The following is a 66346-nucleotide window of genomic DNA, read 5'->3' as shown; positions in this document are numbered from 1 at the left end:
CTGGCGGTGCACAGTACGGCGGAAAAAAGCCGGCGGAACTCGGAGCTCAGCAGAGGTATAGGAGCTAGATACATGTGTGGCGGAGGTTTCGCCGCTAGCGTCTCCTAGCGGTGTACAGTGTGGCGGAGGAATTGCTAGCGGAAGAACCTTGCTGGCGGAGGATGGAACGAAGGAGGGTAGCCAACGGTGCTTTGTCCTTGGCCGGCGGAGGTTTGCCGCTGGTGACCATTGAAGCATGGCCATGGGTGCCCAGAGAAATCTTTTGGGTGTCCAGAGCAATTTGGCACCTGCAATCAAAAATTTTTTTTTTTTTTTTTTTTTTTTTTGAGTGGTTCAGTGTTAACCACTTTGGGCTGGCGTTGACCGGAGTTGGCCAGCGTTGACTGTTTGAGTTGGGCGTTGACTGACTCCGCCGGGCGTTGACCGGCCCCGTTGGGAGTTGACCGAGCTTTGATCGGCCCCAATGGAACAAGTTACCGCTAAGGATTTCAATTGTACAACTCAAAGAAAGAAATTATTTTGAGCTTGGTTAAGATGACTTAACTCAATGGTAATTGACGAAGCCTTTGTGTGTCGGCTTCCCACAGACGGCGCCAAATGTTAATGTTAGAATCCGTGGGGACTCTAGTTAACTATAAGTAAGAGAGATAGAGAGAGAGAGAGAGTTGACACGAGATGTATAGTGGTTCGCCTCCGCATGAGCGGGAGACTACGTCCACTTGAATGTTGTACTAGTGTGTCGAGCCTTGCGGCCCAACGAGATTACAAGAGATGTAATGAATGAATGAATGGTGTTTGAGTGGGAGGAGAGTTCCTTTTATAAGTCAAGGAAGCCATCTCCTCTACTTGTTCTTCGATGTGGGACAAGCAACAACTATTCTAGTGTGGAAATGCCTAGTTTGTGGAGGCAACTTTGCAAGGGCGGGAAGGTGGCTTCCCGGTGGCGGATTTGCGATTTCCGGATACCGTAGCGTAGCTTGAACATAGGGCTACACGATGCATTTCTCGGTTGGGCCTTGCCATGTCTTGTGGATGTCCCAAAGAGGGTGTTAATTATGCTTGGTGAGATAGCAAATACTCCATATTGTTGGAGGTATGTACAGGACGAGTACGAGTGCAGTAGCAGAACTAGACGAGTACGAGTGTACGTAGTAGCAGGATTAGATGATGACGAGTGTAGTAGCAAAACACGAGTACAAGTGTAGTAGCAGAACTGGACAAGTATGAGCGCAGCGAGGCAGTAGCAGGATTGGACAAGTGCAGTAGCAGGATTTGAATAACAAAGAGTTTTGAGTTAAATAAAATAATTAATATTTAATTATCCATGCATGAAGGTTAGAATTGTAAATGTTTTGTTGACACATGGCAACAAAATAACAACTTGTCCTTATGTGTAAAATTTTGTCCTTATAAACTCTAAATTAACTTCTACGGATGTATTTATGAATTCATCTTTTGTCAAGGGCTTATGTGTGGTTTGCTATTTCTTTTTTGGGTTTGTCTGAGTTTGCAAAGTTGCTGGAGTTTTTGCTAGTTTCAGAGGAGGAAGAAGGAGCAGAAGAGGAGAGAGAGAGATTATATATATATATATACACAGATCCTATCCAGAGCGGAGCTCCGCTTTGAAATTAACGTGTGAAGTTCGAGTTTTAGGTCACTTTTCGGTCGCACATCCACATCCACATCTCGATCGTTCAGTTTTTAGGTACTAGTGTATAGATAATCTCTGCAAATTTTCAACCAAAATGATGATCGTTAAGGCATTGATAACTGCCTTAAAGCTAGTACGGTTCAGGTTAACAGATTTAGTCCGTCCATTGGTTTAAGCGAGTTAGATACCTTAACGATCATCAATTTGGCTGAAAATTTGCAGAGATGATCTATACACTAGTACCTAAAAACTAAACGGTCAAGATGTGGATATGCGACAAAAAAGTGACCCAAAACTCGAACTTCACACGTTAATTTCAAAGCGGAGCTCCGCTCTAGATAAAATCTGTATATATATATATATATATATATATATATATATATATAATCTTTGAAAGGATGGATTTACCCTTACAAATTTGTCGGAAAACATACAAACTAATGGAGTATGTAATAGTATGTATTAATTTTGGGTCGGGTTTAGAATGCCATGTATCAATTTGAATTCTTTAAAACTTAATGTACAGAACTTCTGAGTGAGCCATTTATCGGGTACTATTCTTAACATTTTTCCTGAATTAATGGTAAAAACTCTTGCTTCTGCATCAGGTGGTTCAGAGGTATCTAGTATTTGGGCAGCTACTGATAAGGCAACTAGAGAGGCTAGGCCGTGGTCACCTCCTCCAATTGGGTGGGTGAAGGCTAACCTGCTAGATGAGGCTTTTGATCAGCATACTAATTATGGAGGCCTTGGAGTGATAATTTGTGACTCTTCAGGTTTAATTGTGGGAGGTTGTTGCAGGAAAATCTAATGTCACAACCCCTGCTATGGTATAAACGTTTGCTTCTAGATTGGCTTGTTAGTTTGCTGTGAGTAGTAGCTTGGCTCCAATTATTTTTGAGTCTGATTGCCAAAAATTGGTTAAGGATATCATGTCCGATGAGGAGGATGCTTCTGGGTATGTGAGGATTGTGGAAGATATTTCTTTTTTCCAAGCTTCTTTACCGAGTTCTTACTTTACTCATGTTTTTAGAGAGTCTAATTCAGCTGCGCATATGTTAGCTAAGTTAGCTCTTAATTCTAGTCTAGATTTATCTTGGAGTGGTCAGATTCCCTCTAGTATCAGCAACTATATTGCTAACCATTGTATGAATTGATTTTATTTATAAAAGTTTGACGTATTTCCCCTAAAAAAAAAAAAAAAACTTATGAGGTAATTGATTTTTGTTAATTAAGAGCTCAAATAATAGCAATTGTCGAAGAGACGAGACTAAACGTATGCCGAATATTTAGTAGGTATTCATTTCAACTTTTTATTTTTTTAACTCATTGAATTTGGACCGAGTTCGGTCTGAAAATTTAGATGGACTCCTAATAGAATTTGGGCCTATTGCCCTATTGTCTGATCCAAGTCATATCCAAAAAAAAAAAAAAAAAAACACTTTTATAAAGCTAGCATTCATGATTTACTGGGATTTGTACAGTGTAATACCACCTCATCCGTTATTTAATTCAAAAAAAAAAAAAAAGTTGGCTCTATTGTTCAGACTGCTGTGAACAATATTATTGTTCATGCATTAGTTTATGACAAGATTTTTTTTTTTTTTTTTTTGGTTAATGAATAAACTTCATTAGGGGACATGCCCAGTGGCCCAGCAAAGCTTAATAGGCCAGTAGAGGTACAATCAAAGGAAGAGAGTTAATTTCCAACTAGGTCCAATCCAGGTACTAGTAAAAGGAAACGAACTAACAGACAGAAAAAAAGAAACAGCAAAAGCAAAAGCACAGGAGCACCCTCCGGTCACCCCTCCGCCATGGGTGGGCATGGCAGTCCATCATTCCGTAGAACCAAGGTTAGGGAAGGTGGTGGCTGATTAGCCCATCTCAGAGGACCCACGGACCCATTGGCAAGCGTAGCTGCAGTGTGGGCAGCCAGGTTCGCTTCTCGTGGAATCCAATCCCATTTGTAATCATCAAAGCTCTCGGCTTTTCTTCGAATTTGCTTCAAAATTGGGTATGTTCTCCAATTTTTCTCCCGACCCATTCCTCTCATATTAGTAATAATTTCTTTTGCATCTGATTCTACATGAACCATCTTCAGATTGTTGGATACAGCAAGAGAAACTCCAAGGAGGACTGCAAAAGCTTCAGCCTTGGCTGCAGATCCACAAGTGGCAGAGGAGGCAGAGCCACTATGGAAATCACCAGCTGAATTCCGGATTATAGCCCCCAATCGAGCTGAATTAGGAGGATTCCATGCTGCATCGCAATTTACTTTGAAGTAGCCAGGCGGGGGGGGGGGGGGGGGGGGGGGGGGGGGTAACCCAAATTGGGCGAAGTTGTGGAATATGCGGGTTGTTGGGGAAGTGAGGAGTATCCTCATGCTCAGGTCGTGGAATTGATGTGGGAGCTCGGAACTCCGAAATCAAATTCGCAGCAGAGGGGATAGTGAAGTGGGGGGATACCGATTTATGCTGGTACACAAGTTGCCATCGGGCTTTCCATATCGCCCAACATATGAAGCTCACCAAGGTAAGAGCTCTATCTCCATCACAACTCCTTTTTTGAAATCCTGCCATCTTTAGAATCCAAACATCTATGGTAGTGAAACTTTGTTTGTCAATGCTTAAACCAAGAGATGAGCCAAACCAAACTCCCTCTACCCAAGGACAAAGGAAGAAGAGATGCTCGAAAGTTTCCTCAGCTTCTCCACATATGGGACAAATTGGAGAAGAAGAAATTCTTCTTCTATGTAGGTTAAACATAGTTGGGGCAGCCCCAGTCAGAACTCTCCACAGGAAAAGTTTGATCTTAGGTAGTGTTTTGATTTTCCAGAGACACTTCCAGACCCTTGGGTCACATCTGTGGGAGGAGCAACTGTAGGGAATAGAAGGTAAGAATTTTTTTTTATGTAACCAGTGGTACCCAGTTTTGACAGAGTAGCATCCATTCCTGTTCCATGGCCATACCAGCCGATCCTGTTCCCCATTTAAACCAATAGGGATGCTCAAAATACAATTCAGTACATCAGGTTGTATCAAGTGTGAAATGCTCTCCAGTGCCCACGAATTAGTCTCCCAATTAATAAGTGAGTGCACATGGGTAGGGACATTGGGGGGCCTGCAGATAGGCCTAATCATTCCACTGTGTGGAGGGGGCACCCAATTATCAACCCATATCCTGATGTTAGAGCCAGAGATGACTTGCCAACAACTCCCCTGTAGAATAATGTCTCTAGCTTCCAATAAACTAGACCAACACCAGGAAGCCCTGTAGCCTTTAACTGCTTCAAAGAAGCTACAGTTAGGAAAATATCTTGCTTTTAAAACCTGTGCCCAGATGGAGTGGGGCTCTTGGATTAGACGCCAGCACTGCTTGGCAAGGAGGGCTAGATTAAAGTGATGCAGGTCCCTGAAACCCATTCCCCCTTCCGATTTAGGGGTCCCCAGAAAATCCCAACTCTTCCAATGAATATTGTTTCCATGTTGGGTTTTTCCCCACCAGAAATTTCCCAGTGCAGAGTTGACTTCATTGCAAACCTTCTTTGGTAGAAGGAAGCAGCTCATTGGATATGCAGGAATTGCTAGGTCCACAGATTTAAGAAGAACCTCCCTTCCCGCAAGAGATAAGGAGTTTTGTTTCCACCCTTCCAGTTTCCTACTCACTCTTTCCAAAATATAGTTCAGAGCCGCTTTCTTGGACTTTCCCCACACTGTAGGCATCCCCAGATATACCCCCGGATTATCCACTTTCACAAATCCAAGTAAGGCACACATCAACCGTAACATTTGAGAAGGGGTGTTGGGGGAGAAGTATACACTAGACTTCTCATTGTTGATAACCTGCCCAGAAGCTAGACAATACTCCCGGAGAATAATCAGAAGCTGCCAACAATTAGATAGAGTGGCTTTAAGGAAAAAAAGAGCATCATCAGCAAAGAATAGGTGAGAGAGAGTGGGGCCAGCTCTACTCAACCTAATTCCCAAGAGAGAGTTGTCCCTAACTGCTCTAGTCAACTTAAGGGAAAGTACCTCACTCACCAACAGAAACAGATAGGGAGAAAGGGGGTCTCCCTGTCGTAGGCCTCTTGTAGGACTGAAAAACTTCCCTGGTTTTCCATTAAGCACTATAGAGAACGAGACAGTTGTAACACACGCCATTATAAGGTTAATCCAAATCCGATTAAATCCAAACCGAGAGAGGGTAGCTTCCAAAAAATCCCACTCAACTCTGTCGTAGGCTTTATTCATATCCAATTTCAGTCCCAGCTCGTGATTCCCACCCTCTCTCTTTAGCTTGAGGTAATGGTAAGATTCATGAGCCAGTAGAATGTTATCCTGGATAAGCCTATCAGGGACAAAAGCATTCTGATTTGGGGAGATCAGAGAAGGCAGAAGTAGCTTCAATCGGTTTGCCAGAATCTTTGAGAGAATTTTGTAAGAGTTGTTACACAAACTGATAGGTCTGAAATGTGAGGTCCGTTCCGGGTTGGGGACCTTGGGAATTAGAACAATATGGGTTCTGTTAAGGTCAAATAACCAAACCTGTCCATCTCTGAAGTCTCTCGCTGTTTCCCACACAATGCCATGGACAATCCTCCAATATTTGTGGTAAAATAAACCGGGAAAACCATCCGGTCCTGGTGCCTTTAGCGCTCCAAGTTGGTGGGTAGCCTCCATCACCTCCTCCAAGGAGATCGGAGCAATGAGGTCTTGATTCCACTCATTCGAGATCAAAGGGGACATTCCCATAAACACTTCGCCCCACTGGCGTTCCCCTATGCTGGTGAAAAGCATTTTAAACTGGGCTTCAAATTCCAATCTGATTAAATTCTCTCCCACAATCCAATCCCCCTCCACATTTTGGATTTTTAAAATTCTGTTCTTTTGTCTTCTGTGAACAGTGGAAAGATGGAAGAATCTGGAGTTTGAGTCTCCTGATTTAAGCCAACTCACTCGAGAGCGTTGTTGCCAGTATTTTTCTTCTCGAACCCAGAGATTTGCCAAAGTCGAAGAAAGTTCTTGTTGGCGAGCCGTGCTGTTAAAGGGGCAGTGGGTTTGAAGATCTTCCAACTCTACTAAACATCTTTTAATCTCTTCCTTGTTACACTTGGGGAACTTGTTTTTGCTCCAATTTTTCAGACGGTCCCTACAACTGTCTAGATTGGAGTTCCAGTTAGATAAACTAGATAAACCAGGTCTTTCTATCCAGCAATTCTGTATTAGGGGCTCAGTTTCTTTATCTTCAGCCCAGGATGCCTCAAACCGGAAGGTGGGTCTGCTTCTTCGAGAAGATGGGTTTGTGCGCAGCAAAATTGGGTTGTGGTCGGACCCAATGCGGGCAAGGTGAGTGAGAGAGGTGTCAGGCCAGGTTAGAAGCCATTGGTCATCAACTAGAGCCCTATCCAACCTCTCCTGTAATACTATAACATTCCCCTCGGATCTTGCCTAGGTGAACTTTTGCCCGTTGAAGCCAATATCAAGGAGAGAGTTAGAATTAGTAAAATTTCTGAGGTCTGTTGGAACTCAAGGGAACCCCACCTTCCATCTCGAATTGATAGAGCATCTCATTTAAGTCCCCAATAACCAGCCAAGGGGATTGCGCTCCTCTACCATTGGTTATCCAGAAATTCCAGAAATTCTCCTTATCTGTCGCATAGGGTGGCCCATACATCCAAGTCACCCTGATCTTGCCACTTATACCCGGTAAGGTAATGAGAGTATCAATAAACCACTTAGAAAAATCAACAATATCACTGAAAATTCTGACCTCCACCAAAGCGATAACCCGCCTGCTAGGTTGACCGGTTCAACACTAAAGCTCATAGAAAAGCCCATTTGGTCACGTATTTTTTCAACATAATCGTTTTTCTGGTGTGTCTCTGAAAGGAAAATAAAACTTGTAAAGTGGGAGTGGGTAATCTCTAGTAAAGTTTGTACTGTCAAAGACTTCCCCAAGCCTTGACAGTTCCAGGAGAGGCAATTCATGGAGCCCGTGCAGCTGTCTTCGACCAGCCGCCACAACCCTGGAGGTGGGTTAAATCCTCCATACCTATCAACTTCCTTCTAGTTGTTCAGCCTCAACGTTCAAAGGCCTATCAGTCCACTCCTGGGAACTCGAGTTCAGACTATCTGTTGGGGTAAGATCATTCGCACTAGCTCTCCCTTTACCCCTTCCACCTCTACTTCCTCTACCTTTGCCCCTAGACCGACCTGCACCTGCAGACAGTCAGAGACTAGGACTAATTGGGATTTTGGATTTTTTTGTGCTGGCAGTCAGTTCCCCATCTGTTTTTGATTTTGCTTGTCTTTTTCGTTTTGCAGGGAGATTGGTCACCAAGTTTTCCTCTGACACAGGGTCATTAGGTAACTCCACCAAAGAGACGGCACTGGGTTGTGCTTGGCTAGGCCCATCACCCACATCAGAGCACAAAGGGGTGGGAAAAAAATAATTATCTTTAAGGAAGTCTTCTTTGCTTTTGAAAGCCCACGGTGGAATGCACTTTGGGTCAGCCCACCTACCAGCGTTGAGGTTAAGGCCCCCCAGCGCCCTAGTCACACTGCCATTACGATACATTGAACCATGGGCGTCAGGATCCCACATGCTTGGCCCCTGATTCGAGTATCTTGGTATCTGTATCAGTGCTGAGGAAGACATGACAGCAACAGATGGTACAGGTGAGTAGGACCCATCCTTTTCACCCAGCTCAGTTGCAGGTCGCGTTGAGCAGTCACCATCAACCCGGATCACTCCCCTAGAATTTGAAATTTGATTCCCTCCTCCGTTTTTGCTTCCCCGCTGAAATATTCCGGCCACCGGTGCGTATGGGAACTCTAACGGATAAGTGTTCTGTGTGTACACCGGTTTCATCGGAGGATCCGCCACCAGTGAGAGGTCATAGACTACACCCATCTTGACAAGGATCGGGTGCATTTGAAATCTGCAGGAGGTGTTCATATGCCCCAATCTGCCACAGTTGAAACAGAAACACTTAAGATTCTCATATTTGATTTTCACCTTAGTTGAAGGTACATTTGGCCGGGGCAGCTGGATGAAGGTTGCCAGAGGTTTCCTGGTATCGAAGTCAATTCTCAATCTCAGAAAACCCATATTCCCAGCAGCTCGGGGATCCTCCACTTCGACTACAGACCCCAGGATATTTCCCAGCTTCCGGGCATTATTGGCATTGATCTGGTCTTTTGGTACTCCATGGGCTTGGATCCAGAAGATGGCTCGATGAGTTACAAGATCATCAATGGAATGGTGTGGTGGCCAGTGTCTCACAGTAAAACAGTAGCCTTTTACGTTCCATGGGCTCTCCTCCAGTAGCCGATCAGCTAGTTTCTCAGATCCAACTGTAAGGCTGTACGTATTTTTCTTGACCCTGATTATGCGAATCTGGCCAAGAGTTTTCCAGATGCCCATGAGAGCTGCTTTTATGCCTCCCAAGCCGGGCTCTTCGTCAGCAGTAAGGGTACCCACCAGGTCAATACCATGTTCAAGATCAAGCATGTCAGCACTATTCTCAAAATTGACCGACATAGCCTCAATAATTCCTTCATCCTCGAATGGGACCTCATTTTCCACAGTAGTCTGTTCAGCCATGAAGGAAATTGAGGAAGAAAGTAGTTTTACTAACCCACCACCGAAAGAGACAGAAGCTCTTGAGGAGTAAATACAAAACAGTAAGAGACAGAAGCTCAAATACAGAACAGTAAGAGACAGAAGCTCTTAAGGTATCCTACACAGAGGAGTAAGCACAGAACCTCAACCAAGTAGATGAGGGAGTAAAGGTAGCAACAGCAGGCAGAGAACCAGTCAAAAGTAACAGGTCAAAACAGTTGGTCGGATACTAGGAAATAGAAAAGCATTTATATTGTAGCACAGGGACAAGAATCTCACTCTTTTGTTGGTTCTCTCCAGAGAAAGGAGGATCCAAAGCGCAGAGGAGATTGCTCCCATCTCGTTCATAAGATGGGCTCATCCCTTTTGTACAATACAAGGCTCTTGTCCTACCTAGATCAGAGTGTACCTTTGCACAAGCTTGACTAACAACGCAGAGGAGATTGCGTTCGTTTTTCACTTTTTTTATGACAAGATATTAGTCCCTCTTCCATATATAAAACGAAACTTTGAAGAGCTTTGGGACAGATTATTGATGGTTACAAACTTACAATTGAAAGCATTGAAACAGAGCTAATTAAACACAATCAAGGAAGAAGAATAACAAAATTCATGTGTCTCAAAATCCTATTAGATTCTGTATCGTGCTTCTTATTTTTCTTCTTCCACTTGTTTTCTTTATTTTGCGGGAATTCTCACAGATGAGTAGTTTAGCATCTGAGCTTCGATATTCACAATGGTTGTAGCAATACTTGAAGTCCATGTTGTGGCCGAAGTGTGATTTTGTGAGTAGGGGAGTGGATATAAGCCGGGGAGAGAGTGAAGGAGTAGCGTTGTAGAATCATCGACAAGGCAATCTTAGCTTCAGTGGTTGCAAAGTTCATGCCCACACAAGTTCGAGGTCCCAGTCCAAACGGCACAAAAGCACCTACATGGTTAATAGTAGCTTTTGCAACCCCCCCTGAGAATCTCTCAGGCTTGAAAAGATGCACATCTGGTCCCCAAAATTGAGGTTCATGGTGCGGTGCTAGAACTGAGACGAGCAGATCAACATTAGCAGGGACAATGAGCTTTCCTAGTCTAACTTCCCTTCCAGTGTTCCGTGGAATAGCAACAATAGGAGGATATAACCTTAGAGTCTCATTGAGGATCATACTCATCTGCATTGCACAAGATAGAGAACAAATTACGATTCAAACATGGATGAAAATTTTCACCACTTACACAAGCAAGTAATAACCAGTTCTTCTAGATTTTCTTACAGTTTTAAGTTTGGAAATGCCATCTGGATTTGGATTCTGTTTTCCAAATAATTGTAGGACCTCCTTTCTTGCTTCCTCTTGCCAATCTGTATGAACTGCTAGGAGAAAAACAGTCCAAGCAATCAATGTATTAGTGGTTTCTTGTCCAGCAAAGTAAAATGTCTTGCAATCGTCAACTAAATCATCCACCGAGATCCTTTGGTTCTGATTGGCATCATGATGAGCCTTTAAAAGTGATCCAAGAAAATCACTCCCAAAGCTATCTTCTTCTCCACTAGTTGCCTTCCGTTCTCTTTTCTTAACAAGCTCTATTATGGAGTCACGTATTCCTTTCTCGAGTTTCTCTGATTCGATTTCATCACTGGTGTCAAAAAACTTGCTGCAATATTGAATCAAACACTAAACATAAGAACAAGAGCAATCATCCCAGAAACTTGCTGTGAATATTTATCTGCTAAAATAAGATGGAAAACAATGAAAGAAAAATAAAGAAGATTATCTCTCTATATGACAGGCCTAATTTGTCAGCAGGTATTGGATCAACCATAAAAGGACATGAAATAGAGTATATATTGATGGATTAAATATTCGTTACTCCTCATACTTTTGCATGAAAAACAGTTTAGTCATATTCTTTCTAATTCTCACACAACAAGTCCTAAAATGACTATTATACCCCTCACTTTTCTCTCTCTCTCTCTCTCTCTCTCTCTCTCTCTCTCTCTCTCTCTCTCTCTCTATATATATATATATATATATATATATATATATATATATATATAGTGTGTGTGTGTGTGTGTGTGTGTATATATCCAAGGTTCTAAAAAACGATAGGCGCTAGTCGGGCGGTGCCTCGAGGACTAGCGCCTAGGGGCCTAGGCGGTTTTTATTTTTTAAATTTTTTTAATTATTTTATGACATATAATTATATAAATAAAAATATCTAAAGTCTAACAACTAATTATAAATTTAAAAATAGTCAAAATATAGAATAAAATTAAGAATTTAGCAATCACACGTTTGTTATATGAAATATATTCTTTTATTTAGATTGAGTTTGTTATATCAGTAGACTATTTTAGTTGGTGTGTTGTATGACTAGTTGACGTACTAGACTATTTTAGTGGGTGTATGATTGCTACACGTCTGCAAACTGCATGTATATCCTTTTTATAATATTAGCAAATGAAACCTCATTTGCTGGGTTTCAATTTCTCTCTCTCTTCGTTAACCAAAAAAAAAAAATTCTCTCTCTCTTCTCTTCCTTCGCCTCACTGCATCTCCTGCTTACAGTCCCACATCTGAGCGGCCTCACTATATATATATATATATATATATATATATATATATAGTGTGTGTGTGTGTATATAGAGAGAGAGAGGCAGAAAAAATAAAAAATAAAAAGGGAGAAAAATAAAAAAAAATAAAAAGTGAGGGGTATAATAGTCATTTTAGGATATGTTGTGTAAGAATTAGAAAGAATAAGGACTAAACTGTTTTTCATGCAAAAGTATGAGGAGTGACGAATATTTAGTCTTATATTGATTATATTCCATTACTCCATGAACATTCAATGAGAGATTCAACAAGTAAAAGAAAGATATCCATGAACCAATCCACTGATCATTTGCATAGCATAATATAAAATGTCATTAATTCATTGATAGTTAAAAAGAGGTTCAATAGCTAAAGAACGACTGATTCTTGCTAGGTTTCTGCCACTCTTCAACTCGAATGAACATGGAAATAAATGGCTATTCCTGTGACTCCCAATTCGAGAATTAGTAAAAGGAGGTTACCTGAAACCTGGAACCTTGATTTTGAGAGAATTTTTGAATAATAACAAGGTCAACTCCATCAACATTTCAAAAATGTGCTGTCCTTCTAAGTAGCTGCTGCCAAATGCTGTTCTGGAAATCACATCTGAAGTGAATAACCTAAATTCTTCAAACACCTCAATCTCTTTTCCTTCATGACTTCTCCACCTTTCAAGCATTATCTCAGTACCAGCTATCATATCTGGAATCATAGTCTAGTTGAACAATACCATCATGCTATTATCAGAATTTACCTTCCTAAATAATTGTTACAAATATCAAGCAAGAATTTCCATTAACTGATAATAAGAACTTACTTTTAAGCTCTCTCCATGGAAGGCATGGTTGGAAATCTTTCGCAATTTCACCCACTTTTCTGCTTCAGCTGTTACAAGGCCATATCCTAATAGCTTCTTTGCAAAGTCTTCAGGCGGTTTTTTCGGATAAGCTCCATCTTTGTTGTTCAGTATCTGTTTGCATAACTCAGGTTCTCGAATGACCAACTGAGCTCGGGAACCGAGCCATTGGAGATAATTCTTCCCTGTTGACAAAGATGACCAAAATTAATCTTGTAACTAAAGTTCAAAAGCCCAGAGTTCATCAAGAGCTTTCAGTACCATATATATTGCTCCATGAGTCAACATGAGGCTCAACATAAGCAAATATGTTGTGTGATAAACCTAAGGGTCTGTTCCTGGCTTCCTTGTGCATGTTGGAGATTTCTTTCGTGTTTCCATGGATAAGTCTGTAAGGAGGACCTCTGATTCCCTGTGAAGCCATCAATTTCTGTATGCGATTCGGGGTCCACCATATTTTGTGAAAGATCTTGAAAAGCAGAGCTACAAAACAGAAAAGACACAGAAAACCTGAAATAATGACCACTGGGCCTCCTGAAGACCTCATTGTTCTCTCTCTCTTTCTCTGATTATTTGCTGGACGTACTGAACTACCAGTATCCCACAATACATATATATATACAACTTTTAAGGTTATCTTGCTCTGCATTGTTTAACACAAAAAGCCACGCCAATTTTGACCTTACAAGCGTGTAGACTTCTATTTGTGACTCAGTCTTCTCAGACGTAGTGCAACAGAAATAATACTACTGACAAAATTGATTTCTATTAATTAAGAGGCCAATTGTTACCATTTGGGTCTACGTAAAATCTAGAAAAACAGAGGACTAGTTCCGTTGTTAGTTTTTTATGCTTTTTTTTTTTTTTTTTTTTTTTGAAAATGAATTGATTGCATTAGTAATCAAGCCATGAAAACATGCCAGACATAAGAAAATCCGGAAGAGACCTAGATAACCTATCTAAGCCAAACTAAACTCATCAAAGTCTAAAGAGACGCTCGCATGGCGCAAGCCTAACTAAGCAAGGACAACCTCGCTCCCTAAGGAAAAATCATTCATCTAGTCTAATTTGCCGGCACTCAATTGTGGTACAAATACCAACTAGAAACATCTTAGTAAAGCTTATAGAGGTTACCCCTACCTAAACAAGACTTGCATCCAAATGTCTAATAATAGGAATTAAAAACATAGCAGCTAACAACCTCAGCAACTCGTTGGTCTTCTTGTTGTTCTTGATAGTCTGCTCACTCGAATGGAGCCCAGGCCCAAAGGCCTCAGCCCAGATCCGAGTTACTGAAACAAAAGCCCAAACACATTGCCAGGTTATCGCCGTCGCCGCCGACATCAGAGTTTCCGGCGGTCGACCTTTCCACCACACCATCTCTCGTCAATCAACAAAACACCAGAACCAGTTCGTCAAAATCCAGCAACAGTCCAAACCGGAGCTGCACCGGCGATCAAAACACCACCAGCAAAAAAACCCAAACCCAGCATCAATTTGTATTTGGTGCCCGATCTGGTAAGCCTCAGCTATTCCTCACCCTCGACCTGCAACGCCGCTGACCTACCCCGGCGACCCTTGGTCACGTCTGCCTCCTCGCGCTCGACAGAGTAGCGATTGCTCCACCAGTCGCCTCTGGGTCACTCAAACCCGACCTCGTAGCTAATCCCTCCGTCCAAGATCTACTCCGCCTCAACTTGGCCTGTTTCGATCCGCTGCCGTCGCCCAAACTCAACGCTGCACCACGACGAGGATCTTGCCGGATCTGATGTGGCCGCGCCGCGTTCTGCTCAAAACCCTAGAGAAAGGGTTCTGCTATATAATTTTGGAAGTGATATCTAATACCAGTTAAACACATCAAAATTTCAACCATCAAAACTAATACCAGTTAGTTTTTGATGCTTTGTTGTATAAGATCCCTAGAGGATATTATCTTCTCTTTCATGGGGGTCAACTAGGGTACCTTGATGTATGTCATACCCTCATTTTTTTTAAATAAATTAATGTAGTAGAAACATATTGAACCGATTAACATGTTACCCACTTAAATGTTGACATGTGTCATTTTAAAAAATAAGATTTACTATATTAACAACACATTCTTTCTTGATTTTTTTTTTGAAAAGTGAATTCATTGAAACTTTAATGATTACAATCGTTTAGAATGGCATCCCAAAAAATCTTGGGATCGCAGACACAAGCCACAAATGACTTAAAGCTAGAGCTAAGCTAGAACAAACCAGAAGGTGTACTACACCAACAGGTTGTTCATGTACAATAAAATACTGCTCTGAATCACTTATAGAGAAACTAGCAAACAACTGAGGGTAAATTCCCAGCCTCCTCAAGATAATTACCAACAATGAGACCATTGCCACGACCTTGAGATTTGGAGATGAATTGAAACCATCAGAATCTGCAATCCGGGTATACAAGAGATCGATAGACCAATCAAAACTATATTCGTCCCAGCACAAGTAGCACTGTTCGCCAGGCACGCAATTGTGGTACTCACAGCAATATTATACTGAGATTTCTAATAGAATGTAGAGATGAGCAATCCGCCTGCACATAAACATGGTACACCCGAAATAATATGGATAACACAATTGATCAAGCAGATACCCAAAATACCTCCTGGGTCCCAAATCCTTGAAGAACTCAAACCCAAATGGACTCCACAATAGACCTAGAGGCAGCCCAGCCATATCACCCAGTTTTCTGATCTGGACACCCAAACGCTAGGCACCCAGACATGAGTTACCGCCATCATCATCTCCGACGTCGACCAAATAGCCGTCATCAGAAACGTTGCCGCCATCAAAGACGTCGCCGCTGTTAGACGCTTTGCCGCCATCAGAGGTTGTAGCGCCAGCAGAAGCAAATAGCCGCTCACTACGACGACCCACCACTGGATTTGCTACCCTTCAAGCCAGATCCGATTCCACCAGCCTCCTCACACACATTCTTTCTTGATATGTAATATTATTAAGAAACAAGTAATAAATAATGTCAAAATAATAAATTACACCTAGTATAACTAAAATTACGATTCATGACCACACTTATTGTCGTTATTGTAATTGAGTGGTCAAAGATGTAAATATCATAGTAGGACAACTTTTATCAAATGGATAACATTGATTATCAAATAGAGAACCTCCTTACAATACTGAGTACTTACATATTTTTTGCTCTAATATTAATTTTACCATGTTCACAACACAAATGTTGTCAGAATTGTAAAATGGTTGATAATCTTGTAAATGATTTTTGTTTTTGAAGTAGTTATTACAAATAGAACAAAAATTCCCACTTTTACATCAATTGTTGTGGGTTGTGGTAAAATGTGTAGTCATTGTAGTAATCATATCATTTCATTAATGATAAAAACATAAAGATTTATTACTCTGACAACAAATTTGTTGTCACACTTGCTAAATTCAGTAAATTGTCCACAAACTAGTACATTAGTTTAGGTGGAGTAATTACTACAAATAGAACAAAAATGACCCTTTTTACATCAATTTCCGTGGATTGTGGTAAAATGCATAATCATTGAAGTAATCATTTCATTAATGATAAAAACGTAGAGATTTACCATTATGACAACAAATTTGTTATCACACTTGTTAAATTGTCCATAAACTAGTAAATAGGTTGTAGGTGGAGTAATTACTACAATTAGAACAAAAATTATCGTTTTTACATCAATTGTTGTAGTTTGTGGTAAATTGCGTCGACTGAAAGTAATTACAACTTCGACGATAGAAATTACACAATATATTACTTAAATTACTCAACGGAGAACTTCATTACACCAATGAGAACATATGTGCTTTTAGTCAAAATATAATGGTTTACCTATATGATAACACATTGTGGTAACATTTGTAAATTAGTTCAAAAAACAGTAATAACAAGTTTTACGTGAATTAGTTACTACATCTAAAACAAAGATTATCTATTTTTACATTAATTGTTGTGGTTTTTTTTTTTGAGAAGATGAAAATTCTATTAATAACCAAACAGATTACAAAGCATTGAATCCATAGTTACGGGACCGTCAACATGAATGACTTCCATGAGCCAAAAAGGCCCAACCCCTAACCAAATTTTACGCCTATACCCGCGAGCTACAATGAGTAACAACCAAACCTGTACCGATACAACCCAGCCACCAACATTAAGATGAACTGTTTTCACTCGTTCGGACACCGAGTCCCAAAACAGCTAGACCACGTGTAAGGGTGATTCACCATCACGTTGATAACCAGAAAGCACCGACAAAAGACCAAACCATGACACAACAGAACGACCATGACACCATAACAATGGCATCGACACTACAGAGAAATACCCAAACCCAAACCCTCGCTCACAAGAGGAGGGACTTATCTTCAACAAGACGACAACTAAAAACAAACAAAGAAAAACTAAGCAACCGGAAACAAAAGACCACCAGAGAGACCCAAGAACAAAGGCTCGGTCCAAACACCACCTCCCCCAGCAAAAAGCAAGCGCAGCAGGCAACCATTCCCGCAGCTAGCGAGCCCTTTCGCCACCACGCCACCGCCCGGCAACAACACGCCGTTGCACCGCCTTGTCACGCCAGAGCCAGCCCCTACACCAGGCAGACGACCACAAAACTATCCCAGACCAAAGCGGAGACAGATCCCTTTCGAGATCTCCACTGCCTCGATCCGATCTGAATCGCCACAGCCACAACCCACGCAGGATCGATGACGCCAGAAACTACCACCGGAAAGCCGAAATTTGTCGCTGCTGCACCACTACCTCCGCCCCCGATCTGAGAAGGACAGATCGAGATCGATCCGTGCCGCCTGAAACCGGAGAAACATCCACCCTCCCTGGACCACACCGCCGCCCTGAAAGCCCACTACATCTCCAAATCATCAATCCTCTCCCGGGCCGGAACGCCGGCCTTGTGAGGCCGGGAGAGAACACACACCGTCGGGTTTTTTCTTTTTTTCCTAGGCGCGTGAGGCGCGTTCTCCTTTAGGGTTAAGAGTTTGCTTGAAGTCTATAGAAATATAATTAATTAATTACATGTTGCACGTGAATGTATGAGAATTTTTTTGGGTCATTGACTCAAAAAACCACATTAATTGTTGTGGTTGTCGTAAAATGCATGTAAAAAGAATTATATTTGGTTATGGAAAATACTAATGCTATAATTAATGGGGCCGTGACCACTTACCCAATTTCAGCTTCAAAATTGCCCACTTACTCCACCAAAAGTTTTTTAATCCAACTTACCCAATCTAACATCTATTGACATTATTACCCTCATTTTAATTAATAAATTACACATCTCTCTCTCTCTCTCTCTCTCTCTCTCTCTCCCCCCCCTCCATCCCTCTCACCGATTTCTCTCTCCAGACTCGGGTCTCTCCTCCATCCCCCTCACCGACTCGACGCCCAACCAATCCCCACCATCGACCTCTCCGATTGCCACTCTGCCATCGTCGCTCTGCCATCATCGACGCCGAACCAATCCCCACCATCGACCTCTCCGATCGCCGCTCTGCCATCGTCGACCATCTTTATCCACCCACCTGACGGCTGTCGGTAGATCCGATCTGGTGCCCAGATCAAATTCTCGGACTGCAGCGAAGGAGGAGGAGTCGGCCGCGCCTCGAAGCCTCCCCAATCGAAGCCCAACCCCATTTCCACCTCAAAGTCCTCGTCAACTTCCAAGCCTTCTCCTCAGAGAACCCAGAACCTCGATCAGAAGAGACCGGAATTGCCTGCCTCACACTCCGGTGGGTGCCCAGAGTTTTTTTTTTTTTTTGGTATACTGAGGTTTTTTTTTTTTTTTTTTTTTTTGTATATGTAATGTATTCATTTTGGTTCACTTGAGGGCAATAATATGATTATTGGAGGGTAATAATATGATTATTGGGCAAATATAATTATTAGGAGGCAATAATATGATTATTGTGAGACAATAATATGATTATTGGGAGACAATAATATGATTATAAATTGATCAATTGTGCCTGTAGTGTATTCATTTTGATTTTGGGAGTTCATACAATTCACTGGACGGCAATAATATGATTATTGGATGCAATAATATAATTTTTGGGAGGCAATAATATGATTATTGGGGGGCAATAATATGATTACTGGGGGGCAATAATATGGTTACTGGGTTTTATTAGGGACCGATCGTCGGATTCCGGTCACCGGTCGCTGGATTCCCGTCACCGGTCGCCAGATTCCCGTCACCGATCGCCGGATTCCGGTCACCGGAGTCCGCGGCCGGCCACTAGTCACCGGAGCCCGGCAAGGTATCCAACAACTTCTCTCTCTAAGTGAGAAAGAAGGAAAGGGCAAAAAAGTCCCAAAAATAAATAAAAAGAATAAAAAAAGAATTAATTGGGTAAGAGGGAAATAATCACTTAGAGTGTTTTGGGTAAATGGGGTTAAAAAACTCATGCTGGAGCAAGTGAGCAATTTTTAAGCTGAAATTGGGTAAATGATCATTTCCCCTTTTTTTTTTTTGAAATGGAAGTTGAATTCATTAGATCAACAGCAAATAGGCTGAAGTCTACCAAAACTTACATAAGAAATCCGGCAAGAAAATCCGGAGTAACCTACCTAAGCTAAAGCAAACCTTTAAAGATCACTGGGTCGCTCACATTTAAGCGAGCCTATACAAGAATGAAAAAACCTCGCCTCCTACGGAAAGAAATCATTCAACTAGCTCTCACTTGCCAATCACGCAATTGTGGTACAAGCAAGATACTAGAAACGTCATAGAAGACTCATAGAAGTTAATCCAACCTCACACAGGCTCAAACCCTAATACATTAGGGCCCCAATTGCCTTGACCCGAGCCCGAGCCCGTAGGCCCAAGCCCAAGTCCAGTCTTGTCTAGCAGAAATAAAATCAAACGGGCCCATCAGCCCAAGAATGAGCCCAGGCCCAGAGACCCAGGCCCAATCCCAAGCCAACAGAAGAGAATCCTCAGGTTGCTCCTTCACCTCCGCCGCCGTCATACTCCCCGGCGGCAAGGCCTTCGACCACAGCTCTGGTGGCCGGCCATTCCAGCAGTGCGACAACATCAGGACCTGTTGCCTCTCTGCTACTCGGTCAACAATCCTCCGGATCAAGAAAGCCGAGCCTGCACTGAGAGAAGGCCGGAAAAGTTTCTAATCAACCAGATCTCACTACCGCGCACCTACAGATCGGGAGAAACCGACCTCAAGCTACTGCAATCTGTCGATCGATCAAGCACCAGGAAGAAGCAATCTCTGCCTCCCCGAACCACTACAATCTGCTTCCTCGATGCCGGACGCCGAGACGCACCACGCTGCCCAGCCGAAGCCGATCTAGTTTGCCCTCAAATCGGAGACGATTCAATCTTCAGGCACCACCAATCCCTTTGAAGCACGATGCCCAGAGTTCCCCAGCCACGACGAGGCACCTCGCCGGTATTAACAACCAACGACAACCGGAAGTTTTCCTCTGCTGCCGCCACACACTGCTCAAAACCCTAGGGTTTTGCTAGAGTAGCTTTCATGATCATTTCCCCTTAATTAGTAATAAGGACTATTTAATTAATACTAATTCCTTGAGCCTAGATTAAAAAAAATTTCACTTTTTTGTTTTTAATAAGGAAAAAAACGTAATTGTCAATAGTGTAATTGTTAATTGATAATCAAACATTAATTGGCTAATGATAAGATTAATTAGTAATAAATACTATTTAACTAATAGTAATTGGCTAAGGACTAAACAGATTACCAAATATTAAATATTTTAGACCATCGGATATATTACTAATCCAATTGTCCAAAATATTTAACAAAATGGGTGTATGGCAAACACCTGGGTACCTAAAAAAATTCCCTCCTTCATGTATTTCTTTTTCTTTAAAGAAAAAAAATTTAAAAAAATAAAACAGAGGACTAACAAATGTTCCGAGACTTCTGGCACTTTATTGGAAACACACTCATAAGTCATAACATTCCTGAAAGTGAAAGTAAAATTTGAAAGAAGTCATCTTCATCTTTTTTATTCTTAGATCGGATATATTCCTGAACTTACCGAGCTTTCAAAAGCCCCACCAAATGTTCCAAGTCTTCTGGCAATTCATTTTTCAACACAGACTCATAAAATTCCTGAAAGTGAGAGTAAAAAAAACTCGATCCTGACATAATCTGCTTGTCATCTGTATTGACTTTTTGTTTTGTTTTATAATGTATCGTAATACAAATGCTATCCATTCACAGTGACTTTTGACTAACATACAGGATGACCCTTGACTAACATACAGGAAGAGAAGAAAGTAGTGATTTTGAGAGCCAAGTTTGTTGAAACTGAAAAAATCACAAGTCCAGAAATTATACGGTGATGGTCTTCCAAAATTAATTGAAAAAAAGTGGGAGCCCATTACAACATTGATATTCCTACAAGCTGCTGTGGAAAAGAAAAAAAGAAATACATTCAATTTCACACATGGGATAAGTGTTACAACTTTGACCAAACTCAAAACGGCAAGCAGGTGCTATTCAAAAATTATTCAAAGTCCTTTATGCTGCAGGAGCATATGGGCCAACATCAAATGCATTATTCTGTTATTTTATATTTTATTATTTAGATATTTTTAGGGTATCATTTTACATTTAATTTAGGATTTACATTTAATTAGCTTTCCATTTTAGCTTAAGTCTATATGGGTAATGTAATCGTTGTTAGATGGCTTATAGTTTATGAATAATATCAGTTTATTTTCGGCATGGATTTGTCATTCTCTACGAGTTTGCTACTCCTTATTTCTGGTGTCTGTTGAGTGACTGTTGGAGGCCTGTGTTCGATACCTCATCCCCATCACTTTAGCTTTGACAAGTTCAAATGACGTCAAGCAATATGGGATAATGTTCTGTTAGCCTTGATTCAAGTCTTGGTCAAGTTTTTGACCCATTCAAGAGATAACAAGTGATAAAGTTAAGCTTGTTATTCAAATTCAAATACAAAGTGGTTATCAGCTGTCCGGCTACACTTATCCAACCACCCTTATATAAAGGTGGCAACGGTGAAGAAAAAGATGGGAGGCGGAGGAGAAGCAGAAAAGGCTAGAGAGAGACACAGGAAGTACATCAAGAAAGAGGCGAAGCCCTGCTGCAGAACAAAGAGAAGTGTTCAGAGATTTTGATCGTGCTTCGAGGAGCCAACAAGCACCGAGGAGCCAACAAGCAGATACAAAGGTTGAGATCTCTCTGATCTACCAGTGCTACTTCCTTTGTTTTTCATGCAGGAATCTCTTTTATTCGTGTCACCATGGAGCTGTGGAGCTGTGGAGGTCCCCGGAGCGGTCGTAATCTCGTGCACGGTACGCTTTATGTATCAATGAGAGTATGACCAATCCGGTGGAATACATTGCAGCAGCGAATCCAATACACCTCCATCAAGGTTGTGTTCAGAGTGTCAGCAAACCTCCGAACCATGTGAAAACAAGGCTCCAATGCCTCTTTTCTTCCACAAAGACTCTCACTGGTTCCAAGATTCAGCAAGGTCACCGCCAAGAAGCCTCCTACCTCCTGCCTTCCTTTCCACCGCAACAAAACAAATGGCCTTGCACCACTTGCAAAACAAGCCACACAAAGAACAGACTAGCAGCCTGCAAGCAAGGAGGAAAGGAAATCAGAAACTTGAGACTAAGCTGAGGATACAGAAGCTTGTTCACTTCTCCACAAGAAATCTGGACTCACTTCCTCCACCAAATCCCAGCAAGGAAATGGCTTTTGCTATCAAAGTTCCTGCCTGCACTTGCTGTCGAAGTCCCTGCCTGCACTTGTACCTGCAGCGTTCACAAAAGGCTCCATCAGACAGTGGATTCTGAAGCATGGCAAAAAGAACTTGGTCTGGAAGGAAAAGAAGGAGAAGATGACAATCTGAAGCCAGAGGGTGCTATGCTGCAACTTTGTTCTATTTAAAGCTAGAAAGGAACAAGCAACAAGGCACTCCCAAATTCATACGACATGCAAGTCCAACACCAATGTCACTCTTCTCAGTCAAAAGAAAACAAAAGCAATATTCAAAATATAATGCAAGGCTGATAATCTACCTTGATGATTAACGTGTGGCTTGAGTTGTTACCTGCACATTAAGCCATATAATAATTAATCATGGTAGACAAGCTTTTGAAGCAACAAATAAAAGAAGAAGACAAAGTGGTGGTGTTGAAAAAAAAAAAGCAATAGAACTTTGAGCTTTGATGCATAAAGAGACAAGGCCAAAGTAATGATAATAATGTCCTCTGTGAAGAAATTTTTGGCGGTGGAAAGCTGATCAATATACAATAAACATGAAGGCAAAAACTCATATATAATTAAAAGCACAATTATCCAACTATGGTGGGCTGCATCTTTGTTCACAAATGGGAGCAAAAGACAAAAAGCAAGAGGCATTATGGGCACATAAAGAACTATAAAAAGCAACCAAGCTGTGCATTTTTCCTCATGAAGCGGTGGAAATGCAGGATTGAGCTGATCTCTAACTCACCTTTTGAGAAGCCACAATCAGTTTGTTATTCCTGCAAACAAAGAACAAGATTGTTAATTAAACACCCGAAATTCATGTGGTAGCTACAAGACAACAAAGCGCAATGAGGTAGCAATTGCTCATTCTAATACTCACCAGGTGTTCGAGAAGCACGAAATACGTAAGCCCCAGAAATGCCCAGAAATTTTAAAGAAGAGTGCTAGCAATTGAAAACAAATCAAGATCAGTTGCAAGACTTTTTTGTCTCTTCGAATCAAAGAAGCTCAAGAGCAAGAAGTCATTACCCAGTACACATCCCCAATTGAGTGGAGTGCAGATTCAAGAGGAGAACCCCTTTTATCTATACAGGGCCATCTCCGAATCAAGCTGACCGAAGTAATCTCCATCTCCAATTCAACCTCTGTCTAAGCTGATGTCCACGCCAAAGAGATTTGATGCTTATTGAATGGAGATGACGTCTTGTTTTGGGGTTCATATTCTTGAAGACATGAGCTGGGTGCAGATATAAGATTCGTGGGTGTCCAAATTAGCCTATCTTGAGAGAACGAAGGGCGACAAAAAGCCCATTTCAAATGTCAAGGCCCATTATGAAGCTCGGCACATTCGGGTGCCCAATTTAAATCAGTGGACACTCTACTAAAATCGGGTGTCCACCAAAATATGTTTTCTCGACGAGTTCAAAATACACACTCGTTGAATAAAAATTGGTGCAAAACTGAAAATCCCAAATGTTGAACTACAGTGGTTTGATCCCTTCACGGGGTATGTAGACAGTCTAGCGAACCACTAGATGCAACCGCAACTCCAAACAGAATCCCTGACTCCACCAGTCAAATTCAACCAGTCCCAAATGAATCACTGACTCCAGTCAAATTCTCCCAACACCACAAAAATCAAATCCATTCCAAATCACACAAATAAAGTCCAAACCAAATTCAAGGGCTTTAAACCCTTCCCCCAAACACAAATTCAAAATAAATGGGTCATCTACCCATTTAAATCTCAAAAGCCGGAACTACATGTGGTTGGATCCCGCAAAGGGTATGTAGGCAATCTAGAAACAAACTAATCTAGATACAACCGCGTCGTAAACACAAAACTGAATCCCTGGTCCACCTAAACCAAATTCGTCCCAAACACTACTCTAATTCCAAAATCAAAGCCTCCAATGAGTCATCCACGCATTGGAACTCTTTTTTTTTTTTTTTAGAAAGCGAGAGAGGGACTAGCTCCTCGTCCCCTCTCGAAAGTTTATTAACGAAAAAAGGAGAATACAAACTGGCTGGAGGACTAGACCAAAGCCAGCCATGGAACAATACACAAAGTTACTAACCATCAGCAAGGACCATCTAAAATATTCCATCCCATGGTACAAAGAGAAAGAAAGCAAAAGAAACAGCAAAACAAGGACATCAGACCAAACTCCAGAAAAAAGAAAAAACAAGGACTGAACAAATAATCAAGCAAATCTATAGGCCGGCCGTGAAACAAAGTCTCGACCAAAGGCAGAAGACAAAAACTGGGGCAACGAATCCCATCTGTGAGTACCTTCATGTGATGCACCGTAGTTAGCTAACACATCTGCCACAGCATTCCCTTCCCGAAAGATGTGAGTGACACGTAACTGCAATTGTCTTGCTAAAACCATACCGTTTAGCCACTCAATGCGCAGCCTCCAAGGGACAAGAGATGGGAATGCAAAATATCTGACCACTACCGCTGAGTCCGTCTCAATCCACAAATGGCGCCAATTACGTGACCTAGCCACCCCAATTGCTTCCAGGAAAGCAAGAACCTCAGCATCAAGGGCACTAGGAACTCTTACCCTAGAAGCAAAAGCATGGACAAAAGCACCCTCAGCATCACGAACGATACCACCATAGCCAGCATTGTCCGCATCTCGAAAAGAACCGTCGGTGTTAATCTTGACCCAAGGGGGAATGGGAGGCGTCCAGGTCACTTTTATGAAACGAGGAGCGGTTGCTCTCAAAGATGAAAGTAATAAGATATTAAAAATAGGATAAGTTGAAGTTGGGGAAGAATGGACAAAAGCCATACCTGCTGACTCTTTTAAGGACAATAAGAAAAAGCGCATGAATCTGATGAGGTTGAAAGTGCCACCCTCATGTCTCAATTTGTTCCTTTCTGACCAAAAGCACCAAAAAAGATTGCAAAGAGTGATGCGCCAAAGCAATTTCACTGATGGAGAGAGAGAAGAGATGAAGGTTGATGAAAGGAGTTGATGTATAGAGTGTCGTTGCACGGAATGGAACTTGAACATGCTAAAACACCACCTCCAAATCATCCTCGAAACCATGCAGCTCCAAAAGAGGTGCTTCCATGATTCCCCAGCCGACCCACAAAAGCTGCATTTAGATGGAAGGGCCACACCCCTCCTTTGTAGCCGCTCATCAGTAAGAATCTTCCTGTGAAGAATCTTCCAGGTGCAAATGCTCTTCCGTGGTTGTATTGCCTTATGCCAAATCAACGAACCCCAATGTAACTTGGGAAGCGATTGGGACAAGGTGCCATACGCATCCTTAGCCGTTGGAACACCCGATGAAGTATCGGACCAAACAACCTGGTCCCTCATAGGTTCGAAAGGAAGGGTATGAGAGGTGAGAGCAGCCGCTACATCGGGAAAGGCCTGGAGGAAAATATCTGGCAAATCCCATCTTCCATGCACAATGAAGTCACTGATCTTATTGTCAAGTTGCCCCAAAGTTTGGGAATCAAAATGAAAAGCCTCACCTAAGATGTCACCCATCCAATTATCTTTCCACAACCTTATCGACTTACCATCTCCAATTATCCAACGAAGCTTGGAGAGTAGAACTCGCCAAACTCTTTTTAGACCAAGCCATACTGAGGATTTTTTGTAGTAAGTACAAGGTTGTAACCCATTCGAAAGAAAACGGGCATGTAGAAAACGTTAGAAACAACCTTCCACCCACGTTTAAGAAGCAAGGCTTGGTTTAACACAAAAAGGTTCTTTAGGTTCAAACCACCTCTGTCCTTAGGTTGACATACTTGATCCCAAGAAACCAAAGCTCCTCCATCTTTCAATGGGTCCCCATTCCAAAAGAAGTTACGAATCCACCTTTGAACCACTTTCAAGAGAGAGCGGGGCCAGGCATAGATATGAAAGCTATAGATGAGTAAGCTCTGTATTACAGAATCAATAAGTTGTAATCTAGCAGCTTGAGATAACAACTTACCCTTCCAGGAGCTGAGTTTACAACGGACCTTATCCGTTATGGGTCGTAAAAATGCATTAGTAGGACAACCTTGAAAGATGGGGACTCCAAGATAGCTGAAAGGAAGAGATCCTAACTGTATGCCCAGTGATTGAATAATGATACTCTGCCGAGGACGAGCTGAGGCCCCTAAGAATAGCAGTGACTTGTTTTTATTCACAACCTGGCCAGAATTAGCTGCATATTCCTCTATGAACTCGGTAATGGCATTAAGGCCAAGGGGGCTAGCCTGCATAAAAACCATTACATCATCTGCAAATAGCACATGTGAAGGAGGATTGCAAGCACCAGGAGCAGCAATACAATCAATCTCTCTTTGAGAAACAAGGAAGGACAAACCCCTGCTTAACACCTCTTCCGCAAGGCAAAAAAGGATTGGTGATAAAGGATCGCCTTGGCGCACTCCTCTTGAACAAGTGAAAAACCCACAAGACTGGCCATTAACTAGGATGGAGAGATGTGCTGACTGAAGAATGCAATGAACCCACCTCACAAATACCGAGTCAAACCCAAAGGTACTAAGAACTTTTAAGAGAAAATGCCAATCAATTGTGTCAAATGCCTTTGCTATATCAAATTTAATGGCAATATTCCCATACTTACACCGATGGTCAAGGAGATTCATGCATTCAGAGGTAAGGATAATAGGGTCAACAATTGATCTTCCCTTGATGAAAGCACTCTGATTCTTGGAGACAATTCTTGAAGCAATTGGACGTAGACGATCAGCTAAAATTTTGGTAATGATTTTGAAAGAGAAATTTGCCAGAGCAATCGGACGATAGTCACTAATGTCTTGTGCTTCAACAACTTTCGAAACCAAAGTTATAAGGTTGGAATTAAAGTGGGGAAGAATGAACCCAGTTGCAAAGAAGCTTCTAACAGCATCAATCACATCCTTGGAAATTATATTCCAACAGAATTTAAAGAAGCCACCTCCAAACCCATCAGGACCAGGGGAGCTACTACCATCCATAGACTGAACTGCTAACATAATCTCCTCATCTGTAGGGATTGCAGTAAGAATCTCATTGTCTGCTGCAGTAACTAGATGGGGAATGGTTCTTTCCACAAGGCCCGTATCAATGATGCCCTGGTCTTTAGTAAACATGTTTGTATAGTGTTGAACAATATAACTGGCAATGGAATCATGATCTTGCAAAACGACCCTCCCATCAAAAAGAGAGGTGATGGATTTATTCGAGCGACGAATCCTTACCAAGTTATGCAGAAATGCAGTATTACGATCACCATCCTTGAGCCACCTCACCCGAGATTTATCTCGAAGCATGGTGTGTTGCAAAGAAAGCTCCACTTGAAAGAGTGCTTGTGCTTCATCTTCTCGGCTGAACCTTTCATCAGAAGGACCCAGATTACAAATTTCAGATTGAACACCATCCAGAGCCTGCCTGGCAGCCTCCACCCTTGCATGAATGTTACCAAAATGCACTTTATTCCAGCTTTTAAGCATTAACTTCAAGGCACGCAGCTTGGAGCTTAAAATAAACATCGGGCAACCATGGAATTCCAGCGTGGTCCAAAACCCCCTGATTAACTGGAGGAAATTCGGGTGTTGCAACCACATATTCTGAAACCTAAAAGGAGAATGACAAGGGAGAGCAAATCTTTGGAATGAGAGCAAAATTGGACAGTGATCAGAAGTGGACTTTGTTAATGTGCAACACTCCATAACCTGCCAAGCTTCCAACCACGCCAGATTCCCCAAAGCTCTATCCAACTTCTCATCAATACGACGGTTAGACCAAGTGTAGGCAAGACCCTTGGTCGGAATATCGATTAAGCCACAAACAATACACATCTGCTGGAAGTCCATGCAAGAAGTTAAGTTAGGAGGACCACCACCCCGCTTCTCATGCGCACCAAGAATGCAGTTAAAATCCCCAAAAACCACCCATGGGCGACCAAAAAGCTGGGAAGCATTAATCACAGAAAGATCCTGCCAAAGCATTCTTCTCCCAACAATGGTAGTCTTCGCATAGACCGCAGTAATAACACAAAGTAAACCATCCAGTGAACAAGAAAAGGTGATCTGTTGATCTGTGGAAGATATTACAGTAGGTTTGAGTGCTTCCTGACCCAAAACCCACAAATTTGGTGCTTGAAGTCCACGGCTATTAGTTGTTATAGGAACAAGGCCAAGAGATCTCCAAAAAGACCTGTTGATACTATCGAGCAGAATAAACGGTTCAGAAAGACAAACAAAAAGAGGACGATGAATACGTACCATGTCCGAGAGAGCCCGCTGAGTGTCATCATTAGCAATTCCCCGGGCATTCCAGTATAGGAGCTTCATTAAAAAAGCTTATGTTTTGCTCCCTTAAGCATGAGAGCACGCCCTACAACAGACTTTCTACCTTGCACTTTAGTAGTAGGTTTATCTAGCTTCCTAAGTTGTTTTTTAGTTTTTTTGGACACTACTGGTGTAAACTCACCCTCCTCTCTAATGTTGGAGGTTTCACCAATTAAAAGAGAGGATGGGTGAACCGCATAACAAGAAGGCTCCAAACTTGTTTTACCAATCTCACAATTCCCTGGAGAGGTGGTATCACCAGTAGAAGCCATGCCGACTTCAGAGGCAGTTGGCTCTAACCTCTGAAACCCCGGAGGAACACTGTCAAAAGATGAGGCCTGATCTGAAATTTGTTGACAAACCTGGTCCGAATTCACCCTATTGGCCTGCATCACTTGCTCGTGTGGAACAAGGTCAACCGGAGCAACCACTTTTTCCAGTACTGTCTGCCTTCCCACCGTGCCATTCTCTATCTTCTGTTTAGAATTCTTACGCGATGCATTAGTTCTTCTTTGCCACCGACTCGATCGCTGGAGGGATCGGCCACGTACTACCGTTGCATCCTCCGTAGGGGGCACCACATTCAACACTCTGCAGGTAGTACTTTGATGCCCAACAATTCCACACTTCGAACAAACAGTCGGTAAAGCCTCAAACTCCACACCGATAACAATTTGCTGACCTGTAGAACGAGTTACCCGCAGCTGCTGAGGCAAAGCCTGAGAAAGATCCACATCCACTAGAACCCTTGCGTACAACCCCACAGATCGGTTCACCGTACGCGAGTCGAGTTTCAAGGGGACACCAATTCCCCTAGCTATCTCGAACAATGTTTGTTGCTCCCAGAAATCAAACCCCAAGTCCCAAAGTCGAACCCAGACTTGGGCGAATGTGTTCTTGTACGTAGAAGGGGAGAAGCAAGGTGACCATTTAATTAGATGGAGGGCCCCCTGTTGCAAACTAATCGATCCCAACGACCAGATTTTTTGCATGTTGTTAATGCTCAAAGTCTGGCGGTAGCCAAGCCTTCGTTTAACGCGGGTCCGGCGGGCGGACCGCTACTCTGTATACTTGGTGATTCCTGCTAGCTGCCAAATGAAAGGCAGGGCGTCAGAGGGAGACCGCGCTGGGCGGTCTTCACTTCTCCGATGCCTAAGTCAGTTGATATATATAGGCAGCATAGTAATAAATGAGAATTAATGCGTAATTTAATGAAGGGAGAAGAGAGGACCTTTTATAGGTGAGGAGAGGTCTGATCTTCTCCTTGTTTTCGATGTGGGACTGATGTGCTTCAGTTCCCAGTTTCAGTAGCTTCTGATGCCGTCTTGGCAGAGTGCGTGGCGGCGCGTCAGCGGTGATCCTGGGGAACTCTTGTGCTCCGGCCGTGGCCCGCCTGGCTGCCTATCTGTGGGTTACTCCTTTGATGATAGTTGGTACCTCTGGCGGTACGATGAGTGTGTCTGATTATAGCTAATTATGCTTTGCAACGTACATGTAGGTACAAGTCCCCCAAGTCCCCAGTCAAGGAGGGCAATCTTGGTTGGGGAGTTGATCGGCGGTGTGAAGCGTTTTCTTCCGCTAGACTTTTGCAGAAGCATAATTAGCGTCAGTGCGTTGTCAACCATGGATATTACTGAGCAAACGCTTTATACCCTTTCAGGTGGGCCCCTGCTAGGCCCCCCAGGGAGTCCCCCACTCCCCGGCTAAGATGGACCTCCGGATGGTCGCGAAATTTGTTTGGTGAGGGGGAGCTGCACGGAGCAGAGGGTGTTGGGTAGCGAACCCAATCTTTAGGACCCGAGTGACGGGGGCCAACGTACCTGATCAGGGTCGTCGTAGACTGTTGACTAGGCCCCGTGTCCCGTAGGGACAATCTGACTGTAATGCCGCGTGGCGGTTATTTGTCAAAATGAGGCGTGGCCTCGGGATCCGCCGCTGGCGGGAGTCCCCCCGCTGGTTTATAGCAGTAAACAGCGTCCAGTGGACGTGCTTGGCGTTAATTTATTGAGCGGTACCGCGCTGAATAAAGTACGCGATTTGTCAGATAAAAGAGGTTTCCGCTAGAGGTCCGTAGCGGAAGGTGCCCCGTTTGTATGATGACAAGGGAGAAGTGTCGCTTTTAGGAGACTTCGTAAATAACAGCTAATGAAAAGTTCTGCTGGCGGGGTTCCGCCCGGCGGAGAACGTCACTAGGAGAGGATAAGTGAGAAGTTTTGCTGGCGGGGTTTCGCTCAGCGGAGACTCACTTGGAGAGGACAAGTGAGAAGTTCCGCTGGCGGGGTTTCGCTCAGCGGAGACTCACTTGGAGAGGGGTGTACCCTGGACTGCTTTCGTGATACGCCTTGACACGTGGCAAGTAACTAGAGGGTTAGCGTGTGGAGACGCGTCTCCTCAGTCCGGCCGTCTTCTCGTCATTAATGCGAGTAATGATGGATTTCGTAACCGAGGCGACGCCTCGGTTAACCCGGAGGGTTAGTGCGGACAGGGGACACGTGGACGGCTGGGGTGTGATGTCGTTTTCTAGCGGACGGCCCAAAAGCCGCTGATGTTGACATAAAAGGGGGGGAACGTGTTGAGAAAGGAGATCAGAAAATCCATTCGAACTGTTTGTCGTCTTCAAGCTCTGCCCAGCCGAGATTTGCAGAGAGAGTGCCGTGAGTTGGTGGAGTTCTCGTGGTCGAAGAGACGAAAATTTCCGTTGTCGGGGCATAGCGAGCATCAGTACGCCGGCGAGTTAACGACAGGTTAGTGTTCTGGTTATCCTTCTCTTCGGTTTTGTGTTGTCGAATTGTGGGTTTGGTATTTGTGTCTGGGATTGGTGTGTGAACTGGGTTTCTTGATGCTCGTCGGGGGTGTAAGATGAGATTTGAGGTAGGTTACGATGCTTTGACAGAGAGTTGATAGTTAGGGTTTTGCTAGATGGTTGAATCTGGGTTGAGGGGGGGGGTTTGTTCATGTTTTGGTATTTTCTGGGTAGCTGTTCGTGGTGCTTTGCTATGGCTGATGTAGGGATAGGTTAGATCCTTCTGTGGGCTAACTGATTTGGGTTTTAGGGTTTTTGGGATGGCCAACGTCGTAGAGATCTCGAGCAGTGAGGACTCCGGGTCTGACGTGTCAATCAGTGCGGCGGATAGGGTTTTTATTGACTCGTTGCGTCCGTCTGCCCGTGCAGGAACCTCACTGCCAGAGCCGTTAGACATCGAGCCGCTGCAAACCATACCCTGGGAAGTTGTCATGGGCCGTACGTTGCGTCCAGAGAGTTCTAGGGCGGGTGAGGAAGCTGCTGCGCGGGAGAGGAGTGAGGAGCGGCTAGCAAGTAATAGTGCCGCCAGTGGTTCTGCTGACGGGGGAAACGTGACGGGGGAGGAAACAGAGTCGGCGTGGGTGCTCCCGGATGGGACCCCCGTCGACGAGGCGGGAGGGCGGATGACTGCCGCCGTGGTCAACCGGATGAAACGGACATACCGGCTGCCGGGAGTGGTGAAGCTGCGCCAACCGACTGCGGACGAAAAGGCCTCAATTCTTCCAGCGGGGTTCGCCGCCGTTCACGAGGCAATATTCCGCCAAGGAGTGACGTTGCCGCTAGTGCCCAACCTTCAGATCCTGGTGTGTGAGTTCGGCGTCGCTTTTGGGCAGATCTTTCCCAACATGTGGCGGTTGATGCTGGCGATGAACTCCTTGTGGCGGCTATCCGGGTGCGAGGGGCCGACGGTGGCGGAGGTTTTGCACTTCTACGAACTGGTGTACATTAATCGCCAAGGGTGTAGGGGGCAAGTAAATCTGAGCCGCCGGCAGGGAGCGCCCAAGCTGATAGAGAATTTGAGGGATTCGATGTCCTACTGGCGGGGGACGTTTTGCGTGGCCACGACGGGGTGGGAGTATCAAGCGGAGTCCAACCAGGGGGAGCCGACATTTAGGATTAAGTCGGAGTTTCAGCCAATCCGAGGTTGTCCGTCGATCTCCGCTGAACATAGCTGGCGGTTTATGGTATACATGTTGCAATCGTTTGACTGACACTTTCTGTTGTTTTACAGCGGGCCTGCGCTACAATCTGACGCGGGAGGAAGAGTGCCGGATTGCGCGTATCAAAGGTTGTTGGAAGAACCGCAATTTGCTGGACTTCCGTCTCCTCACCGGCTGGGAGCTGCTGGTCGATCAGCAGCTAACGCGCGGCATTGGTAAGAGGCCTCCGCCACATTGTATCTTTTGATAACTTGGTTAAAGCTGACAAGTGTTTGCATGTTCTCAGAGACTCCGCCAGGCAACAAAGCGAGCCGTGACGCCTTTGACAAAGCTATGGATCGCGCGGAGATAGACAACTTCCTGGAGACAATGTATGCTTCAGGCGAGGCGGCCCGGATGACAGTTGTGAACCCGGAGACGCTGGAGGTGAGCGCATCCGAGGTTGCGGTGACGCTGCCCATGCCGCACCACTCGCACCTAGGGGCCGACGGTCTGCCCAGCGTGCAGGGGGATGGGAATGCGGGCGGGGGAAAAAAGGGATCCTCTACCGTGCCGCAGAAGGAAAGAGCGGTTGGCAGTCGACGTGGGCCGCAGAAAGAAAGAGTTCTGGCGCCGGCGGGGGCTGTCGCGACTGCGGTGGGGAGACAACCGCCGATGGGGTCCAGGGCTGCGCCCACTGGAGATGCACGGGGGATTCTGCGGAAGCGGCGCCAGTGTGACTCAGGCGGGGAGGAGGATGATGACGAGACCCTCGAGGTCCACAGGCAAAAGAAGAGCCGACAAGGCCCGTCGAAGGCTCCTGTGACGGCCGAGAGAGAAATGCCCGTGAGCGATCTGGACTCGTTCGCTGCCTTCACCGAGTTCATGACCGACAGCGAGCGGGAGTTTCTCTATCATTTGTGCGAGCGGTTGGGGTTCGGCGGTCTGGCAGGGATGACGCGGCCAACGGCGATCGAGCAGTCGCCCTTTAGCTCAGCCTTTGGGCATCTGGCGGTGGGGCTGAACGAAATGTTCTTGGCGGCGCCCAAGCAACCTCGAATTGAGGGTCAGCTCCGGGAGGAGGTTAAGAGGCTTGAGAGGGAGCTGGGGGAAGCCAAGGACAGGCTGGCAGATGTGGAGCGACGCCTGATGAAGGCAGACTGTGACGCGGCGGACGCTCGAGGCAAGCTAGACGTCGCCATCCAGCGGGACATAGAACGAAATGATCAAGTCTTCCAGCTGGAGCAAGACAAGGCCTTGCTGCAAGAGCGTGTGACCGCCAAGGAGAAGAAAATTGACATCCTGCAGCGGGAGTCTGCCGCCAGGCAAGGGGAAGTGAAGAGACTGGAGGGTGAGTTGATCCGGCTGAGGGATGATGGAAGCCGAGCCGCCGCCGCCGCTGTGGAGAATTTCAAGCAGTCGGCGGAATACAAAAACGCGCTGAATGAAGCGGCGAAGGCCGGCGCCCTGGCGAATGTCGAGATGTTGCGAGCGAAGGGTGCCATTGATTGGGCCAAGGCGTCCCTGCCCAAGGCGCCGCAAGCAAAAAATGCAGCGCCGACGAAGAGACCCCCGCCAGTACCCAGTCCCCCAGCAGGAGGTGGCAGCTCAGGCAGTGGGTATCAGACTCCGGCGGATGGGACCATTGAGACGCCAAGTCCTACCGCGCGAGGGACTGACCAAGCAAGCTGTGAACAGCCGTCGCAGGCTGAAGTAGGCGACGCCGAGGCCAACCCCTGACATGCCGGACGTGCCCTGTTTTGATTGTGTAGCCGCTGAGGCTGAAAATATATGTACTTTTGTTGTTTTTTTTTGAATGTAATGAACAATTTTTGGGTGGGGAGTCCCAGCCCTGAATATATGAAATATGGAATTTTTGACGTTGTGTGATGACATGTCTATACCGCTAGAGTTTTGACTTAGGATGTTCTTTTGTAATCAATGAAAAATTAAAGGAATTAAGATTGGTCCAAGTGCACAACGTAGCGGACGAGGTCCGCTGACGATTGCCGGCGTTGCCAGCTGCCCTCAGTGCTAGACTTGGTAACAATGGTTTGAATAATTCCTCGTTTCATTGATAACTGACTGGTCAGTGTTAACAAACGTGGGGATGTACCCGTTGGGTAGCTTCCCTTAGCTAAATATTGAACAAAAATTTAGCTAAGTCAAGATGCTCCTGGGTAGCGACATGACTATTTGTAGTAATACCGAAGGTGTTCGGTATTCCAAGGGTGGGTCGTAGTGACTCCATCCTTGTCCATTAAGTAGAAGGTGCCTGGGCTAACGACTTCTACTATTTTATATGGACCTTCCCAAGTTGGGCGGAGTTTTGTTGGTGCTGGAATGACTTCCTTCATTACCCAGTCCCCCAGTTGGAGGTTGCGGGCCTTGACTCTGGCGTTATAGAAACGCGAAACTCGTTGTTTGTTTTGTAGGTTTTGCAAATGGGCCTTGTGTCGTTTTTCCTCTAGGAGGTCCAAGTCCAGGTTGATGCCATCGCCGTTGGTCTCTGGGTGGTAGCATTCGACCCGAGCGGTGGGTTGAGCCACCTCGACAGGCAGAACGGCCTCAGTTCCGAACGTCATACAAAAGGGGGTTTCACCAGTGGCGGAGGATGGAGTCGTTCTGATGGCCCATAGCACTTCTGGAAGCTTTTCCGCCCACAGGCCCTTGGCAGTGTCGAGTTTCTTTTTTAGCAGCTTCTTGATTATCTTGTTTGCCGCTTCGACCTGGCCGTTGGTTTGGGGGTGGGCGACAGAGGCAAAGCTCATCCTGCTGCCCAGATTGGCGGTGAACGAAATGAGCTCCTCATTGTTGAACTGTGTGCCGTTGTCTGTAATGATTGTGTGTGGGACACCATAGCGGCAGTAAATGTTTTTCCAGAGGAAGTGAATGACTTTGGCGGTAGTGATGGCCGTCAGTGGCTCTGCCTCTATCCACTTGCTGTTGTAGTCGATAGCGACAATGATGTACTTGAACTGTCCCTTGGCGGTTGGGAATTTTCCCATTAAGTCGAGGCCCCATGTAGAGTGGACCCATGGACCGATGATGACTGAAAGTGGTTCAGCTGGCGCATGCGGGAGATCGGCGAACTGCTGGCATTTGTGGCAAGATCTTGACACCTGTCGGGCGTCCTCACCAAGCGCGCGTAGGCCAAAAGTAGCCCTGTCGCATTGTACGATTGGCCAGGGATCTGGCGCCCGAGTGGTTTCCGCACTCCCCGCCGTGGATTCCTGCCAACACGACCTTTCCTTCCTCCGGGGTTAAACAGCGGAGGTTGGGGTGAGTGAACCCCTGTCGGTAAAGCTTGCCATTCTGGATATTGTAGCGGGTTGCTCTCCGCTGAATTTGGCGTGCCTTGACCTTATCCTCTGGTAGTGTGCCGCTGCGCTTGTATGCAGTGATCTCGTCCATCCAGCTGGGGTTGACGTCAATGTTGAAGATCTCCGCTAGGGTTTTCGTGATGCTTGGCTTGTCAAGGCATTCCACCTTTGTGTCCGCTGGACTTTGATGTGGCTGGGCGGTTGCCAGTCTTGCCAGGGAATCAGCCTTGGCGTTCTTTTCCCTGGGAATTTGTGTGATGGTGTGAAAGTTGAACTTTTTGAGCAACGTTTTGACATATCCCAAGTATGCCGCCAGCTGCTGGTCCTTTGCCTGGAAGCTGTCGTTGACCTGGTTAACGACTAATTGAGAGTCGCTGAATATGTTGACGCTGTCAGCCCCCGAGTCAATGGCGAGAAGTAGACCGGCGATCAGTGCCTCGTACTCCGCCACATTGTTTGAAGCTTTGAAGTTGAATTTCAACGCGTACTCCGCGTTCAGTCCCCCGGGTCCTGTTAGGATGACTCCGGCGCCGCTGGCCTTGGCGCTGGCGGATCCGTCCACATGTAGGTTCCAATCCGACTGGAGGGGACCTGCCTCCCCGACGGTTACCACTTCCGCTCCAGGTACCATCTCTACACCGGGTTCAGGTTGACGTTCGGTGAGTTCAGCGATGAAGTCCGCCACTGCCTGGCCCTTTATGGCGGTTCTTGGTTTGTATTCTATGTCGAACTCGCTGAGCTCGATGGCCCACTTGCTGAGGCGCCCCGAGTGTTCAGGGTTCTGCATTACTTGTCTCAGCGGTTGATTTGTTAACACATGGATCGTGTGGGCCTGGAAGTACTGGCGGAGGCGCCTGGCGGCAACGATAAGTGCAAGGGCCAGTTGTTCCAAGGGAGGATACCTTGTCTCCGCTCCGTTCATGCCTCTGCCGGCGTAGAAAACCGGGAGCTCATCTTGGCCTTCCCTTCGGACAATTGCGCAACTTACCGCTGATGCAGATACCGCTAGATATATGAATAGGGTTTCTCCTTGGACAGGGACAGAGAGGAGAGGGACTGCCGCCAGATATTCCTTCAGGCCTTGGAACGCCGCCTGACATTCCGGATTCCAGTCGATGACCTTCTTGTGCGTTGTTTTGAGGAGTTTGAAGAATGGGGCACACTTGTCCGTGAGTCGAGAGATGAATCGAGAAAGGGCGGTTAACTTGCCCTGGAGGCATTGGACGTGCACCTTGTACTCTGGGTCCGCCAAGTCAAGGATGGCCTGGACCTTGTCTGGGTTAGCCTCGATGCCCCGCTCGCTGACAATGTATCCCAGGAATTTGCTAGCGGTGACCGCAAAGAAACATTTTTCCGGGTTGAGGCGCATACCATAGGCCTAGAGAATGGTTACTATGATCCTGAGGTTTGCCACATGTCCGCCGGCCTTTATGCTCTTAACTAGCATGTCGTCTACGTAGACCTCGATGATTTTTCCCAGATGCTCCGCGAACTTGGCGTTCATCAACCGCTGGTAAGTGGCACCTGCGTTCTTCAGACCGAAAGGCATGACATTGTAGTAGTAGAGGCCTTTGTCGGTGGTGAAGGTTGTGCATTCCTGGTCGCTGGGGTGCATTTTGATCTGATTGTATCCGGAGAAAGCGTCCATCATGCTGAGGAGCTCATGTCCGGCGGTGGAATCGACCAGCTGATCGATACGGGGTAGCGGGAAACTATCCTTTGGGCATGCCTTGTTGAGGTTTTTGAAGTCAACACACATCCGCCACTTGCCGCTGGGCTTTTTGACCATCACCAAATTTGAGATCCACTGGGGATAGATGACTTGGCGGATGAATCCAATGTCCTGGAGTTTGGCGACCTCTTCTCCGATTGCTTGGTATTTTTCTTCATCGAAGGCCCTCCGCTTCTGCTTGATGGGATAAAAAGAGGGTTTGATGGTCAGTTTATGAGTGATAATCTCAGGGGAGATACCTGGCATGTCCGCGTAGGACCATGCAAAGACGGAGGCGTTATGACGTAGGAATTGAATGAGTTCTGCCTCTACTTCTGGATCTAGTTGGGCGCCTATACGGACCGTCCGCTCAGGGTGCTCGTCCGAGATACAGACAACCTTCAAGGATGTGTCCGGGTTGACCGGCTCCTTCCTTACATACTTCTTCTCCTCATCCCTAGGGTCCTCGAAGATATTTGGTGGCGGTGCCTGGTTTCCTACCGTTAGGACATCATGGCGGCGTGTTGACCGTGCCATAGTCGTTGAATAACACTCGCGTGCCAACTGCTGGCTTCCCCTCGCACTGCCTGTGCCGTTAGGTGTGGGGAACTTCAGGAGAAGCATGTACCCGGCGATAATGCACTTAAGCTTGTTGAGCGCCGGTCGTCCGAGGATGGCATTATATGAGCTGAGACAATCAACGATTATAAATTCTGTATGTACCTCCGCCATACACGGACTAGTGCCAATAGTCAACCGCATGTAGTCAGAACCAAGCGGCTGTGTGATGTCACCAGAGAAGCTGAGCAGTGGCTCATGATCCTGGAGCAACTTGTTATTCCGCTTGAGATGGCTGTAGCAACCGCTGAATATGACGTTGACAACGGACCCGCTATCTACCAATATTCTCCCCACTGAGAACCTACCAAAAATGGCGTCGACCAAGAAGGGGTCATCATGGGGTAGGTGCACCCCGCGCTCTTCCTCCACAGAGAACGTGATAGGTTCCCAACCAACCTTTGGGACCTTGGCGGATCTCTCGTAACGGATATTGCAGACTTCCTTTGGGTGATTAACGCGTGCGTAACGCTTCCTGGCTCTATGAGACAAGCTCGTGATTGGAGCACCGCCGTCGATTGTGTTGATGCGGCCCAACGTCTCTACGTTGGCGATCACTGGTGGCGGTTGGCGCACCTTGAACTGTTCCATCTTGCCTTCACGGTACAAGGTCTCAATTGCCGTCTTGAGTGCGTTGCAGCTGTTGGTATTGTGGCCGCTGTCCTCGTGGTATTTGCACCATCTGCCGGTGTTTTTGGGTTTGCCCGTCTTTGGGTATTTTGCTGGAGGAGGTGGCGGGATCTGATCCTTGCACTGATTGTATATTTCCTCGTACGAGGTTGTGAGGACCGTGAACACTGCATACCGTTGAGAAGACTCCGTTTGCCTGTTGCGGTTATCTTCCTGGGTTGGGCGGTTTCCCTTGTGGTATTGATCCTTCTGCCGCTTGTTCTGGTAGTGACCCTGTGGCCATTCCCTCTTCTTGTCAGTTGGTGATGCGGCGGGTGCCTTATTAACGGTTTCATGAATGGAGGTAGGCTGTGTGGCCTTTGCTGGCGTTACCGGTGGCGGTGGGACTTCTCCATATGTAATGAATTCCGCCTGGGCGTGAATGACCGCCTCACTCATGATATGGTCATATGCCGCATTTGGATGATTGTAGTTGAGGTGATAGAGGAACGGCCCTTTGAGGAGTCCTTGCTTGAAGGCCGCCGATGCCATCGATTTGTCCAGATCGCGGCACTGAGATGCCGCCGCTCGCCACCTTGTGACGAATGCCTTGAGTGACTCATTCTCTCCCTGTTTGACGCTGAACAGCTGACTCGTGTTATGATGTCCGGCGGATAGTAAGATGAACCGGGAGAGGAAGGTATGTGACAGTTCGTTGAATGAGTCGATGGATCCTGGCGGACATTCGAAGAACCAATTCATTGCCTCCCCGTCCAGTGTTTCGCTGAACAAGTGGCACAGAGTGGGGTCGTCAAATCCCTTGTTGTTGGTGACCTTCTTGAAGGTGTCCATATGGACGAAGGGGTCGGTTGTACCGCTGTAATGCGACATTTTCGGAGTTTTTGCGTACGCAGGCCTGATAGCCTGTAGGATTGCAGCGGTGAAGGGCCCTGGTCTGGACGTGAAAAGTGGACTTTGAGTTGATGGCGCGGCGCCCGACTCCGCCCGGACCAGCCTTTGTTCCAACTGCTGCATCCTCTCCAGAATTTGGGCTGTTGCGTCGCCAGCGGGTCCGGCACATGTACTCCGCTGGGTCTGCCTATGCCTTGGCGCAGGCGGACCACCCTCAGTTCTTGCCCTAATTTCTGAGCGGTTGGTGCGTGGTACCGACTCTGCTTCCTGCTCCAACATGAGTTGGGGAATGGGCGGTGGTCCCATCTCCAGTAGTTCAGGGGGGTCCAGCGGGACCTGCATCTGTACAACTGGTTCCGGTCCCAATGCACCAGCGTTGGGATGACTACGCCTTGTACTATGCGAATGCTCGCTTTGTACTGGGTTGGCGGTTCTTTCTAACGTCCTTTTCAGGTCATCAAAACGTGACATCAGCGCAGCCACCTGCTTTTGGGCCTCGGTCTTCTCTCTGCGCTCCTCCTCACGTTCTCTGTTTGCCTTGTGAAGGTCTGCCAGTGCCAACTCGTACATGGCGGCGAGGTCCTGGCCTGGTGGGCGGCTGCTGCCTGGATCCGTCTCACCGCCAGGGTTAGTTGGGGTGTTGAATAGTGCGCGGTTAACACCTACCGCTGGATTGGATGGTTGGGGGATGGCGGACTGGTCTGCCTGCTCATGGGCGTTTCCCCCGCTACCGCTAGTCATGGTAGTTGTGATGGGGTGACCTCTTGTTCAAGGGTTCCCACAGACGGCGCCAATGTTAATGCTCAAAGTCTGGCGGTAGCCAAGTCTTCGTTTAACGCGGGTCCGGCGGGCGGACCGCTACTCTGTATACTTGGTGATTCCTGCTAGCTGCCAAATGAAAGGCAGGGCGTCAGAGGGAGACCGCGCTGGGCGGTCTTCACTTCTCCGATGCCTAAGTCAGTTGATATATATAGGCAGCATAGTAATAAATGAGAATTAATGCATAATTTAATGAAGGGAGAAGAGAGGACCTTTTATAGGTGAGGAGAGGTCTGATCTTCTCCTTGTTTTCGATGTGGGACTGATGTGCTTCAGTTCCCAGTTTCAGTAGCTTCTGATGCCGTCTTGGCAGAGTGCGTGGCGGCGCGTCAGCGGTGATCCTGGGGAACTCTTGTGCTCCGGCCGTGGCCCGCCTAGCTGCCTATCTGTGGGTTACTCCTTTGATGATAGTTGGTACCTCTGGCGGTACGATGAGTGTGTCTGATTATAGTTAATTATGCTTTGCAACGTACATGTAGGTACACATGTCTTCCAAACTCTGAAACTGAAGCATAAAGAAACCCCTGCCAAGGGGGGAGACGGACCAATTGTTGATAGAAGGCCACAGAGCGCTGAGCTGCCGCTGCAGATCATGTGACTTTAATGGAGATGAGTTTGAGGGCAACACCAAGCGCCCTACTAAATTGGTTTTGCAACGCGCTAGTCCCCGAAGATATGGTTCCTCCGAGATACGGACTGAGAGAAGTCCATTCTCAATAAATGGAGGCTGGAGGTCGTCTATGCAGAAGTCAAGAGGAGGGGATTCAGAGCTAAGGAGAGAGGCAAAAGTGGGTTTCGGGGGTGGCTGGGCCGAGTGTAAGTACGCATGGTTCTGGGAACATGCAATTCTCTGATTCCTGTCTGCTTCCGCAGTTGGCATGCATGCACCTTTTTCCATCACCTTTGTCACTTTTATGTGAGCACGCGGGAGACAACTTTCCAGAGCAAATTCCACCACTAGACAACTTTTTAGAGCATTAGCTTTCTCCACTAGTTACGTCCACGTTCCAAAGCAATAAGATAATAAAAATAGGAAAAAAAAACTCTCCCTGAGAATCCACCGGTGGTGATGGGGAAGAAGATCACCACCACACCGACTGAGAAAATGAGGAAGAAGACCACCTTAAATGATATCCAACCGAGCTGGATATTGCTTACCGGAATATTCACAGAAACAAACCAGATCAGCAGCTGGGTTTCAAATCCGATCAGACTTGATTATGCTTTAGTGAAAAACGAAGAGAACCAAACAAAAACAGAGCAGCAATGCTAACACAATCAGGGGCGGATCTACACGGTAGGCTATATAGGCTTAAGCCTAGACAACTTTTTGGCCAAAAAACGACAAAGTATATATGTATCTATCTGACTTCAGCCCATACCCAAAGAAAAAAAAAAAGAATAGAGAGGTAAGAGGTTTCTCCGCGTTCTCCCCCAGCCACATCTTCGAGAGTTTGAGACGTCATCACGTCAAGCAGTCCTCTGACTCCTCTCATCTCTTCGCGACTTCGCGTCCACTGGTCCTCCCATATTTTGCACAGATCGGAAATATCAGAGTATCAGGTGATTCAGGTCCGCCTTTTCTTCTCCAATCTCCACCTCTCCCTTCCATTGCTCGATCTAATGCCCAACAGCCCAAGGTTTCTCTCACTCTCCTAGTCTCCTTTCCGCCAATTTCTTATCTTGTTAGATTTTCTTAATGTGGGTTCACTGGGTATATTCCATTTCACTGGGTATCTTGTTCGATTTGCAAATTTGCAGAGATTCTTGGCTTCTTGCAGAGTTGCAGACTGGAGTGACCGAAGAGTTGGCTGATTGCCTGGGTTTCTGGAAGAGTTCTGGACTTCTGGCCCTCCATCACTCCATGGCTCCATGAATTGTGAGTTGGGATTTTGAGTTTTGGGTATAAGTTGATGATTGGGATTGTTGGATTTGTTTAGGGGATATCGATTTTGGCCTTTTGGGTTTGTTTCACTCGGCTTAGTCAGTTTATTTGTGCAGTAGGCTAATATTGTTCAATGCGGTTGATAATGCATTTTCACCCCTCACAAGATATAAAACAATATTTGATATTGTTTTTGGACTTAATTGACTGTAGGCTGAAATGCTGAACTGTAGAAAGAAGGGGAGGCTGGGGAGCTATTTGATATTTTGATCCGCCCCTGTAACTAATGCAGCGTTTTTGGACTTAATTGACTGTTGTTGACTTGTTGATTGTTGATGCCCTTTCCATCTGGTTAATTAGTGTTACTAACTTTATATTCTTTAGCCTGTTTTATACACATAATTAGACATTAAAGTCTGCTGCAAGTTAGTAACTAATAGTAATGTATAATTAGTTGTAGTTGTGTTATGTTTGAAATGTATATATATATATATATATATATATATATATAATTTTAATGGTGGTATCTATATAATATTATAGGTAAAAGTACTAATGACAGATCACCGGAAACCTAAGAGGTACAAAAATCTTTTGTCATGGTTTACAAGTGGTACTCCAACAAGTGATAGTGTCGTTGAGATTAGAAGTGGGAGTGGGGGTAGAAATGTGACTGAGAATTTACGGAGTCTGGTTTTATGTCCCCTCCGTTGTATGTTTTGATTGAAAATAATAAAGGCGTGAGGATGAGCCTCCCACTGGGTTCCAAACCTCAAAAAAAAAAAAAAAAAAAAATTAGTGTGCTTCTAATTAGCCTAGACAGCTCTTGGATCCTGGATCCGCCACTGAACACAATGAACAAGAATCCGTTATCGGATGGCTAGCTTCCCTGCTGAAAGACTCATGAGTATGCGCGGCCAGGCATGGAGATTGAGAACTCGTGAACCATCGATATGCAGTAAATGATGTAGATAGCCGATGCCTAGCTTCAACGGCGCGCCTTGCATTTCGACACGACCGCAAGCTGTTGCTTGGAGCCCATCAGTTTACAACAGTTCCCCGGGGCTTCCATTGAATTCCCACTCTTGATCACTCCAAATGTAAACCATTTTATCTCTATCACTCTCTCTGTAGTTACAAGACAAAAGAGATGTAGAACAACAAGGACTAGCCGACTTTTAAATTGAAGAGGAGGAGCCAGAAGTGCTACAGTTTAGCGAGCTTCCATTTCCAGAGGCAAGTTGACATGCATGCAATTTGATAAAATGAAGATGACATAGTTAAGAAAAAGCAAGAAGAGTGTGCAAGTGAGTGAGGAGGACGCATCGCATTGGAACTCTTGAACTACGAGTGGCTTGATCCCTCTCCAAGGGTATGTAGGCAACCCATTCAAATATCCGGGTGCAGCCGCAAAAACAAACAAACACACATCCCATCAATTGGTTTCTTCATAAATGGAATCAAAGGGTGTTTCCCTGTAACAAGGGATTGTAATTAAGAGACACATTCTGTCTTGAATGGGTCGAACCCAAAATAATAAAAACTCTATTCACTAAATGAATACGAGTGAAATTATGTTGGGTGACATTTACGCTCACTGTGTGCATATTTTTCCTCAACAAAGTTAATCCTGGTGCTGAAGAAAGGTTTATGTATAAATGTCAATAGAACTACACAATAATGGCAGGCGTTGCAAAGACGGCAAATTATATAGAAGAAGACCCCAATGATAAAAATTGTTAAGAAGCATCCGCACTGCTCCAAGTAACAATATTTCTGCAAAAAAGAATCAGACTAGGACTTGCAATACTCTCCAATCTCCATAGAAAAATAAAACGGTCTTAATGGCCTAGAACAATGCCGGCCTTGGGGGTAGACTAAATCACTAATAAATAGAATCCCGCCTACGGCCCCCATCATCCTACGGGCCCCAAATTTTTTATAAATTATACTTCTGACCAAAAGAAGATACTGCTGTACAATCAAATTCGTTTTGAGAGGGAAAAAAAAAAGCAATTAAACAATCGATGTTAGTTTGTTTTACTTTCAAATCCTTGAAATTTTTACGTTTCACGCATTCACACAAACTCGGTATGTATTCCTCTATTTAAAAGGCAAATATATGTATGAAATATATTCAAGTTTTAACTTCTTGTCTTGGGGTTCTGTCACTGGAAAATTCTAGTATATGTTGACGTATGCCATACATCAACTTTTTTGAATATTTTAGACCGTTGGATTTAATTAAAAGTTAAATATATCTGACGGTCTGAAATATTCAATAGTGGTAACCTGCTTACCCGTTAACCTGTATCAACTTTTTTTTTTTTTTTAAGATCCCCAATTACATATCAAAAATAAAATTAAAAAAAAAACCCTAAATTAAAAAGGAAAAGAAGAAGATTATCCCCGTCCAGATTACTCGTCCAAATAACCTAACATCTAATACAGTGATGAGTTAATAACAAGCACAATCCTGTCTTGACAGAAGAAGTCTAGCAGTCCAGCCTTCAACCTCCTTGACACCAACATCAAAGCAACGACCGATAACCAAGCGATTCTTTTCTTCATACCTGGTTGTTAAGAAGAAACTTAATGAATAAGATCATAGCTCTACACAAAAGTCTCATGCTTAACTAGGGATGATTATTGGAAATGCGAAACATAACGACAAGCATAATGGCAGAGCAACACCAATTTCAAATTGGAGTTTCGTTTTTCTCTCTAGGATTCTATAATCTGGACCACCACCTCTTGTATAAATAATCCACTGTCGTAATGAAGAAAGCAAGCAATTAATGATCAATACCAATTTCAAATTTATTTTCTCTCTGTTCATCCTTGCAATACATTGCTTCAATCTATCAAAGCAAACTCCTGATTCATTGCAAAACATGCGTGAAATTTTGGAATTTCACCCTGGAGATCAAGAACAGATAATTACGGGCTACAAAGCCTCACAGCAATCTATAACATACAATTGAGATCAAACAGTTAAATTTCACACGAAATCAATCCAAAGACTCAAACTTCTTTAAAGATTATGGGTACCCAAATAGAAATCAATCCAAACAACAAACAAAACTGAACATGAACATGAACAAACACAGAATAGGAGTACTATTATGGTTTAGGCTTTAGATAAACAATATTTAATACAGAATAGGAGTACTATTAGGGTTTAGGGTTTGGAGTTTAGGGTTTAAGGTTTAGAGTTTCAGTATTAAGATCGAGGACCTTTAGGGTTTAGGGTTTAGATAAACGACTTTAGATAAATTTTGTAGTAGAGCTCTAAACTATGGTAATGCAATATATAAGTGAACTATTTTATCGAGGAGCATATATCTCATTGAGAAAGAAATATCTTGTTGAAGAGCAAATATGTTGTCAAGGAGGAGATATATTGACGAGGAGCAAATATCTTGTCAAGGGTGAGATATGTTGTTGAGGAGCAGATATCTTGTCAAGGCTGAGAAATGTTGTCAAGGAGCAGATATCTTGTCAACAATGTCTTATCAAGTAGGAGATATGTTGTCGAGGAGCAGATATCTTGTCAAGAAAGACATATGTAGTCGATGAGCAAATATCATGTGAAGGAGGAGATATCTCGTTGAGGAAGAAATATCTTATCAAGGAGCGGATATCTTATCGAGAAACATATATTTCATTGAGGAATAAATATCTTATCAAAGATCTTCGTAATGAATATATAAAATTTTAGGGAATAGGGTTAGGGTTTACAGTTTAGGGGTTAGGAGGATCTTGATAATGACTATTTCTTGTTGTTTTGTAATTTGTTAAACAACATTTAATACGGATTAGGAGTACTATTGTAGTTTCCAAATAACTGGACGGGTAATGCCGCCATTTCGACCGTCATTACTTCGTTACGATTTTGTGACGCTAGGTCCCGGAAAAAGGTTGATGAGAGATTAAGACAAATTGAAAACTTTAGGGTTTGAGAATTCCGATTTAGGGATTTTGGGGCTTCTTCGATTAGATTTCTGTAAATTCAAAGACAAGAGAAACTAAGGATGGAGAGAATTGCATCAGAGAAGTGATAGCGGAGTGATGTTCAAGCCGGCCGCCATGGATCTAACACGCTAGAATTTCAACTATGGACCAAGAAGGAAGAAGGAAGAAGAAAGAAAGAGAAAGGAAAAGAAAGGCAGATAGAGAAGACCCGTCCTCAGTTCCAAAAAAAAAAAAAAATCACTTGACTAACCATGTTCTCTTTTGATGGTCAATAGTAGTAATTAAGGTTGTAATTTTGATAATGCTTCAATATTCCAACCCCAAGTCATAAACTTGATGATAGAACGAATTATTGTAAAAAGTGGTAGTCAAGTTGTAATTAGTGTTAATATTTCACTATAACAAGTTTGAGAACCGTTTTACCAATAAAACAACGAATTGTGGTAAAAAGTGGTAATTTAGTTGTATTAAGTTTTAATACTTTTTTTTTTTTGAACAAATTAAGTTTTAATACTTAACTATTACAATTTTTCAGAACCATTTTACTAATTAAACAACGAATGTGTTGTTATAATGGTAAAACTTCATATATTTAAGTAAATTTGCGGTGAGTCCTTTACGGTGTAATAAGGTTGTCTATTTTGTAACTACTGTTGTTTATGAGTTATTTACTTATTTGACAATGTTTTTTTTTTTCTAGATTTTACGGCAATTGAGGTCCAAAGTAATAACCAAGGTTGTATTTGTGGTAATTCTTCAATATTACAAGTTTAAGAACCATCTAACCGGTGAGACAACGAATTGTTGTAGAAGTAGTAATCAAGCTCTTATTTGTGGTAATTTTTTATATTACAAGTCTGAGAACCATTTTACTAATGTGACAACGAATTGCTGTCAAAGTGGTAAAACTTTATGTATATGTTGTAAATGAGGCGCGAGTCCTTAATTGTGTATTAAAGTTCTATATTTTGTAATTTAATATTTTTCTTGTGTAAATCTCATCATCCATGAGATAATTACTAGTTTGACAAGGCATTTTACTATAAATTACAACAATTGAGGTATAACATTGTAATTATGGTTGTTTTTATGATAATTACTTGAAATATGATTCTATTTAGAAAAAAAAACTATCACTTTACCACTGCCACAACAAATGTTTTTTTTATATGGTAAATAATCATATTAAACCTAAAACTTTTCAAATCCTTATTCTTGTAATCCAGTTGTTATTTTTGTAACTAGAGTCCTTTCTTTTGTAAATTATATCATCGATAAGACATTTTACAACAAACAGCCACATTGGACGTATTTAGTGATAATTATAGTTGTAATCAAAGGAATTACTACATTTACGATCTTCATTACAAGTTTTTGAATGATTTACATATAAAACAATAAATCAGTACTTAGTATGGTAATTTTTTTTTTAAGTACATATGTCAAATTATAAGTGGATAACCTGTTGACCTGTACAACAAGTTTCACCAACTAATTTAATTTAATATATATTTATTAAAAAATTGATGTATGACAAACATCAACACACCTTAGACTTACCCTCACTAATATATATCATATTTCTAGTGGGAGGTCAAACCATGTCATATTGCCACATGGTTTGACTGTAGCATAAAAAAATTTCTCCCAAAACAATTGGATATATGAGATACAAATTGGGGTCAGATGCTTGTTTGAGCTAGAGACAAAAATTGGTTATGTGCTGTTGGTGATTAATTAAATGGAAGTTGAATTGGGCTCAGTTTTTCTAGCTAGCTATTTTGGGGATCACTTTGTATAATTGTGATGAGATGAAGAAATATTTCTCATTATCTTAATAACCTTTGGAACAAGTTTTTTTTTTTTTGAACAAGGGCCGGTGCGGCTGCCCTCAAGCCTTCATTAATGAAACTGGAGAATACAAGGGGGGGACATTGTGCCTAAACCCCAGATTACAATATGCAACTAGAGTACATCCAGAAAAAAATTCATGAGACGACTCAACTAAAAACTTGTACTCCAATCCACACCAGCTAGCAAAGAACGCGCGACAGACGGTTCTATTTGCTTCCCAGCGGTGACACAACGGAAAGATTACTCGATCTGCGACTTTAATGCAGCAAAGCGTAATATCCATACTACCAGCTTTCCTATCATGTTGCCACTTGAATCTCCATCCAGTGGCAAGAAGTGTCACCCTGCCACTAGGAGGCAGCGACCATTTGGCAAAGCAATGAACTCACCGCCACCCTAGAGCAGACAAGGCACAAAGAGTGCACCCACGGGCAAAAAGCCCAACGATCCCTACACAACGAATGCAGGGACTTATTTCGCATAGCATGCGCAAAGCAACCCACAAACAGCAAACAACTAAACAAACAAAGCAACAAACAGAGATAAAACAAACATAAAATAAAAAACAGCAGCAAAGCCCAACAGCCGAAGCCCAGCCCATCCACCATTCTCCCAGAGGCCCAAAGCAGAAGCCCACCAAGCAAGCATCGATCTGCAACCTCCAGTACCAGACCGCCCCCGAGTAGACCAACGCCGCTGTGCAGCAACCCTGCACCGCCATATTACCACGACACTGTGCAGGCCCTTCTTCAACCCTATCGGTGCCCAAAACCTGATCCAGAACCGACCAGATCGGGATCGCAGCGACCGTCCCCCAGCCCCCAGTTGCCGCAGAGCTTCCACGGTTCGCCGCCGGCCATCCGTGTCCCAGAGCCACTCCAACTGCCCCAGAAACAACACAGAAGCACACCTACAGACCCCCGTCCATCCCCAAACCCAGATCGGACCCAGTTCCACCCGAACCCAGATCGAAACTACCTCTTGAGCCTCCATGGTTCGCTGCCGGCCATCCGTGTCCCAGAGCCACTCCAACTGCTCCAGAAACACCACAGAATCACGCCTGCAGACCCCTGTGCTCGCCCCCGAAGCCAGAACGGATCTAGATCGATCTGCCCTCTCCAAGTTTGAACAACCTCTCTCGGATCCCGGACCGAGTCGCTGCCATTGAACCCTGCTGCTAGCCGGAACCACCATCCTCTCCCGGACCGGAACGCAGCGGCCGAAGCGGCGGCGGCGTTCGGCCGGGAGGGAGCTCTCTTTGCTTTTGCTTTTTTCTCAGGCGCGTGAGGCGCGTTCTCTACCTCGTTTCTTTTAGGCGAAGTTGTTTAGGAGTTTAAAGCACCTTTGGAACAAGTTTTAAGAAACTAATATTTGGATTTTTGGATAGAGCTCCAGTTACCCAAGATTCAAGTAATGGTGGTGTTTGTCGAACGTTGTGGAGTAAAAGCTAAAATTCTAGGAATACCTTGTAAGAGATTCAAGACTCTCATCGGTTAGTGGCTTTCGTATATAATATACAAATGATGCATGTTGAGTTGCATGGTTTGGTGTGATTTAAAAATGTCATTCATGATAATTGTTCCATGCGTATTGTGAGTAATTGTTGATGGCTTGAGAGCAAAGGGTGGTTGCTGACTTCTGTGGGTTCGATCCGCTTAACCTCCGGAGGGTTAACTAAGCGTCGGTCGTCCGAGTATTTCAATTGTAATGACGGACTTGATACGTGTGTAGTTGTTATGGACACTCTCACTACACTTACCTTGTTTTTGGGTTATTTGAGGTAAGGTATTTGGTTCACGAGACCGGCCATCAGGTATTATTCAAGGCCAACATTCATTCCAAATTCATGCATTGGTTTTAGCCACACACAAAAAAAAAAAAAAAAAGATCTGTTTTGAAATTTTAAAATATTCCCTGTTTTCACATATTGGCTAGTAAAGTATATAGTCTAATTTGTGGTTTTCAAACCTAGTCAAATTGAGTCCCAATCAAGTAGTGAGGACGTACTTAAGCTCACCCTTACAACAACTTTATATGCAGGTACTGTGCACAAGAATGGGAAATAGCTGGATTGAGGTGGGTGTGCATAAGTGATTAAAGTTAAGTGTCTTTAGAATTTTGTTATCATACATAAGATTTCCATTTTTGTATCCTAACATTTGATACATTTCTTTGTGTTATTAGAAACCTTGTTCGAGTTGTTTGTCTCCCGATTATCTTATTCTTTGACAATCACCCACGTATACCGTCATTGAGCCATGTTTTAGCTAGCTATAAAAATGTCGTTTTTGAGTCGTATCTCAATATTAATTCTATTTAATTATTGTGACTGAATTTCAAAGAAAAATTAAATTCGTTTCTTTCACACCTCAATTGTTTTACATTTTCAACCCCAACTCTGAGTTTCAAACTCTGGGTTTAACACCTCAATTCTTTTACACTTTTGACTCCCACTCTGAGAAACCAAGTTTCCCGTTGTCATCTTCATCTCCACTGTCTCCTCTGAGAAAAGTTTGTTGTGTAGGTATGTCATCTCCCTCGCACTTGGTTAAAATAGGAAATCCACATAGAAATGGATTCCGTACATATGATGAATTCTCTAGTGTTTGGAATTGGGGGTCTGAAGGGATTCTTCCAAACAGGTTGTTATAAGACAAGTCCAAGTGAGACAATAAGGCAAAGAAGAAAAGCTTTGGGGAATTTGTTTTGAAAGGTGGTTGTGTGATAAACCAAGAGTTTCCAACCTAGATAAGTAACTGATCTTCAATGAAATCTTTCCAATTAATTGATTCCTTGACAAGTTCAAGGAAATCAATCCAAGAAGAGTGCTTATTCCTTCAGGAATTTCGCCCTCTAAATTATTAGACGAAAGATCAATGCTCATTATACAAGTCAAAATATGTTGGATGTTATATCAAGTTCTCTTCCTCTAAAAAAAAAAAATTGTTGTTAGCTCTTCATAAGCTTCATATATGAAAAGAAGAGACGTCATCGGAGACCAAAGAACTCAAATTACTTAAACAAGTGGGAATAGTCCCTGAAATATTGCTATGGCCCAAGTCTAGGATATGAAGTCGTCGCAGATTGCAAAGTTGTTTTGGAATATGTCTGCTAAAAAGGTTGAATTGCAATTTTAGAATTCACATTTCAGTTAGCTTTGACCCTATTCAAGAAGGCAGCTTTCCAGTGAGTTTGTTGCCTTCAAGATTAATGTCTATCAAACTAGAGTAAGTTTTGCAAAGTAACTAAAATTGTTGTGAACTTGTGATTCATCTTCGATCAGTACACGGAGAGAACTAGAGATACCCAATGAACTCGAGATATTACCAAACAGACTGTTGTTTGCAACATCCACAACCGTTATATATCTCCACAAATTCCATGTTTGAGGAAACTCTCCAAAAAATTCATTGTTTCTTAGAGAAAGAACCTCCATATCTTGGTTTTCACCAACAGCTGGTGGAATAGTTTCTTATCAGAGAGATCCAAATATTGCAGAAGTAGAGCATTACTGGGAAATAGTCTGTCTCTCTTTCTCAAAGCATTATGTCACATTGCTTGGAAGTCCATCCCCCGGAACAGGAAGAAGCTAAAAATAGGAAGGAAAAAAAGTGAAGAATGAGGAGATGAAATCAATATTAACCAATAAATTAGCAAACAAAATGTAATATCCAAATATTTATATTCAAATAATAAGGCCAAGATGTTCCAAACCAAAATTTAAAAGATTAAGCTAAAGATGTTTCAATTTAGAACTATAAAAAATAAGCTAAGAGCATCTCCAACAAAGTAGCTAAATCAAAGTTAATTATAACTTTTAGTAAAATGGGTAACTATAATTAGCTAGGAATTTTAAATAGTTAGAGCATCTCCAACACTAAAAGTTACTTTTTAGTTAAATTTAGCTAAAGTTAAGAAATATAGCTATTGATTTAACAATGTTGCTCCAGCGGTAATAGCTATTTGTGAGTGATAGAATATATTTTATCGAATTGTAAACGACATGTGGACAAAAGAGGAGAGAGAAATATAACTTTTGCTTTAGCTATTCTTGATTGTCTAGCTAAATATAGCTAGCCATTTTAGCTAAAGTTAAATTTAACTTAGTTATAGCTAGTCTGTTGGAGTTGAGTTTTCCTTAAAAAATAGTTATATATAGCTAGAAATTAAATTTAGTTACTCTGTTGGAGATGCCCTTATATTTTGATCTTCTATTAGTGGTGTCACATAGACCGTCTAGTACTATTTTAATCATCATAATAAATTTGCAGCATATTAGCCAAGACTTAACAGATGGAGGATCCACAACATTCTGTTATAACTAGATATTTAGTAAAATTGGTAGCTATATTTAGCTAGGAATGTTGAATAGTTATATTTTTCTCTTATTTTTCTTTTCTCTTTATCCAGACGACAATTTATGGTTTGATAAAACATTTAAAATAACTAGTATTACTAGAGCAAAATCATTAAACTTATGGCACTATTTATCTTCTCAAATAAATTTATAGCTTTATTTCACTTCTTTAGTTATTTTAACCTAAAATATAGCTTACGTTGTTGAAAATGCTCAAAAGATGTTCTACACCAAAAGTTAAATTAATAAAGCTAGAATAGTCACTAAACCACTAAAATCATGTTGTCAGGTTTTGCAAAGATCCACTAAAATCCAACTGCAATACATCACCCTACGAAAACAAATAACAAAATGTAATTAGTAAATGTTGTGAAATAATAGAAGTAAAGGGGATTTTTTTTTTTTTTTTGGGTTACAAGTAAAGGGGACTTTGTCCAATATAGAAGATATATAGTTTGCTTTTCAGTAGTTGGTAATCCGACCATGTGAAATTGACAGTCTTTCCATCCGGTTTGTGATAATGTCAATTATTAGAATATTAGGCTACGTTCTGGATTGCTTCGCTTTTAAAAAAAAATAAAAACAGCTTTTATCTAAAATTTTAGATTTTATTGTGTTTAGTAAATAAATAAAAAGCAGCTTTAATTGAAAATTATAGGTCACTGACATCAGATTTTAGAAACAACCCAAACGTTACTTTTATAAGTTGTTTTCTATTAAAACATGTTTTGAAGTTGTTTTATGTATTGACAGCACTTTTAAAGTATTATTTACCAAACACAAACTATTTTAATTCACAACTGATTATTTTCACAACACAGCAGTAACATTTTTTTTAAAAGTCACATCAATCCCAAACTAGTCCTTAGTCTCTTAGTTTTCAGTGGTAAATAATACTTTAAAAGTGCTGTCAATACATAAAACAACTTCACAACAAGTCCCCAATATTTTTTGGACTCAAAAATAAATGACACTGTCAATGGCGGCATACTGCAATTATCAGATTGGGGATTCGACATCATCATTGGTGTCATTGACAACAGTTTATGGCTGGAACACCGCAGTTTCCACGACGAAAACCCAGGACCCGTTCCTCCTCATTAGAAAGGCAACTGCTTCCCTAAAGCTTTCGAGAATCTCAAAATCCTTTCGGAACAAATTATCGTTGGAGTAAGATTCTTTGGTCGCGAGGGTAATATATATCCTCCTTGAGAGATGACGCCGGCCATGGAACACACACGCTTCAACTATTGCTAGACAACAAGTCAAGGGATGGTGGAGGAGAGAGAGTGTCGTTCATGGACAAGTTAGGGGTTGAGGTAAGGGATATGCTGAGCAATTAAGGTTGGAACAACCAGAATTTGGGTTTTTTTTTTTGTGGGATTAGAAGTAATTAAAGCTCAATTGAATTAGCTCTTTCTTCATTTAGGGAATGGAGGTCGACTTAGGGGCGAATTTGTTAAGGGTTTTGGGAATTTGAGGGTGGAGGTTGTGAGGAAGATGAAGAAATTAAAGGGAAAAAACAAATTTGGCAAAGAAAAAGAAAAAAAAATCAATAAATTTGACTCAAAGGCATTTCTAGAAGTAAAAAGAGATTGAAGATCAAAAATTATTAAAAAGTTCAAAGGGAGTACGGATTATAATTGTTGGAGTGTAAATTTCACAACCCATAAGAAATGAGGACATGGTAAAGAAACAAACAAATCCATGACTATCATAGACAGTGGAGGATGTGACAAGGCACTTTGTTGTTTCTTCAAAATTGGAAGTTATATCTTAGTAAATCTAGGAACTTGGAGTACATCGCTGTTTGGTGTATTCTTCATATAAGATTGTGATACCATGGTTTGCTTCACATCTTCTATATAATTTCCTTATTGATGGAATGCATGCTCATTTCTTTTTCTTAAAGTTCCTCTCATGAATCTTAATGTCCAACAACATGTTCAACCATTCCTTATGCATTAACTGTAATGTGCACACAATCTTTCATCACAACCAAGACATGCAACAACCAAAATCAAAACAATCTTCCTCTGGCTTGGCCAAAGCTCATCATGATCAGGACAACAAATAAGGAGAAAGACACATCCATACACGAGGTAGTGCGGTTTAATCCTTCTAATGTGGTGGAGATATTGACCACACATGACCCCAACTTTTACTACCCTGCCAATGTTATCGAAGAGACTCTTCTTTACCTAGCTGCCGAAAGGCGATATAGTAATTTGGTTTCTAAAATCCTAAACACTTGCAAAAATTCATCTTATCAAGGCCTCAATGGTAGAATGGCTTTGCATGCATATTGCTGTCATATGGAATGGTCAAGGTATGTGTGTGCATATAATTTTAATATTTTCTTCTTGTAACGAGAGAATTATATCATATCATTGGTTAATTGTTATGTATTATTTAATCAAGAAATTACGAGAAAAATACTTGAAAAGAAATGGGAGCTGACAAAAAAAGTAGATGAAGACATATGTACTTTGCTTCATCTTGCAGCATCCATTGGTCACGCTTCAATTGTGAAACAGCTTCTCGAGTATGATAGATCTGGTTTGTACGTAAGGGAGAAACATCATAAGAGGACAGCTCTCCACTTTGCCATCTAGAGGTCCATGAAGATGTGATGGAAGTGATTGTTAGTCTATGGCCCGATTGTTGTGAGTTGGTTGATTACAAACTTTGGAATCTCCTACGCTGTGCTATCGAGGGCATCATCTTTTTCCTAGAAGAGTCTTGTTTTAAAAGATCCATGGCTTAACAAATTCCTCTTAAATCGCGAGGATGGTAATAGAAACACACCCCTCCACCAGCTTGTTGCTACTAATCCTTTCATCTCCATGAGGTGTTGTAACTCTATTAACAGATGCTAAAGCTAACAAGATGTCATTCAATAAAGAAAATCTAGACGCTTTGAACATCTTTTAGTATGAAGAAACGAAAGATAACTCTCCAATCTCATTAAATAGGTTTGTCCTTTCAACTTTGTTAACTAATTGTGTTTGACAAAGCAGCTTAAGTTATATATTAATTTTTTTGAAGGATTATTGCACATGAGTTCAAATTAAGGGTCATGATTATCAGGCTTTGTAAAGGATCAACCAATTCTTCTCCATAAATGCTCTGCATGTGAAAACTAATTGAAGAAAACAATTATTGCAAAGAGAAGGTAGTGGGAGCAAAATTGTAGAACTTATAGCTATATTTTACTTTTTTAGTTATTTTAACCTAAAATATAGCTTACGTTGTTGAATATGCTCAAAAAATGTTATACGCCAAAAGTTAAATTAATAAAGCTGGAAATGTTGACAAAAAGGAGAGATTTACTTTTATTTCGGCTTGGGAGTAATTTTATTGTTGCATATAATGTGTATATATATATATATATATATATCCTTTTCTTTATCTTATAAATATAATAAATTTTTACTCCTAATGTGGGAGTAGTCAACCATTTTTGACATGCAATTATGACAAAGAATCGGCTATGAATGCGGAAATAATTGCAGTCATAAGTGTAGAATTGATAACAGCCATTAATGCAGTATTGATTGCGGCCGTTAGTACGGTAATGATGATCGCCGTAAATAAGGTAATGATTGCATCCATAATTACGGTGATAATTACAGTAGTAAATGCGGTAATCATGACAATCATAAGTGCGGTAATCATGACGGCATAAGTGCAGCAATGATGACAACTTACCGACCAAGTAAGCCTCTGCCTATAAATAGAGGACTCGCTAGCTAAATAAGACATCTGATTCTGACTCTTCTTACTACACTACTAAGAAACGTACTGACGTAGGCATCGAAGGTTTTTCTGCAGGTACCCCCTCCTCCTCGAGCTGATGGTCAAACTTCGAGTCAACGCCCCAAGGAAGCTTCTCGATCGTTCCTGGGTAGTTCTCGCTCCAGTCCGCATTCATTGGTGAGTCAATATCCTCTACGGAATTTTTCGTCACCAAGACCTAATTTAGATTGGATTTATATAATATTATATATATATATATATATATATATATATATATATATATATATGAGGGTGTAAAAATATAATATAGAAAAGTATAAAATCAATTTACATTAAAATCAATCAATGCAATCCTGCATTATGATTGATCAGTCACGTTTAGGATTACGCGTTTTTCACATTTTAGTCATTGGGTCGCCTATTGATCGAACATGTCAAGTTCATGTATGAATATGTAATGAAACCAGCTGGAGTGCTATCGTATAGGTCTGGACGTCCCGTACATATTTGTATAAGTAGGTTAGGTTATCCATTTTCACGTTTGGATTTGAATTTGAATTCACATGGACCGTCTGGTACTATTTTAATCCTCATAATAAATTCGTAGCATATTAGCCAAGACTCAAGAGATGGAGGATCCACAACATTCTGTTATAACTAGATATTTTAGTAAAATTTTTAGCTATATTTATTAGTTAGGAATTTTAAATAGCTATATTTAACAATTGAAGATTTTACCTTATCCATAATTACCACAGTGATACGCACTGTGCAAAAATTAGCCAGCCTTGGTCAAAGTGATCCACCATATTTAAGATCATATTTTTTCCAGGGTAGCCGAATCATGCCCATTGACTTTCCCCAATTTTGTTACATGGGTTGATAAAACTCAATCCCATGAGAGTGTGGCGGGGAATCGATTACCAAAAAAAGTTTTAATAGATTGGTTACCAACATTATAGTACGATGGGTATATGTATCATTGTGGTTGATCACGTGCATCGAGATCGAAACAATAATCAAAATAAATAATTTTTTTAGCATCGTTGTTTTTCTCCGCAATGATCACATCCAACGGTAAAATTGGTAAATTTCCTTTTTACTCCACCTTATTGGGCTTAGAAGGTATATAATTGTATGTAACCAATGGACCAGATTACACACACTACTAGGTAGCAAGGATTTTATGCGATTTGAGAAATTAAAAATTAAAAACAATATATTTGACCTTACGCATGTATTTACCTCATCGTAATATGCATTATATGAAAAATTAGCCACGTTCGCAGTCATTCGGCCTTGATCAAGGCGGTCAACCCTATATAAAATTATATTTTCCTAAGAGTAGCCGAATCAAGTGTGTACTAAGGAAGAGAAACTAGAGAGAGAGAAACTAGAGGGACACCGTTGTCAAAGTTCACGCCTGGTCGGCTGCGCCTCGGTGCTGGCGCGGGCCGCAAGCCTCGTCGGTGCACAATGGGTGAGGTCGGATGGGCTGTGGTGTTGGTAGGCGCATCCGGTGCTCAGAAGTTGGGATCGGTTAGAATTCCTCTCTCTCGCTTGACGTTGGCTGCATTTGGCACGACGGCGTGGCTGAAGCCTAGGTTCGGAGGAGGGCTGCCTTTCTTCCGGGTTGGAGAGGCGTCATGGGGTGATCTGGGAAAGGCAAGCCGGGATCGAGGTCCTGATGGGGGGGACGACGGCTACGCTACGCTTGATCTGGAGTCCGATGCAAAACCATGGTAGTTTTCTGGCTGGTATTACATCGGTGGGCTGAGATAGGTAGGCGGAGACGTGTCTCTGCAGCTATGGTGGGGCGGCGGACCTGGAGGCGGGGCGAACAGACTGGTGCAGATGCTGCCTTGGGCCTGGAGGGTTGATTCCCTTGCTGATTTGGGCTTCTGGGCTTGGATATTGCCTTTGGGCCCATTCAGGGCTGGAGGTTGGGTTTGGACTCATTTCTTGGGCCCTACCCTAGTTGTTATTTTCTTTTTCGTTGTTATTTATTTATGTTGTTTAGTTTGCTTGCACATTTTGCAAGTAATAAGTCCTTACCCTTGTTCTGTAGGGCTAGTCGGGCTATGTGCTTGTGTGTGCAATCAAAGTGCCTTGTATGCTCTAGGTAGGCGGCGAGTTCCTTGCTTCGTCAAATGGTCGCTACCTGCTAGTGGCAAGGTGAGACTAAGTATCGTCGGATTTATCCTCCGGCGGCAACATAGTAGGAAAGCTGTGCGTATGGTAATTATGCTACATTATAATCGAGAGTTACATATCGAGTTATCTTTCCGTTATGTCACCGCTATATCAAAGCAAATAGAGTCGCCAATAGAATGCTCTTTGCTAGTTGGTGCCTTATTGGATACATTTATTTGGTAGAGACTCATGATAGTATTTCAGGACGTTCTCTAGATGCTTATTGTAATCAGAGGTTTAGGCTCAATGTCCCCCCCCTTTGTATTCAACAGTTTCATTAATCAAGGCTTGAGGGCAATCGCACCAGCCCTTTATTCAAAAAAAGAGTAGCCGAATCAAGGTGAGTTATTCCTCCCAATTTTCTTATATGGATTGATAGAGATTAACCCCACGAGAATGTGGGGGAGAACAAATTGCCAAAACGAGCCATCGACACTCATTGTTTTGGGGGACAAGGTCTATCAACTCATGTAAAAAATTTAGAGCGTTTGTGTCCTTCTCATTAGTTGCTCTTAGGGAAGTATAACTACCTATTACTAAGGGCCAAATACATGGATAATGTCAATTCTATCCATCCTCAATTTCGCAATTTTGTATCACATGAAATCTCTATATGCCTACGGAGGTGGTTCAACTTGTTTCTTGTTAATATGGAAAAGTATACCTTCCAAAACGAACAAGATTGAGCAAATAAAATTTAGCCAATTCGACCATTGGATGTCGTCTTGACGAGAAGAAATGGCTACGGTAAAAATTTTGTTTATTTTTGTCCTCGTTTGGGCCTTGATTTACGTGATCAACCCTAAATTTTAAATATCTATCAAACTAAAACACTCTTAGCACTCATTTGCAATTTATTTTTTCGAGTCATCTGTGCTCACAGTCTCGTGGGAATGAGGTTTATTAAGCCATGTAAAAAAATTCGAATGTCTATACCCTTTTTGTTTTTGGTATCATAGACTAGGGATAGCAATGAGGCAGGTTGGGGATGGGGATCACAATACAATCCCCATCCTCAGGGTCATTCTCCACCCCCAGCCCCAATCCCCAATAAAAATATATTGGGAATTCCCCGTCCCCATCCCTATTGGCGACTAAGCCTTCAAACCCGCCTCAAATCTCCAATAATAATTTAATAAATAAAATAATTGTTTTCTCATATTGCCTTTTTTAAAATCAAAATCTACAACAAATAAAATTAACACATATTCAAAGAGAGGCTTTTCCGCTCCTGTTGGTTTCGACTGGTGGCGGCTCTGTTCCTTTGACAGGGAAGGGGGTCCTCTCTCCTCTCTCTCGTCTAATTTGCGGTGGTGGCGGCGGGCTTCTTCATCGGTATCCCCTAAACGTAGGCTTTTGCCTTTTTCTCATTGCTTTTGCTGTTGGATTTGATGGTAGTGATAGGCGTATGGCTGATCGGATCTGGGATCGGAGGTGCTTTGGAATGAGGGCAGGGGTCGTCTCGCCTTGTAGTGATGGCTATTTTGGTAGCAAAGACGACTGGTTTGGCATTCAGCCGTCGTCTGGGGAGTTACCTTTTGATGGATGTGATGGAGATCCAGGGGTTTCTTTAGGGCTGGTTTGGCCTGAGATTGGAAGCTCTAGTGTTGGGAGGATTACTCTCTCGCCCAGCACAGCCGGTTTTGGTAGAAGAGGGAGACTGGGTTCGGTGATGCCAGCGGAGCAACTTTGCTCGAGGACGACTTCGGCGACACAACTTTTAGCCGGGGTCATGGGTCGCTTCTGCTTTGGTGGTGGTAAAAGTGGTGTAGCCACCGGCGAAACCTCTGACGGCGACAGAGGCAATGCAGGTGGAGTCGGCAGCGGGTCTTTGGCGGCGACAGTGAGGGTGCTCCTAGGGCGAACTGGAGCTCTTGTTGGGGCTGGACTCAGTTGGGCTTGGGCCTGGTGTGCTAGGGTTTCTCGGTTTTGGGCCTTAGTAGTGTGGGCTTGGGCTGATTGGTTTTCATAGAACTGTTAGTTCTTTATTTTTTAAGTTAGGTTTGGGTTCACATCTGTTTCTGGTGGCTTTCTCCGGGTACCTCACACAGAATGCTATACCGTCTGGGGTACCGATCCAACTCCTGATCCTGTACCAAGAACACACGCTTAGAGGGGTAAACCGTACCGGACAGTTTACACCTCTCCGATGCTTGAATGAGAAACTAATATAGATGTGTACCAAGTAAATAGTGGACAAAATGAGTTATTACCCGTAAAAGGTGGTTGTGCTAATGTCTTTATACTCGAGCATGTGAAGGGAGTCTCCCCCATCTTCGATGTGGGACACTAGTTGCTCTTCTGATGTCATATCAGTCCTCCTGTTGTGTAAATAGTTGGGCTGTGCTGGCCTTGCCCAGGGCCCCGGGTGCCCGGTGTGGCATCCTAAATGAGCCCCGCCATGGTGGGTCGTGAACCCGGCCCATGGCATAGTACATGGGAGTACCGATGGGGCCCAGCCGATAGTGTCAAACTTAGCTGAGACTTCCCTAGTATGTACAAGTCCCCCAAGTTCCCGTTCAAGATGTTTCTTGGGTGGGGACTTATTATTATTGTTTCGGAAGTTTGGCACTAGTGTGCCTATAGGGAGTCCCCCAAGTTCCCGTTCAAGGGATATCTTGAGCAGGTTACGCTGTAGGTAGCTAGTCTACACGCTGCGATAGGGTGAGGGTTGAGCCTCCGGTACCCAATGGGGTAGAGAGGACTTGGCTCTGATACCCGATGGGGTAGAGGATGTGAGCCTCCGGTACCCAATGGGGTAGAGGGGACTTGGCTCTGATACCCGATGGGGTAGAGGATGTGAGCCTCCGGTACCCGATGGGGTAGAGGATGTGAGCCCACGGTACCCAATGGGGTAGAGAGGACTTGGCTCTGATACCCGATGGGGTAGAGAGAGAACTTGGCTTTGATACTCGATGGGGTAGAGGATGTGAGCCTTTGGTACCCGATGGGGTAGAGGATGTGAGCCTACGGTACCCAATGGGGTAGAGAGGACTTGGCTCTGATACCCGATGGGGTAGATGATGTGAGCCTCCGGTACCCGATGGGGTAGAGGATGTGAGCCCACGGTACCCAATGGGGTAGAGAGGACTTGGCTCTGATACCCGATGGGGTAGAGAGAGAACTTGGCTCTGATACCCGATGGGGTAGAGGATGTGAGCCTCCGGTACCCGATGGGGTAGAGGATGTGAGCCTCCGGTACCCAATGGGGTAGAGAGGACTTGGCTCTGATACCCGATGGGGTAGAGAGAGAACTTGGCTCTGATACCCGATGGGGTAGAGGATGTGAACCTCCGGTACCCGATGGGGTAGAGGATGTGAGCCTACGGTACCCAATGGGGTAGAGAGGACTTGGCTCTGATACCCGATGGGGTAGAGAGAGAACTTGGCTCTGATACCCGATGGGGTAGAGGGTGTGAGCCTCGTGGTACCCAATGAGGTAGGCGGTGCATGTCAGCCACGTGGGGCAGACTGAGTGCAATAAATGCCCGTCCCCTCAACTGACGGTTTTCGAGACGTGGGACACGTGTAGTGATCTTGTGGTTGAGGGCTTTTCGTCTTCAACGTCCCTGATGCTTTGGAGATTTAATTTAAGAGGGAAACAGACTGTTTCCCTTCTCACTTTTTCCAAAATTCTGAGAATTTGCGAGTTTTGGTTTTACTTTCTCTCTGTGTGCTTCTGTTGCTGTGAGGAGTGAAGACGAAAGCCTTGAGGTGCGATCATAGAGAAGGCCTTGGCCGGATTAGCGACTGCAGGAAAAGAGGTAAGAGAATGTGGTTTGGTTTTTGGTTTTTGGTTTTTCTTGTGTTTTTTTTTTTGCGTTTCTGGGTTAATCAGAATAGGCAATATGTGAAAGTGGGTAGGAATTGCTACGGCCGACTGGGTGTTTATGGATTTTCCTTGAATTTCTGGGTTTTTTGCTTGAATTTCTGGGTTTTTTTTCTGGGTTTTTGTTTGAAGTGGGGAGTGATCCGCGCTTCAACATGGTCTTAGATCTGGCTAGGCTAACCCTTGTGCTTCTGATTCCAGATATATCGAGTTTTGAGGTCCCTGGTATCGTAGTTAGGATGGAATCAGAAACCAAGGGTGGGGATGCGGGATCGTCGTACCAGTCCTCTGCTAGGCAAGCTGAAGTGGACATCGACCGGTACTTAGCGCAAGTAAGTCAATTAGCAGAGAATACCGGATCCTCGACTGGGGTGTTCTCAGAGAGCAGTGAGGAGTCCGACGAGGGTGAGAGCGAGGGAGGGTCGGCGGAGGCCCCGGTAGTCACGGTGGCAATTCCCGAGGGCATACCGAAGCCTAGGTATACACTTGCGGACGGGACCGTATGCGACGAGCCCGGGAGAAGTATGACGATGAAGGAGATCCTCGCCATACGACTGAAGTGGGGAATACCGGATGCAGTAGAGCTTAGGCCTCTCAAGGATGGAGAGATGGCCGCAAATCCTGCCCCGGGGTGGGTGGCGCTGCACGAGAACCAGTTCCACCAAGGGTTATCGCTACCTCTGCCCCGGTGCCTACAGTATCTACTGCGGATGCTGAACCTGTCACCGGGGCAGTTGACCCCGAATGCCATTCGCCAAATATATAGTATGTTGGCCATGTGGGACTTGTGCCAACAAGGGTGGCCTTCCGTAAATGAATTCCGCGCGGTGCACAGGGTCCTGTACTCGAGGAAGCTGTCCTGTGCGGGTACGGTGACATTTGCTGCTAGGGACTACGAACCACTGGTTACCGATATGCCTTCCTCGATGAGCAAAAGATGGAGGAATAAAGTATTTCTAGCTGGGGGCCGGTGGCAAATTAAGAATAAGAAGTGGCAGCTGACCGGTACCTTCCAAGCCATCGGGGACCAGGCCTACACCTTGTCTGAGGTAGAAAGGAAGAGGATAGCCCGGGTATATGCCGTTTGGAATGAGAAGGAGAGGAGCTCTTATAGATTCATCCGGCACTCTATACTTTATAGGCTAGGACTAGGATGGCTTCCCGGTGAGGCTAAAAGGTTTTTTTTTTTTTTTTTGTCGCCCTGTCCTCTTTCTTTGACTAACTTCGAACTGATTGCAGTGAAAGCACCGAAGAGGAAACCCCGAAAAGGCAAAGAGGAGGACAAAATGGATGATAATCAGCTGATGGATATGCTGATGGGCCAGGGAGAAGACGCCCTTCACATCGAAGTCGACTTAGGGTCGAAAACTACGGGTCGCTCCGTTGAAGAGACCCTACTGGAGCTTACTGACGCGGGGTACGGGGAACCTGACCCTGAAGCTCCCGCGACCCAAGTCGTGCAGCCATCGGTTGCTGACGTCATTACTATTGCTGACACCGGAAAGGAAAAAGCACCGGCCGCCGTGTCTATTTCTTCCCGCTCCACCGGTAGTGATGAGGCCTTGCTCCCAGGTGAGAAGAAGAGAGCTCACAAGCATCGGCACTGAAGCGAAAAGCATGAGGTGACGTATACTGGCCAGGACGTTAAGGGATCCGGTGCTAAGAGACAGAAGAAGGATCACCCGGGACCTGAGTCGTTGCCATCGCTTGCCCTGTCACACCCCGAATTCTGAATTTAAGTAATTCATATTCGAAGCATGAACCTCAAATACCCTGTTTATAATCTCAGAATTTTTTTCTCAAAATCAACTGCACATTACACCTCTCAATAATTACATAAACCAAATCCTCAAGCTACTTATTACAGTACACTCTCACCAAAACAAATTATAAAGCTCAAGAGAGCACAATTCTCCTCACAAAACAAATGCTATAAATCTAATACTAATACTCTAAACCGCACGATCACTGCCCTGATTCTCCTGACCTGTAGGATTACCCGCTACACATTTTGAATAGTGTACCGGGAGTTGCAACAACACAAAACCCGGTAAGCTTTTGACAGCCCGTATGAGTAAACAAGAAAGAACTGTTGATTTATTCAATTATATTTATTATAACTCAAGTAAACAATCAACACAGTCACACGGTAACTCCAAAAATCACATAAACATAAAAGCAAATATATTCTCGATACTCTCTTTTAAAACTCAACATTTGACTGATCACAACCAACAACTATTGCAACATTAATATGTGAAATAACATTAAAGCAAAGCATGCTTGATTCTCTTTTCACTAACACCTTCACATATTAACAATATATCACAGATAGATATTTGATCAAAATAATATAAGTACACTTTTCATTTTAGTGAATTTTCGGATTAACTGGTATCAATTCATAAATCCACGTATTAGAGTCCATAATACCAAAACACGGGAAAGCCAGGTTGACTGGTAACAATTCATAAATCCACATGCTAGGGTCCACTATACCAAAGCACGGGTAAGCCGCAGCATACTCAAGGTCCACTATACCAAGGTATGTATACTCAAAGTATGCACAAAGCAACCGTATGCACAAAGCAAGGTTCCTAAGAGTATAATAGTGCACTATCTGTAGGGACTAGGGCCCAAGGCTAACTTCCACATAACACCAAAACACATTTACCAGTAATTCACTTAAGCACGGGGTTGTTGTAATCACCCGGCTTCACAATTGTACTTTTCAGACATAATCAAAATCACAAAATACAATCTTTATGATTTATAGATCGTATATATGTATATGTACACCCACATAAAGAGACATATTATTTCAAGATAAATCTTTATTTCTTAAAATAATTTCCACATAATCACAAGTGGGCATATAAAATAGCTTTCACACCACATGATCAACATTTCATTATTCAACAATTAAAATGCGAGATTAATAGCTTGAATAATATCCAATCCATTCTCAATCATTTCATCACACCAATCACACATCAACCAATATATATATTCCACGTAAATATATATATACGTAATCATCCGCTCAGGGATGACCACTAATACCAACTATAGTTCAAGCATAAAAACTGTGAAATTCATTTGTACAATAAAATCATTTTACTTACCTATGGACCGTAGTTGATCAAGTCCATATGATTTAAAACAAATATTTATTCCACAAATATTTTCACACAATTGCGATAAAAATAAAGTAATTAAATTTATTCGGTTCGTAATATGAACCACGTGAGGTTTACTCATCTCCAATTCCCGCTGCGTCTTCTAAAAGCCAAATATGAATCACAAATCGTCCGTCGATCACCTAATCCAAAAATGATCTTAACTTAGCCAATCAATCATAAACCACACAAATACGGAAATCCAACGGTCGGATTCTAATTTAATGATGATCCAACGGTCGGATCGAAATTACACGATGATCCAACGGTCGGATCCTCACGGATCGCCATTAGGATCATCCTCCAAAATTATCACGAAGATCCAACGGTCAGATCTTCTTGAATCACTCTAACAAACATCTCCACAAAATTATACGAAAATCTGACGGTTAGATTCTCACGAATCGCCTTCCGAATCACCATTTCTCAATTATACGAAGATCCAACGGTCGGATCTTCGCCCGTGACCACACAAAGTCATCGGGACAGTCATACGATCATCATATCTAAATTTGAAGTAAAACCGATGGTCAGATCTTCGCAGATCGTAAACTTAAGATAAAACGTA

The 66346-nt window shown here is 43.4% G+C and overlaps 1 protein-coding gene and 1 long non-coding RNA gene across 6 annotated transcripts; both read right to left on the bottom strand.

Annotated features, from left to right (window-relative positions):
• Window positions 1-9756: 9756 nt before the first annotated feature.
• LOC133719734 (cytochrome P450 CYP749A22-like) lies at window positions 9757-14597 on the bottom strand. Of its 2 annotated transcripts, XM_062145903.1 has the most exons (6): window positions 13911-14597; window positions 12971-13192; window positions 12671-12894; window positions 12336-12568; window positions 10537-10915; window positions 9757-10434 (listed from the first exon to the last, which is right to left on the bottom strand). In XM_062145903.1, the coding sequence occupies exons 2-6, from the start codon at window positions 13131-13133 to the stop codon at window positions 10006-10008; spliced, it is 1428 nt and encodes a 475-aa protein (XP_062001887.1). In that variant the 5' UTR covers window positions 13134-13192; window positions 13911-14597; the 3' UTR covers window positions 9757-10005. The 2 variants fall into 2 exon arrangements, with proteins under 2 accessions (XP_062001887.1, XP_062001886.1); XM_062145902.1 differs by lacking the exon at window positions 13911-14597 and having other exon boundaries at window positions 12971-13522.
• Window positions 14598-21680: 7083 nt separating this feature from the next.
• Window positions 21681-23775, bottom strand: LOC133721160 (uncharacterized). 4 transcript variants are annotated; one of them, XR_009852090.1, is made up of 5 exons: window positions 23530-23775; window positions 23381-23444; window positions 23246-23276; window positions 22809-22840; window positions 21681-22541 (listed from the first exon to the last, which is right to left on the bottom strand). It is a non-coding gene; the product is annotated as an uncharacterized LOC133721160 (long non-coding RNA). The 4 variants fall into 4 exon arrangements; XR_009852087.1 differs by having other exon boundaries at window positions 21681-22361; window positions 22453-22541; window positions 23381-23730; XR_009852088.1 differs by having other exon boundaries at window positions 23381-23756.
• Window positions 23776-66346: the final 42571 nt, after the last annotated feature.

The sequence above is a fragment of the Rosa rugosa genome, chromosome 7 (genome assembly GCF_958449725.1).
Source record: "Rosa rugosa chromosome 7, drRosRugo1.1, whole genome shotgun sequence".
In the NCBI taxonomy this organism is placed as follows: Eukaryota; Viridiplantae; Streptophyta; class Magnoliopsida; order Rosales; family Rosaceae; genus Rosa; species Rosa rugosa.
Note: the sequence above shows the minus strand (reverse complement) of the source record. Positions and strands in the feature narration are given on the sequence as shown.

Excerpts from the sequence above, each read along its gene's own strand:
- LOC133719734 (XM_062145902.1), bottom strand. The coding sequence starts at position 13,358 with ATGCAGAGCAAGATAACCTTAAAAGTTGTATATATATATGTATTGTGG. Across the intron at positions 12,895-12,970 it reads CTCATGGAGCAATATATATG|GGAAGAATTATCTCCAATGG; the intron begins GTACTGAAAGCT and ends CTTTGTCAACAG. Across the intron at positions 12,569-12,670 it reads TCCATGGAGAGAGCTTAAAA|ACTATGATTCCAGATATGAT; the intron begins GTAAGTTCTTAT and ends TTGTTCAACTAG.